This window comes from Mytilus galloprovincialis, chromosome 10 (assembly GCF_965363235.1).
Source record: "Mytilus galloprovincialis chromosome 10, xbMytGall1.hap1.1, whole genome shotgun sequence".
In the NCBI taxonomy this organism is placed as follows: domain Eukaryota; kingdom Metazoa; phylum Mollusca; class Bivalvia; order Mytilida; family Mytilidae; genus Mytilus; species Mytilus galloprovincialis.
This window is the reverse complement of record NC_134847.1, coordinates 29420346-29492434: the sequence shown is the minus strand read 5'-3', so window position 1 is coordinate 29492434 and position 72089 is coordinate 29420346. Positions and strand designations below refer to the sequence as shown.

Here is a 72089-nt window from a genome sequence, read left to right as displayed (position 1 = left end):
ATTAACTTTATAAAAAATAAAAAAGAGCTTAATTTGGTTCGTAAATCGTATAATTCAAATGCCCTAATACTCATACAAAAGAGGGACGATAGATACCAGAGGGACAGTCAAACTCGTAAGTCGATAATAAACTGATAACGCCATAGCTAAAAATGAAAAAGACAAACAGACAAACAATAGTACACTTGACACAACATAGAAAACTAGAGAATAAGCAACACGAACCCTACCAAAAACTAGGGGTGATCTCACGTGCTCCGGAAGGGTTAGTAGATCCTGCTCAACATGTTGCATCCGTCGTTTTGCTCATGTTATAGCAAATCCGGTTAATAGTCTTACTCTGTAGGTCACATTCATGAAAGAGTAAGGGATTGTAGTTAAAACGTAAGGAACATATTCGTATCATCTGTGAAACGTTTTGCAAATATTCAAAATCATATACATGAAAACTAAGCAAAAGTTTCAAAGTCAATAGACCATAACTGAGGGGGCTGGGCCAAATAATCTCCATGGTAGTTAGATGTGCCAATACTAATACAACTGCATACCGAATATCTTTGTCTTACCACTAGTGGTTCACCATCAAATTAAACAAATTTAAACATGGTCGACGCCGACGACCCCGTACCTAGCATACCTATGTTTCGCTATTTGACTCCCTCAAGCGAGACAATAATGATCCTTTATTATACAAATATTATATTATCTCATGTGCTTTTAGTTGTACTTGATTTTAAATTAAATACCTACTTGCTTTACAAATACCATCGTCTGGGTCGCGATACTGTGTTTCAGGATTTTCACACTCTAAAACATAAAACCATGTAATTGTATAAGGGCAGTTATGATGAGCATCTCTCTATGTACCCTTTTCTAGAGACTGTACTATTAACAATTTAAAATTCACACTAAAAAGGCATAGTATGATGATAATGACTGAAATCATAAAACCACAAGTCTTTCGGTCAGCTCAGGTATTGATAAATCGTTTCAAGGGTGTGGTAATGCTATGCCCAGTCGCCCGACTTGTACAATGGAACACCCAGACAAGTAATTATTTTTCTGGGTTGCTCGTCGATACATAAACAAATATAGAAGACATAGTTAAAATCTAACAAAAACCGAATTGAATTAATTTAATGAACGCATTAAGATGTTTGATTTATATGAAAGAAACCAATGATCAGCGAGTAAAAAGATATATTTTAAGTCAAAACATCAATGTTCATAACGATAAATATTAAATAACACCGGAAATAGATCGATTGCCATAATACTGTGAAAGTACTTTTATTCGTGGGGAACCAATATTGTGGTTTTCGTGGATGAATTTATCCATGAATTTAAGTCTCCAACGAAATATAATAACTGTTGTGCAAATCAAGACATTTTGTTTGACTTCATGGATATGGGCATGCCATACAATCTAGAGAACAAATCAAATATCGTCAAAATGGCCAAATGCACTATGAAGTACAAGTACAGGCAGAATCATACCCTATGCTGTGATGAAGTGTTAGTTTTATATCATTATACTTCTCATACGAGAAAGGATAATTTCATATCGAAATCGGGCTTGCTTTTGATGAGAATTCATTTTACAATTCAAGGTACATTTATAGCATAAATTATTTTTATGACTCAATTATCATCTTTGATAGTCTTTAATCTGTTAATCACACAATCTCGGTTTAATTTGTGTCATCCCTTCTGATAACACGTCTGCAACAATTCAAATGTTTACGTAGAAATTGCCTTCAATCGAGACAATTTGTAACCACAGATGAAAGCAATTATTGTATTTCAAATTTAATATTTCACTGTTTATTCGTATCGTCTGAGTGGGTTTAATAGACCTTTACATTGATAAAATACTTTGACTAAAAATCCATACTTACCACAAAAAGGAATATCGCATAAATCCCATGTGTCATCCGGATCCATGGTATAACACCAAGGTCCGCTATCTTTGTCGACGACTGGATTACGACAGTAGTTGTGTTGATATTTAGATACGTCCGTAAAGTTTCGAGGACGATGAGGAGTTTTAACATCCCATCTCTGACAGTTCACGTTATTGCGAGTAACGCTAATAGTTCCTAGATATTCTAAACCTTTTGTTGTCGTCTTACACTCGAGACAAAGGGGCACAGCGCAATAATCCGAACGATCATCTGGATCGGTTGTATAACACCAAGGTCTGTCCTTATCGCCTGGATTACGACAAAAGTTGTGTTTATATGTATCTACGAATTCATAGTCTGAAGGATGATGGGGAGTATTTGAATCCCATCTCTGACAGGTCTTTCCACTTTCAGTAACGCTCATTGCCCCTCGATATTCCGTACCTTTAACTGTTCTCTTACACTCATCGCCTGAAATATTCAGACTAACGAAAATGACAAAATTTAGGACGATTATTGTCTTGTCTGAACTGGGTATTGTTACATTAGATAGATATCTATCATAAATAAATCGATACGGCGTTATTAAATATTATAAACGAATATTTCCTCGTTCAATTCATTTACAACTCTTCTTTAATATTTTTGATCTTGTAAATGTATTGTAAGTATTTTTTTGAATCATAGCCTGTGTTGTGCGATCTGACGAGTCATGCCATTTTGAGCTATTTATTCGTTGGTTTTTATGTTGTACCTATACAACTATTCGGCATTTTCTCAGGTGAGGAGAAGAATACAGAGGTCAATTGACCTTAAAATGCAAAAGTCATTGCTTCATAAATTTTAAAGGGTGGTACCAAAAGATATGTTTGTCCTAATAGTATTCTTACAGTCAAGTAATTCTATGTAAAATTTGTACTTTTTGGCCCCATTTAAAAAAAATATAAAAAATATGGGCCAATTTTAACCATTCGAAAACATTCTCTTTTGTGTTTTGTTTTTGTTTTGAGTAATTCAGGCTGTTCTTTTTTTTTTTTGTTTGAATTGATTATTATTTACATTTTGTTGCCTATCATAGCTAAACATTTGGTATAGGATTTGCTCAGTGTTGATGCCCGTACTGTGACTCAAATCTTTATCAAATCAGTTCCACTGAGACTCTGTTCGATAGTGGTCTTATTTAAACCATTCAAAGTCTCTTAACTTGAAATAGTAGTACCCATTTATATTATTACGATATAACAAAACAAATAATATTTAGGTAACATATGAAGATGTGGTATGATTGACAATGAGACAATTCGTCACCAGAGATCAAAAGATATAGAAGTAAGCAACTATAGAAAATATGTTTATGAGTTTGTGTCATGAAATGGTGATATTTTTTCAACTCAACTTAATGATAAACACATACGTGGATGACATTTATTATCATGTTCGTTGTAGAAGTGCGCTGGTTCACAATCACATACACTAAAAGCACAAATTAATGGAGTGAAACAACTGATAACAGTTGTCGAACAAGGATCTTGGTAACTTCCAACTGTAAAAAACAAATCAATCGACATTTTATTGTTTGATGCTCCATTTATTTTTCATTAATTTATTATCTTGGTCAACCTGGATCGTAGCCAAAGTTATAACATTCGTTAATTGAATCACTCTTAAAATATTAACAAGGACAGGACAGTCTAAACTAACGGGGTTGGTTACTATTGGTTTTATGTAACACTACGTCCCTGTGTAATGTTAGTACCAAACAATAAACTAAGTTTCGTGCCTTTGATCTGCGAAGCTAGTTGTTTTTGGCTTATTTCTATTTAAGTTGAATATATTTTTTTAAAAATCTAGTAATAAAAATCTGATTTATAACCATTAACATTGCATAACATTGCATACCCAAAAATGCAAGATTTTGATACAAAATTAGATATGTTAAATTATTTAACTGAGATACCCCGTTTAGAAGAACACTGCAGGCCGTGCATAAGGGAGTACATATTGCATATGTTGAACAAGATGGAGGCTACAAAAATCTAATAGTTCCAAGGTCTATTTATGAAAAACTATCCGAGAAATCTTTTCAAAAACAGCATTTTTCAATGTGTAAACAATTGCAATAAATGTTACTTCTCTAAAATTGAAAAATTGAGTTATTACTATAATTCCAAATCAAATTCAAACGTAAATGTTGATTGCGCTATATTTTCAGAAAATTGCCCTAAAAGCCCCCGCTGCAAACGGTTATCATTTGGCTACATAATATTGCCAATATCGACAGATAATGGTCAATCATATTTAAAAAAAAGGGGGGGGGGGGCAATGAAAGAACACAAAAGGTATATTTGGTAAAAAATAGTTTTCCGATGTGGAAAGACATGTAACGAAGTTTATTCTCGTTCAAAGCTCGAATGATAACTGTTTGTTCCATGCACTTATCAGTATAAAATCTGTTGAATTCCTTTTAATGTTGGACCATTACGATATACTTTATTAGTTTTATTAAATACAACTGAAAATTAATTATTCAGATTAGGTAATAGAGGATTGATAAGAAGTAGTGGATTCGTAAACGATAATCAACGAGCGATTTTAGTCGCGAGTTGATTATCGTTTTCGAATCTACTTCTTCTTATCAATTCTCTAGCTTAACCCATTTCTAGTAAAACGACTATCTTTTTAATGATCTGACAATGAATCAACGGAATTTCATGAAAATAATTTTGTATTTTGTCTTTTTTTTCTCTCTGATAGCTAAAATTGATTAGATCCACACGGTTCACATTTACATTTAACTTAATATTAGTTAAATTTAACTTAAGGTGCAATACCACCAAATCATGGTACATGTACGTCACATCCGGTTGTATATGAAAATAGATAAAAAAAATATTCCCTTGAATTTGTGACAGTTGTAGGTTATTAATCCTACATTTTATTGCAGTAAAAACATTTCTGTGTCATAAACATGTGTCTTGGGTATTTCAAAACACCATTATTTCTTATTTGGGATTTTATATAGAAAATTTTGCAATCTTGAGCATGTTAAGAATACATGGTGACTAAACCTTGTACACAGATAAAATAAGGGGAGAAATTTGATTGGTTAACTTCCAATGATTGTAATTTTCTTATCTGCAATCTAATGTTATGTGAATTTTTTTCTATAGTACTGGATAGGATTAAACTTTACTCATGTCAAGTATTTCTTTATTTGAAACAAAGATAAATTCTGCAATTTTTTTTTTGAAAAGTGCAAATTTAGCAAAAACTCATAGGAAAAAATCAATGATGGTATTACACATTAAATGGGTTGTTATCTTCCCTTTTTATTACCAGATTTTATATTTGTGAATAATTATTTCATTCTATGTTTAATCAATATAAATGATTTATATTGATTAGATTATAGTGTTTAAAATCCATTCAAAAAGACATATAATTGATATACAAAATTTAAAAAAAAAAATTTTGAAAGTTAAAAAAAAATTATTACCAACATTTAGAAACATTTGATATTTGCATATATAGTATTTAGCAACCAATTATAAGCAAGTTAATGTCGTCAATATCTCCAAATGGATTGAGTTTACAACACACATTCAAAATGATTATAACAGTTTATATCCAAGTGAAAATGTCACAGTAACACCACTTATCTAGACACCAGCTGATGATAAGATAGATACAATGATTAGTCTTATTTGAAAAATTATATATAAATTTTGTGTAATAAAATTAACGGTACCAATTTTCTTGCACCAGATGCGCATTTCGACAATACATATCTCTTCAGTGATGCTCGTGGCCAAAATATTTGAAATCCAAAGCTTATATAAAAGATGAAGAGCTATAGTCCAAAAGGTCCAAAAAGTATAGCCAAATCCGTGAAAGGAATCAGAGTTTTGCATGAGGGAGATACATTCCTTAATTTATAATAATTTCTATCATTTTGTAACAGTAAATTTTAATAAAACAAAAATCCGTATTTTCATGCCAGTACCGAAGTACTGGCAACTGGAGTGGTGATAAACTGGTTCCCTTTCATTATCCTTTGATTACTGTAACGTTATTACAGTTGGCATCCATCGACAATCAGTTAATGAACTAGTATTAATTGTGGTACTCATTCTGAAACCCAAGCAGAATTGCTCTTGCTACAAATGTACAATATATAAAGTATGTCAATTTTGCAAAGTATCATGTAAGCTGTTCATAGCCGTGATCGTCTAGTCGTTGGCGTGGTAAAAAATAAGTGTGATGTTAACAGTGCCAAGTTCAAGCCTACTATCCGGAATGCTTTTTTTTGTAATGTTTTTCTCTACTGAAATATTGTTTTTAATCTAAGAGGAATCTTTATTTCATTTTTACTATAAAATTGACGATTTTGTTTCTAGTTTTACCGTTAAAAAAGTAGTTTAACAGTCGTAGCTTATCACTCTTTATTCACATTAGAGTCAGTTAAATGTTGATGTACTATATAATCAAAAAAAGAAAAACTAAGTGATAATGGTATGATATCATTTTCATACTAAAACCAAAAGTTAGCATTTGCTATGATGAAAAGAGAAAGGCCTTGTACGTGAAAAGTGATAAGTGTAATGTGTACATTGATGTTTATTTTATCAAGGAATTGTACAAATAAGTAATATTTACAATTCCTTGATTTTATAATAACCTGTTTATATATTTTATTAGATAACAAAAAGACTGAAATACAATTTTTTGACATGCATTGACAGATATACGATATAAGATTGATATTTCATTAAAATCGATATCAGTACTCGTGGTGTAGTGGTACCATGCATAGACTACAGACTTAATTGACGAAAATACGAGCAAGTTCGAACCTTTCTTTAGTCACTCGTTTTTTTGAGAAGATAACATATCGTAAGTTAAAAGTTTAAAGTTATGGTATAAGTTATCTTAAGTTAACATGGTGGTCAGTGGATTCTTGAACTAGAGGCTCTAAAGAGCCTGTGTCGCTCCCCTTGGTCTTGTGCATATTAAACAATGGACACAGATAAATTCATGACATAATTGTGTTTTGATGATAGTGATGTGTTTGTAGATCTTACTTTACTGAACATTCTTGTTGCTACAATTATCTCTATCTATAATGAACTTGGCCCAGTAATTACAGTGGAAAATATTTTCTAAAAATTAACAAAAATTTATGAAAAATGTTAAAAATTAACTATAAAGGGCAATAACTCCTTAAGGGGTCAATTGACTATTTTGGTCATGAAAACTTATTTGTAGATCTTATTTTGCTGAACGTTATTGCTGTATACAGTTTATCTCTATCTATAATAATATTCAAGATAATAACAAAAAAACGGCAAAATTTCCTTAAAATTACCAATTCAGGACAGTAACCTAACAACGGGTTATCCGATCCATGTGAAAACATCAGGGCAGATAGATCTTGACCTGATAAACAATTAAACCCTGTCAGATTTTCTCTTAATGCTTCGGTTTTTGAGTTATAAGCCAAAAAATGCATTTTACCCCTATGTTCTATTATTAGCCGTGGCAGCCATTTTGGTTGATTGGCCAGGTCACGTCACACATTTTTTAAACAAGTTACCCCAATGATGACTGTGGTCAAGTTTAGTTTAATTTGGCCCAGTAGTTTCAGAGAAGAAGATTTTTGTAAAAGATTACTAAGATTTACGAAAATATGGTTAAAAATTGACTATAAAGGGCAATAACTCCTTCAGGGGTTAACTGACCATTTTGGTCATGCTGACTTATTTGTAAATCTTACTTTGCTGAACATTATTGCTGTTTACAGTTTATCTATAATAATATTCAAGATAATAACCAAAAACAGCAAAATTTCCTTAAAATTACCAATTCAGGGGCAGCGACCCAACAACAGGTTGTCCGATTCATCTGAAAATTTCAGGACAGATAGATCTTGACCTGATAAACACTTTTACCACATCTCAGATTTGCTCTAAATGCTTTGGATTTTGAGTTATAAGCCAAAAACTGCATTTTACCCCTATGTTCTATTTTTAGCCATGGCGGCCATCTTGGTTGGTTGACCGGGTCACGCCACACATTTTTTAAACTAGATATCCCAAAAATGATTGTGGCCAAGTTTGGATTAATTTGGCCCAGTAGTTTCAGAGGAGAAGATTTTTGTAAAAGATTACTAAGATTTAGGAAAAATGGTTAAAAATTGACTATAAAGGTCAATAACTCCTAAAGGGGTCAACTGACCATTTTGGTCATGTTGACTTATTTGTAAATCTTACTTTGCTGAACATTATTGCAGTTTACAGTTTATCTCTATCTATAATAATATTCAAGATAATAGCCAAAAACAGCAAAAATTACCTAAAATTACCAGTTCAGGGGCAGCAACCCAATAACAGGTTGTCGGATTCATCTGAAAATTTCAGGTCAGATAGATCTTGACCTGATAAACAATTTTACCCCGTCAGATTTGCTCTAAATGCTTTGGTTTTTGAGTTATAAACCAAAAACTGCATTTTACCCCTATGTTCTATTTTTAGCCATGGCGGCCATCTTGGTTGGTTGGCCGGGTCACGCCACACATTTTTTAAACTAGATACCCCAATGATATTTGTGGCCAAGTTTGGGTTAATTTGGCTTAGTAGTTTCAGAGGAGAAGATTTTTGTAAAAGTTAACGACGACGGACGACGGACGACGACGGACGACGACGGACGACGGACGCCAAGTGATGGGAAAAGCTCACTTGGCCCTTCGGGCCAGGTGAGCTAAAAAGAATTCACTGTTAGAACAATAGACTGACGTCAGAGAAATAGGTTAATTAAGATTGAATACCCTTCCAGAGCAATTGTATACCGATTTATGAAATGTTCGCACATTTTGGTATAATGTTTTAACACGTTTTGTTTGTGTGTGTACATATGAGGGTTATAGTGAAGGAATTTGTTTCATATTAGATATATTCAATTACAGTTGGTAATATAAATCTCTCTTCATTTTAACCATAATTTTATCATTTATGTACATGAATTATCTTTAGGTCAATATGCAAACAAATCCTTAACATATAAACGACTTAAATAGTGCTCTTTTTTCTAAATGCCTCAAATATTATGTTGCACATCTAAAGTGAAAAAAAAACCCAAATTCATGGCCAATTAAATTTGAAATTTGATGCTGCTATGTAGATTTTTATTGTGACACCTACACAGTAATTTGGTCCTAATAGCTATAACGTATATGTTGTTGATGGGGATTACCTGCCGAAGAAGGTCAGTCGCACCTTGGGCACTCGTGGGCCTAAACCTTTTACACTTGATCGCCGATAAAAACTTAAGTAGTCAAAAGGGTGTAACCGAAAATTGCGCCAAGCACCAACAATTGATCAATAATAATCTGTATTTAACAATGTATGTATATAAACTATTCATGGAATGTATGTAGTGTTATTGCAAATTGCTAGAATTCAATCTAAAAAATAATGTAAGTAAATAAATAATTCCGAGTCTCAATTTACATAAGAGAACTACGTAGTTTTATAGAACAAAAATACCTTGACCAGAAGAAGGTTTGGGGGCATACTTATGATAATTGTCACTCTCCCAGTCAATGCAAGATTCAGCATAAGCAACCAAGAAAACATATAAATATTGAAATATTGAAATCTCAAAATTTAGATCCAAAATGTTACCCTGAAACAGGAATATGACCTTTGTATTATGTCTTTCACATCAAATTGACAGTTGGACCCCTAATGACAGCATTTATGTCATAATAACTAGATATATTGAAGAAGAATTAAAATATTAATATATCAATATATACATGAATAACTTTCATGTTTGATTATATTTAAATAATGCATCTTAAAATAATCATCCCAAGCCTGCCGAAATACTTTTATATATCATTTTATTCTGGTATCACCTAAGTTGGACATAGGCATACAGAAAAACACATTAGTTTACATTAAATTGCATATATGTACATTTGTTGAGGAAGCATTAAATATGAGTTTTTTACAACAATATGATCAGTGTAGCCGACAGGTTAACATCAGAGAGAATCCAGTTCTCTAAAGTAATGTTAGTCATATCATGCAATATGGGATGGCTGGTGGCAAAGGTGTTTTATCAAAACAAAAAAAGTGCCAATATTTTCCATTTAGTTAGAATATCACACAAGTATTTCAAAGAATAGCCATTAGAAAGTGTTGAGGTCAAATTTGTAAAAACCTTTCACAGCTTCAAAATATATAATTTAAAACTGTTATCACAGAAATATGTATCGCATTTTTGTTGTTTCGATAATGCAAATGTTGAAATTAGAATAGCAAAATAGCAACACTTCAACATGTAAAAGACGGACGAAAGATACCAGAGGGACAGTCAAACTCGTAAGTCGATAATAAACTGATAACGTCATAGCTAAAAATGAAAAAGACAAACAGACAAACAATAGTACACTTGACACAACATAGAAAACTAAAGAATAAGCAACACGAACCCCACCAAAAACTAGAGGTGATCTCAAGTGCTTCGGAAGGGTTAGTAGATCCTGCTCAACATGTTGCATCCGTCGTGTTGCTCATGTTATAGCAAATCCGGTAAATAGTCTTACTCTGTAGGTCACATTCATGAAAGGGTAGGGATTGTAGTTAAGACGTAAGGAACATATTCGATAACTTCTATAAAACGTTTTGCAAATATTCAAATAATGATCCTTTTATTATACAAATATTATATTATCTCATGTGCTTTTAGTTGTACTTGATTTTAAATTAAATACCTACTTGCTTTACAAATACCATCGTCTGGGTCGCGATACTGTGTTTCAGGATTTTCACACTCTAAAACATAAAACCATGTAATTGTATAAGTGCAGTTATGACGAGCAACTCTCTATGTACCCTTTTCTAGATGCTGTACTATTAACAATATAAAATTCACACTAAAAAAACATAGTATGATGATAATGACTGAAATCATAAAACCACAAGTCTTTCGGTCAGCTCAGGTATTGATAAATCGTTTCAAGGGTGTGGTAATGCTATGCCCAATCGCCCGACTTGTTCAATTGAACACCCGGACAAGTAATTATTTTTGTCTGGGTTGCCCGTCGAAACATACAAATCTAACAAAAACCGAATTGAATTAATTTAAAGAACGCATTAAGATGTTTGATTTATATGAAAGAAACCAATGATCAGCGAGTAAAAAGATATATTTTAAGTCAAAACGTCAATGTTCATAACGATAAATATTAAATAACACCGGAAATAGATCGATTGCCATATTACTGTGAAAGTACTTTTATTCGTGGGAACCAATTATTGTGGTTTTCGTGGATGAATTTATCCATGAATTTAAGTCTCCAACGAAATATAATAACTGTTGTGCAAATAAAGACATTTTGTTTGACTTCATTGATATGGGCATGCCATACAATGATACAATCTAGAGAACAAATCAAATATCGTCAAAATGGCCAAGTGCACTATAAAGTACAACTGCAGGCAGAATCATACCCTATGCTGTGATGAAGTGTTAGTTTTATATCATTATACTTCTCATACGAGAAAGGATAATTTCATATCGAAATCGGGCTTGCTTTTGATAAGAATTCATTTTACAATTCAAGGTACATTTATAGTATAAATTATTTTTATGACTCAATTATCATCTTTGATAGTCTTTAATCTGTTAATCACACAATCTCGGGTTAATTTGTGTCATCCCTTCTGATAACACGTCTGCAACAATTCAAATGTTTACGTAGAAATTGCCTTCAATCGAGACAATTTGTAACCACAGATGAAAGCAATTATTGTATTTCAAATTTAATATTTCACTGTTTATTCGTATCGTCTGAGTGGATTTAATAGACCTTTACATTGATAAAATACTTTGACTAAAAATCTATACTTACCACAAAAAGGAATATCGCATAAATCCCATGTGTCATCCGGATCCATGGTATAACACCAAGGTCCGCTATCTTTGTCGACGACTGGATTACGACAGTAGTTGTGTTGATATTTAGATACGTCCGTAAAGTTTCGAGGACGATGAGGAGTTTTAACATCCCATCTCTGACAGTTCACGTTATTGCGAGTAACGCTAATAGTTCCTAGATATTCTAAACCTTTTGTTGTCGTCTTACACTCGAGACAAAGGGGCACAGCGCAATAATCCGAACGGTCATCTGGATCGGTAGTATAACACCAAGGTCTGTCCTTATCGCCTGGATTACGACAAAAGTTGTGTTTATATGTATCTACGAATTCATAGTCTGAAGGATGATGGGGAGTATTTGAATCCCATCTCTGACAGGTCTTGCCGCTTTCAGTAACGCTCATTGCCCCTCGATATTCCGTACCTTTAACTGTTCTCTTACACTCATCGCCTGAAATATTCAGACTAACGAAGATGAACAAAATTTAGGACGATTACTGTCTTGTCTTAACTGGGTATTGTTACCTTCGATTGATACGGCGTCATTAAATATTATGAACGAGTATTTCCTCGTTCAATTCATTTATAACTCTTCTTTGATATTTTTGATCTTGTAAATGTATTGTAAGTATTTTTTTGAATCATAGCCTGTGTTGTGCGATCTGACGAGTCATGCCATTTTGAGCTATTTATTCGTTGGTTTTTATGTTGTATCTTTCACAACTATTCGGCATTTTCTCATGTGAGGAGAATACAGAGCTCAATTGACCTTAAAATGCAAAGGTCATTGCTTCATAAATTTTAAAGGTTGGTACCAAAAGATATGTTTGTCCTAATAGTATTCTTACAGTCAAGTAATTCTATGTAAAATTTGTACTTTTTGGCCCCATTTAAAAAAATATAAAAAAATATGTGCCAATTTTGACCATTCGAAAACATTCTCTTTTGTGTTTTTTTTTGTTTTGAGTAATTCAGGCTGCTCTCTTTTTCTTTTTTTTTTTGAATTGATTCTTATTTACATTTTGTTGCCTATCATAGCTAAACATTTGGTATAGGATTTGCTCAGTGTTGATGCCCGTACTGTGACTCAAATCTTTATCAAATCAGTTCCACTGGGACTCTGTTCGATAGTGGTCTTATTTAAACCATTCAAAGTCTCTTAACTTGAAATAGTAGTACCCATTTATACTATTACGATATTACAAAAAAAATAATATTTAGGTAACATATGAAGATGTGGTATGATTGACAATGAGACAATTCGTCACCAGAGATCAAAAGATATAGAAGTAAGCAACTATAGAAAATATGTTTATGAGTTTGTGTCAAGAAATGGTGATATTTTTTCAACTCAACTTAATGATAAACACATACGTGGATGACATTTATTATCATGTTCGTTGTAGAAGTGCGCTGGTTCACAATCACATACACTAAAAGCACAAATTAATGGAGAGAAACAACTGATAACAGTTGTCGAACAAGGATCTTGGTAACTTCCAACTGTAAAAAACAAATCAATCGACATTTTATTGTTTGATGCTCCATTTATTTTTCATTAATTTATTATCTTGGTCAACCTGGATCGTAGCCAAAATTATAACATTCGTTAACTGCATCACTCTTAAAATATTAACAAGGACAGGACAGTCTAAACTAACGGGGTTGGTTACTATTGGTTTTATGTAACACTACGTCCCTGTGTTATGTTAGTACCAAACAATAAACTAAGTTTCGTGCCTTTGATATGCGAAGCTAGTTGTTTTTGGCTTATTTCTATTTAAGTTGAATATATTTTTTTTTTTAAATCTAGTAATACAAATCTGATTAAAAACCATTAACATTGCATAACATTGCATACCCAAAAATGCAAGATTTTGATACAAAATTAGATATGTTAAATTATCTAACTGAGATACCCCGTTTAGAAGAACACTGCATGATAAATGAGCAGGCGACTCGTGATAGGTCTGAATTTTAGTTAGATGGTTTAAACCCATGTTGTAACACTTATACATAACATTTGGTACTTTTTTTTGTAACATATATATCACTTAGTATTGTATCTTTGAGCCATTAGAAACTCTTACGGAAAAAATATAAAAATAAAAAGAGAACATCTCCAAAAGTCGCTGTCTGATCAACAACAGAAGGCTCAGTGCACAACAAATATCCACAAACATATATATATATGTATACAATGAATGTAAAATTAGATGACATAAAACCAATTATCAATAAACACTTTTTTCTGTTATAAATCGATTGAAAAAAAAATCCAAGTTACAAACTTAAACCGAAGGAAACACATGAACTAAATAAGGAAAACAACGAAACAACAGAAACACTGAAGTGCAACAATTCTAATGATGTTTTAGGATAAAATAACTTCATTTCAACCATAAGTATCATTAATGTACATCAACTATCTTTAGGTCAATATACAAACAATTGCTTAACAGATGATCTACTTAAATATTATGTTCTTTTTTTTTCTAAATGCCTCAAACATTATGTTACACATCAAAAGTGAAAAAAAAAACAAAATCATAGCCAATTAATTTGAAATTTGATGCTGCTATGTTGATTTTTGTTGTGACAGCTACACAATAATGTGGTCATGATACTAATAGCTATAACATATATATTGTTGATGGGAATTACCTGCCGAAGAAGGTCAGTGGCACCTTGGGCACTCCGTGGGCCTAAATCTTTTAAACTTGATCGCCGATAAAAACTTAAGTAATAAAAAGTGCGTAACCGAAAATTTCGACAAACACCAACAATTCATCAATCATCTTTATTTAACAATGTATGTATATAAACTATTCATGAGTTGTATGTAGTGTTAGTGCTAGAATTCAATCTAAAAAATAATGTAAGTTAATAAATAATTCCGAGTTTCAATTTACATAAAAAAACTACTTAGTTTTATAGAACTAAAATACCTTGACCAGAAGCAGGTTTTGGTGGTATACTTATGATAATTGTCACTTCCCGAGTCAATGCAAGATTCAGTTTAAGCAACCAAGAAAACATTTAAATATTGAAATATTGAAATATCAAAGTTTCGATCCAAAATTTTACCCTAAAAACATGAATATAACTTGTGCATTCTGTCCCTTAACATTTTTGCACTTTTAAGATTTGTGTTTTAGCCTACTATTGACTACATACAAATTGCTCTATCAAGGAACAGCTACAAAAGCAGATGGCGGTATTTTGGGCAACTGCATAGTACTTAAATATGATAAAATACTTACTTGCTTTACAAACCTCATCGTCTGGGTCTCGATACTGCGTTCCGGGTTCACACTCTAAAACTATAAAAACATGTATTTATAACGAAACTGAATTATTTTATCACATTAATTATGAACAATCATATTCTGGTCTAAAGCAAGTAACAATATGAGTCTATGACTTCCAAGTCACTCAATTTTCACGATTTTTTTTACCAATTTCTTGACCTTGGTGACTGGGTGATGCTGATGGATGTCTCACCCTGTAGTCTTGATGTAGAGTGAACCCAAGTGAACAAATTGACTTCAAAGTGTTGAGCTAGGAATGAATCTTGTGAACCTTATCTATGTATGGTAATCTAAAGGCGAAGTCCAACAAGAATCTGGAGTGTTCCGTGTTTCCCGTTTTTAGGCTTCGCCTGGAATAACCACAAAATTGATTGTCTTTCCTCGCGAGAAATTAAAAAAAAAAGAACTGCCCGAAGTTTGACACATGTTTTGGAAAGTTTTTTGCGTCTGTACTGTGTGTCTCAAACACCAAACTATTGCCCGTCGCATCCAATTCAATTAACGATGTTCGTATATTGGCTCACACGGGCCATAAATTAGCAATGCACGGTAAGGAAAAAAAATTGACAATCATAATTTTTAACCACACTCTTTGCCTTCCTTTCTAACAAATAAGACTTTATATTTGTGTTACTTTGCGTTATTTTGTGTATATTTATGGGTAGAGCATCTCCCTTAGATTTCATTTACGATAGTTATAATCGTGAAATATAATCACCTTTTAGTCATTGTTAGTGTTACCATAGCAACAATCTGCATTTATTTGATACAAAATATTGCGAAAAAAGTGGGGAGTGCCACAAAAGTCTCAAAATGTAGTCCGAATAAGAATTGCAATAAATTCTGAAACAATACACATATATCTACCACAAAGTAAAAATAAAAGCAAATGCATTTCGGATCATTTTCCATAAAATTGAATAGAAAAGATCGGGGTCAAAACATTGTTGAAAAATATTACAATGATTTTTGGACCTATGGGCGGTACGGATTTAAAAGATAGACTGTCAAACAGAAAAAAATTATATGTTCATACATCATAAACCCACTTGGAAGGCTATACGTCAGCTATCTAAAAATCAGCTTTCTTGTACACAAACTTTCATATTAAAAAAATAATCAAAATTATTATGATAAAAAAGCGAAACTAAACTTATAACTGTGAATTGCTACAGAAACCAGGGCAACATGACAATTAATAGCCTAAGATTGAGGGAACATGCTTCAATGTCAACAAACTTACAATACAGCTGGCCTATAAAACATAGAGAAGTTCAAATAGGCAAAATAAAGAACGAGACTGAAGAGCATTGAGGATCAAACATTCCTAAAAGTTTGGCCAAATAAAGCTGCAATAATACTGAGATAGAAAAGTTTAAGAATTTCAAATTCTGTTACTAAAAATCTAGACTTACCACAAAAAGGAATATCGCAAAAAGTCCATCTGTAACTAGGGTTCGTGGTATAACACCAAGGACCCTCGTCTTCATTATCTGGATTACGGCAATAATTGTGTTTCATTTTAGACCATTCCTCAAAATTTGACGGACGATGAGGAGTTTCCACATCCCACCTCTGACATTCTAAGTTGTTGCGGGTAATGCTAATTGTTCCTCGATATTCAAGACCTCTAGTGGTTGTCTTACACTCCTTACAAAAGGGAATATCGCAAAAAGACCATTCGTCATCAGGGTCCATGGTATAACACCAAGGGCTGTCATCACCGTCTGGATTACGGCAAAAATTGTGTTTCATTTTAGATACTTCCTCAAAATTTGAAGGACGATGAGGAGTTTCTACATCCCACCTCTGACAGGTCTGGTCGTGTCTAGTTACGTTGATCTGTCCTTCATATTCGAGACCTTTCGATGTCGTCTTACAGTCATCCTCTACAATAATCAAACAAAAAAGTTAATTAGAGTCACGAGGACAATTTTGTAATTTTCTTACAGTCAGTTCGTTGCTGCTTTTGATTTTTATACATCAAAAGCATGAAAAGGATATACTAGTAGATGTATCGCCATAAGCTACTCATACAGATTATTAGAAAATATGTACCTAGTTTCATGTATCCTATCAAGTTTTATATAATTACTTTAATCCGGAAAACATCACTATCAATTTTTGTTTTACTTCAATAACAAGCTGTTTTTTTTTTTCATAATATGAAACATTTCCAACTGTTTAGTTGATTTGATGTTGTGCTTGTTTACCACTATAAAAGAGGGGCGAAAAATACCAGAGGGATAGTCAAACTCATAGATCGAAAATAAACTGACAACGTCATGTATCATACTTAACACAGAAAGAAAGACAAATAGATTAATATTAGTACACAAGACATAGTCCAGTCAATTAAGCATACATTTGACCCTAACCTTGAAGTTATTGCAACAGCATATTTTTAAGTTCTAATTTTTAGCATTATGCCATAAATATACACATAAAAGAGTCCCATAAATTCTTACTCGAGGGAGACTAAAAACATTACCATTTAAAAAATTTTTGAATTGAAAAGAGAGATAACTCCTGCAAAAAAAACCCCAGAAATATCAATAAAAACTGATACAAAATTATAACTTTACCGCTTCTATTCATCAGAATGTATTGATTCTTGATATTATAGTGGTCTTTAGAGTATAACAAACAACTCTAAAGGTGTTTTCATATCTTTAATCAAGCTTTAATCTAGATTTCGTAATTCATTAGTTGACCATTAATTGAATTTTTCCACATGTCAAGTTAAAGAATCTCAAATTAGAAAAAAAAAATAGTTAAGCATGTATTCTTCTTTTTGTGGTTTAAATATTCTTTAGACAAGTAAGATGCTGAAAAAATATAATGTACAGATATAAACAATACCAAATTTTCACATTATTTTTTTCCAAATTGGTCACAAAGCTTCAAATTTGCAATTTTTTTAATGAAAAATGCACAAACAAAATAAAACTACCTATTACACTTCAGTTTTGTACATTTTATGGGCAGTTGATTATATAATTTAGTCAAAAACAAACTTATAACCCCATCAAAGTATCATACTATACATAAATTTCAAGAAAATCAACCTGAAAAGACCCCAAAAAAAAACTTAATTTTGCGGAGTTATATTCCCTTCGAATGTCAATTTCCATAAGAAGTTAAAAATGATGATTTTGAGTTTTTCTCAAGTTAGATTTTATGGGTTTTTTTTCTGTGAATATCAAGGGCATAATGCTATAGATTTAAAACTAAAACATTTTCTGTTGCAATTAATTTGAGGTTAAATCTTAGTTTGTCTGGACTAACACAGCATAGAGAAGTAAAGACTTAGCAACATGAACCCCACCAAAAACTGGGGTTGATGTCAGGTGTTCCGGAAAGGTAAGCAAATCCATATGTGGCACCTAGAGCTATTTCATGTTAAAAAAAAAGTTGAGAGCTCACAGACCTGGTTTATCCAGCTTACTGGTCAATGTACCTGTCCAATATTAGGAGCCTGCAATTCAGTGGTTGTCTTTGGTTGCTGTTTGTCATACTCTTTTGTTAGTGATTTTTTTTATTTTTAAATATATCCGGTTTTATGGCGGATGAATTGTTGCAAGTTATGATATATCGGGCCTGTGGTAGAAGATTTCACAATTATATGCCAAATTTAAGAACATTTTTCGACAATTAAATGTGTTTTCTTTACAAATTTTCATAAAGAATTCAAGTATTATCATTATAGAGAATAATTTAGATAAACCAAAAAAAAATAATTTGTCTTTTTTTTTCAAATTAAATGGGTCAAATTTGTATCAAAACAGTTATCTTAATCTGTGTCATATCAAATTTACTGTCATCAATTTTGTGAAAAATTCTGTAGTATAATTTATTTATTTATTTTTTTTTTAATTTAGACTCCTTCTGGTCCATTTCGAGGTGATTTAATTTCGGGATATTCAAATTTTCATTGATTTAGATAAATAAGGAAAAATCCAAGATTAAGATATTTGCGACGATTTATATTGGATCTGTTTCCTTACTCGAGAATAAATCGCACGCAAAAATAAGTTGGTTAACAATAAGTCAAAGTTAACATTTTTAGAACTTAAATTAAACTTACGAGCAGTGGATCCGTGTAGTGTTAACACCAGAATGGTAACGAATAGCGTTCTCATTGCTGCGCAATCTACCTGAAAAAAAAAATAAAGACTAACAATCTTCATCAATGTCTACTCGAGAAAAAAATCCTAAAGAACAAATCTAGGAGTTTTGCATACGTGCTACGTGCGGCAGCTTAAGACCCGGCCATTGAAAGGTCAGCGAAACAGTAGTTTTACTGCTTAGATCAGTAGGCCAATGTGGCCATTAAATTTTGGACAATTTCGGCTAAACAGTAGATCTTTGATTGTTTATGTTAAATTTGATCAGTTTGAGTGTCTTGTTTACGTATTATATTCCTTGAGAGTTTGAACTTAAAAGTAGAGAAGCCTTGTTTATCAAAAAGTGACAAAAAACAACACACTCCCGAGGAGGCAAATTCTTCTCGCTTATAACAAAAGTTCGATGGGCAGTTAAAAGCGCCAATGGACGCATTAAACAGTGGCGCTTTCTCGACAAAGTCTTTTCAGACCACTTAGTTTCTTATACTAATGAGTTATGTCCCCCTGGACTGTATGGACATGTCTGTTTGGCTTCTCTTAAAAAAATGATATTTAATGTCTTCAGGAGTGGTTGTTTGCTCTACTATGAACAGTGTATGGTAAACTTATTTAACAGACCTAATGAAACATAAAAGAAGGGTAACAAAGCCGCAACCAAAAAGAAAACGTGTTCAAAGTTAAACTGATTGTGGTGCGTTTGATTCCTCCGCCATTTTTAATATGTCACAAACAATAACAAACTCATCTGGTGGTAATGTGATGACAACAGTCAATTTTGCATCATCACAGGATGCAAATCCATTTAGTATTATGTCTCAGCATTATCCTTCACAGCATGCATCGCATACCAGAATGACCGGAATGAATTTGTACCCCCTTCTCTTACATCGTTCAGCAGTCCACCGCCATGGATGTCCGACCAGATAAATTAAATTGATAATCTTAATTTGCAGGGTTCAAACAAAATAAATCTGACATGGCTGTCATTGCCGATGATATAACTTCATTGCGTGTCGTTAACAGGAGTATGGTTGATCAGCTTGAACATCTACAATGTGAAACCTTGAGGGACAATTTGATGTTTGTTCGTATCGAGGAGGAGAAGGGCGAAAACTGTATTGATAGCATTAGAGGAAATGTGTTTATCTCTGGAAATTCGAGAACCAATCGAAAGAGCATCTGCCCTAAGGATGGGAAAGAAATTCGTGAGCAAGTCGATTCGGAATGTGCGTGTAAAGAATTGCGCTAATATTAACGTACCTTTTTGCGGTACGTCCACTATCTTTGTGACGTCGCGTAATTGTGATACTTTATGTTGTATTGAATAGAAACGTATAATGGCAGACGCAGTTCTATCTTTAACGCCTTAGTTATCTTACGATCAAATACACAACGCAACGCAATAATCTACATTGGTGCCGTGACTTCAAACGGAGAGAATGGACATAAGCCGATTAAAATCCTTGAGAGCGGGGAACAAAGCAGCGGTAACAAAAGTTTTTAAAAAAACTAGAGGAAGCCATCGAAGATTCACAAATAGACACGGAGGAAGTATCAACATTGCTCGAAGCAAATGAGAAAAAAAAAGAAGACGTTAGCCTCAATAGACGAACAGAAATTAAATGCAGTCGAATCAGAAGATATTACAAATGAAATCCTTGAAACAGACGAGTATTATTTAGATTTAGAGGGTAAAATTCGAAAATTTAAAAAGTTTTTAAAACCAGTACCAAAAGCAACATCTTCGATACTAGATTCAAACGCACCAGGGTTTGTTCCGTACACAAACCCATTTACTCACACAAGTCAGCAATTATCTCAGTCAAGTTCGACCTCAAGTAATAACCATCGCCTACCAAAGCTATCTCTTCCCAATTTTAATGGAGACATTTTACAATGGCAATATTTCTGGGATTCATACGAAACCACAATTCATCACAATCACACATTAACTGATATTCAGAAATTTTCGTACTTGAACTCATTGCTTCAATTTGAAGCTGCAAACGTAATTTCAGGATTGACCATGACAAATCCAAACTATCACAAAGCAATTGAATTATTGAGAAACCGCTATTGCCAACCAAAAAAAATAAACTACAAAAAAAACTACAAAAAAGGTGAGAAATCTTGACAAAACAACAATTAATCTTAAGTCTACCGAAGGAGAATTAAAACTTTAATAGAAATTAATTCTCCTTCGGTAGACTTAAGATTAATTGTTGTTTTGTCAAGATTTCTCACCTTTTTTGCTTCAATTTGAAGCTGCAAATGTAATTTCAGGATTGACCATGACAAATCCAAACTATCACAAAGCAATTGAATTATTGAGAAACCGCTATTGTTGAACGGTCCTCAATGGATTTTAAATCGTGAAAATTGGCCGACATGGACGAGGAAAATTGAAGACTGCAGCACGATGGCAACTGTTAGTGATGACAATACAGACGATGAAAGTACTCTCCTTCACAGGTGCGTTTTGTATTGGTGAGATAATTACAGACCAAGAACAAAGAGGATTCATTGAAAAGGTATATGATAAAAGTACATGCACAAACAAGGTTCATTACATTCCGCATCATCCCGTAAAAAAGGATTCAGTCACCACCCCGATACGCATAGTATATAACTGTAGCTGTAGAGCGAACGACAGTAGTCCTTGTCTTAACGATTACCTAGCAACATATCCACCAATTATGACTGATTTGACGGAGATATTAGTACGCTTTAGAATGTATAAATATACAGTTACAGCGGATATTGAAAAAGCATTTTTGCATATTGAATTAGATGTTGATGACAGAGATGTCACAAGATTTTATTGGTTAGAGAATCCCATGGACATTGAAAGCCGTTTGGTTACTTACAGGTTTATGGTTGTACTTTTCGGCGCCACCTGTTCGCCATTCATGTTAAGCGCCACGCTAATGAAACATTTTAGAGACAATCCGTCAACTACATCAACAGAATTACAGAGAAATTTATACGTGGATAACATTCTGATCAGTTTTACAGATAGACAATCACTTTTGAAATTCTACACGGAGTCAAGAAAATTATTGTCAGAGGCAGGATTCAACTTACGGTCTTGGAATTCTAATAGTACAGACTTACAGAACGTCGCAGGACGAGACAAGATCGGCGACAATGACGACATAGTTAAAATTTTAGGCATGAGATGGGATATGGAATCCGATGATTTGAAATTTCAACAGATTGAATTTATGGAAAAGGACAAAATGATAACAAAGCGTGAGGTTTTGCGCACATCGTCTAGAATTTTCGACCCCCTAGGATTAATCACGCCAATTACGGTGAAAGCTAAGCTGTTTATGCAGACTTTATGGAAGGCAAAGTTGGATTGGGATGAATGTTTGTCCGACGAACTGAGAAGTAAATGGCAGGTAATAGCTTTAGATATCGAGGAGGCTACCAAAATAGTATTTCCACGAATGTTAACGGACGGAGTTATTACTAAGAAAACGTCGCTACATATTTTCACAGACGCCAGTGAGTTAGCATACGGAGCTTGTGCTTACTTAGTTACAGCAAATTCATCAGTCATCGTCATGGCTAAAAACAGAGTAGTATCCGTAAAACCGATTTCATTACCACGTTTAGAACTTATGGGCGCGCCTTTCGGCGCCAGATTAGCAAGGCATCTTCTTAAAGTCATAACAACAGAACATGTGTATATGTGGAGCGATAGTCAAATTGTTTTGAGTTGGATTAAATCGTCAAAAAACTTAAAACCGTTCATAGCAAATCGACTTAAAAAATAAGAAAATTAACAGAAAATGCTGAATGGAATTATTATCCAACAGATGACAATCCAGCTGATTACTTAACTCGCGGAATTTACGCTAAACACCTTTATAATAACAGCTTATGGATGAACGGTCCACAATGGATTTTAAATCGTAAAAATTGGCCGACATGGACGAGGAAAATTGAAGACTGCAGCCCGATGGTAACTGTTAGTGATGACAATACAGACGATGAAAGTACTCTCCTTCACAGGTGCGTTTTGTATTGGTGAGATAATTACAGACCAAGAACAAAGAGGATTCATTGAAAAGGTATATGATAAAAGTACATGCACAAACAAGGTTCATTACATTCCGCATCATCCCGTAAAAAAGGATTCAGTCACCACCCCGATACGCATAGTATATAACTGTAGCTGTAGAGCGAACGACAGTAGTCCTTGTCTTAACGATTACCTAGCAACATATCCACCAATTATGACTGATTTGACGGAGATATTAGTACGCTTTAGAATGTATAAATATACAGTTACAGCGGATATTGAAAAAGCATTTTTGCATATTGAATTAGATGTTGATCACAGAGATGTCACAAGATTTTATTGGTTAGAGAATCCCATGGACATTGAAAGCCGTTTGGTTACTTACAGGTTTATGGTTGTACTTTTCGGCGCCACCTGTTCGCCATTCATGTTAAGCGCCACGCTAATGAAACATTTTAGAGACAATCCGTCAACTACATCAACAGAATTACAGAGAAATTTATACGTGGATAACATTCTGACCAGTTTTACAGATAGACAATCACTTTTGAAATTCTACACGGAGTCAAGAAAATTATTGTCAGAGGCAGGATTCAACTTACGGTCTTGGAATACAGACGATGAAAGTACAAATGCTTCAACACAGACAATTTCATGTATAGATATACAACGATACAGATCTTTAAAAAAGCAATTAGAGTAACAGCATACGTCTTGCGTTTTATACAGAATTTACGGATTTCAAAAGATAAACGGTCAATCGGATTTATCAGTGTTGAGGAGCGATGTAAAGCATTAAAAGTTCTAATAGTAACAGTACAACAGGAAACATTTAAGGATGAAATTGAAAGCTTGAATTCATCTTCACGGAAAAAAGTGCCACTTGTGCGACAACTTAAACTATATACAGACAAAAATGGATTACTACGTTGTACCGGGAGAATACAAAACGCACCTGTGAAGGAGAGTACTAAATATCCGTTGTTATTGCCAACACACCACAGTCTTACGTCCTTAATCGTAATGGATGCACACACAAAGACTTTACATGCCGGACTTAGCAGTACAAGCGCATATATTCAACAGAAATATTGGATATCGAGAATAAGGCAGTGCGTCAAATCACAAATTCGTAAATGCGTTCAATGCATTAAAATATCAGGAATGCCTAACAGCGCACCCGATCTGCCACCGCTACCTAAAGATCGAGTCAACTACGATTATCCTTTTTCAGTAACCGGCGTTGATTTCACAGGAGCTTTGTATACAAAGGGAAAACACACAGATTTAACCGAGGAGTCTTTTATGCTTGCTTTGAAAAGATTTGTCGCTAGGAGATCTACGCCAAGGATTATGTTGTCCGATAATGCAACAACCTTCAAGGCAGCCGCCGAAAAGATTACAAGATCAAGCCAAGACAACCGAATACAAGAAAAACTTGCCGATCAAGGAACTGAGTGGAAATTCATACCCAACCGTGCACCGTGGTTTGGAGGTTTTTGGGAACGCCTAATTGGACTCACGAAAAAGTCAATTAAAGCAATACTAGGAAAGTCATGTGTCACTACGGAAATGTTGAATACAATTATAATCGAAATCGAGGGAACTCTAAACAATCATCCTATAACTCACATTTCTACTGATATTAAAGATCCCGAACCGCTGACGAAAGCGCACCTTTTATATGGTCGTCGACTTGACAACCAATCGGAACAGAATATTGACAGTGTTACTTCTGAAGATTTGCACGTGAAACTGAATAAACATTTACAGAGAAATAATGAACTTATCAACCATTTTCGCTCAAGATGGAAACACGAATATCTGACATCACTCCATGAGTTCCACCGTACATCTGGAAGAAACGAACAAACAATACAAATAGGTGACATTGTACAAGTACACAATGACACAAATCGTATAATGTGGAAATTAGCAGTTGTACAAGATTTAGTTCGTGGAAGCGATGGGCTCATTCGATCAGCTGTTATCAAGACCGACAGAGGAATCACCAACCGTCCGATTGTGAAGCTCTATCCGTTGGAAATACGCAGTACAAATGATGACAGTGAATGAATTTTTCTGCCCTGGAGAAATTAGTTTATGTATAGACTGTTCAATTAGCTACGGTTATTAGATAGACTTGTAAAAGTGTTAAATTATTCAGACGTGAACAGTTAAAAAATATTGAGAGACCTTAACTATGATTTTATTTCATTTTATATCACAATTGATCAGACATTTAATTTCAAATTTACGAATTTTTCATATTGAATTTCAAATATGAGTTAAATATCATTTTCTGCGGCCCCAGAATGTAAAGAATTGCGCTAATATTAACGTACCTTTTTGCGGTACGGCCGCTATCTTTGTGACGTCGCGTAATTGTGATACTTTATGTTGTATTGAATAGAAACGTATAATGGCAGACGTAGTTCTATCTTTAACGCCTTAGTTAGCTTATGATTAAATACACAACGCAACGCAATAATCTACAGTGCGTAAGCCGCACTCCATAATTGTAAAATTTATAAAACGTCAACAAAGGGTCAAAACTCTCGAAAATTAAAAGAGTAAACCATTTCAATTTCTGAACTCTTTCCGAAAGCTATACAGTTATTACTATACATGAAAAACGCAGACTATTATTTCCTGTGTATAAAAAAGCAAAGGAGGCAGGTAAACGAGTTTCGTTTAATAAAGATAAACTTTTCATTGATGGTGAGCAGACTGTGGTTAAATCAAACGAGCTAGTCAAAATTACACGTCGTGATCAGTCAGGTGATAGAATGTCGGATACATCGTCGGGTCCAGGGTTTTCGGTGGCCGAAAAAACACCGAGCGTTTCAAGTATAAAACCTAGTAAATCTTCAGTGAGTGATGGCTCGTCTAGTGGACCCCGCTTTGAAGTGATAGCAGATATGCACACAGGCCCAGACTAGGACACATCGAGAAGCATCTCCTTTATTAACTTGTTGTATTGGAACATTAATGGTGGTTTACATGATAAACTTAATGAGCCAAATTTGTTATCTTACATTAAAACATATGATATTGTTATTTTGTCTGAGTGTTGGATTGATAAGTCATTTGATGATATTACAGATGGTTATATTTGTAAGTCAGTCCCATTACTAAAAAGTAAATATAAACAAGGCGGTGGACTATATTTGTTAATAAAAAACTGTTTTGCAAAGTATGTGGAAGTAGTTGATATTCAGAACGGTACACTTATATGGCTCAAGGTGTCAAAGGATATATCAACTTGTGGGTTTGATTATTTTATTGGATGTGTATATTTGCCTCTTGCCTATTCAAATTATTATAAAATGTATAATTGTGATTTATTCTATGATTTGTTAAATTCTGTTGAAAAATATGCATCAGGAACGTCATGAGTATTTTTGCTAGGTGATATGAATGCAAGAACTGCTATAGTTAATGATTTTATAATAAATGACAATATATGTGGCCCAATTTTTGATAGTTTCAACCATATTTTGGGGTATTTAAGTGACACAGTAAGAAGAAATCCAGATTAAAGTACTAATGAGTTCTGGTTAAAATTGTTAAATCTGTGTAGAAGCACTGGTCTACGTATTTTGAACGGTCGGCATAAGGATGGCTTAGCTAATGACTATACATTTTGTGGTCCCCGGGGAATGAGTATTGTGGACTACTTATTGGCTCCATATGACTTTTTACACATTATAGACCAGTTTATTGTTTGTAACTTCACTTCTTTTAGTGACCACGCGCCTTTCCATGTTCGCTTGCGGTGCATATTGCACAATTCACATGAGCCTGAGCGTAACAGTGGTACGTCAAACAACTTATATAATAGTTACCGATGGAAGGAAAATCTAAAAGATCAGTGTTCTGAGTCTTTAACTTTAAACAGTGGTTCACTTAGCCAGATAGTATTTTCTGATATTGAAAAATCCCAAAATGGTATTGACAATTATGTTGAATCGTTTACTTCCAATTTGATGGACATTATTTCACTATTCTTTTGTAACTCACATAATTCAAATAATACTTGTGACCGTACCCGTAGTAAGACGACCCATAAAAGGTGACAAACCATGGTTTAACTACGAGTGCAAAAGACTTTGATCTATCTATATTAGTTCTTTGTATACATTTAATAGAGACAAAAAATGTTGAAAATCATCAAATATTAATTATGTCTAAAAGACAATACAAGCGTTTAAAAAATAAACTAAAACGAAAATATAAGCGTCAAGAGGGTGATATGATAGCTACATTGCGTAAAAGCAACCCAAAGAAATATTATAAACTGTTTCAAAAGAAGAGAGCCAAAACTTCTGATGTGTCACTTTCAGAATTCTTTGAACATTTTAGAAATTTGGTCACAAATGATGGTATTAATTTGACAGTTGATACTCCAGAGACCGTTTCCGACACAACATATGATGAACTTGATCAAATTATTACACAAGATGAAATTTTGAAGTGTATTTCTAACCTTAAACGTGGTAAAAGTCTTTGTATTGATGGTACATTTAACGAGTTATTCATTGAATTTAAGGATATTCGGCTACCATTCCTAGAGGAAATATGCAATAAGATATTAGCATCAGGACATTTTCCAGAATCTTTGGCAGTGTTAATTCCTGGTTTAAAAAAAAAGGAGACTCGTCCGATCCAGCGAACTATCGTCGAATCAGTTTAGTCAGTAATTCAGCGAAACTGTTTACATCTATTATAAATTCAAGACTAATAAAATGGTCTGAGAATAATGATATTATTACACAGATGCGCAATTTGGATTTCGCCCGGGTAGCAGCACTGTTGATGCAAATTATTCTTTGTTATCACTCGTTCAATAAAAAAAAAACACGTTAATATTGCTATTTCGTTGATTACAAACAGGCATTTGAATCCGTAACCAGACTTAACTTATGGTTGAAACTATCAAGAGATGGTATAACAGGCAAATTACTGTCTGTTTTAAAATCAATGTATTCTACAGTAAAAGTATGTGTGAAAGTTGATGGTTTTTATTCTGAGCAGTTTACAAGTTCAAATGGTCTTAGGTGGTCTTATGCAAGGGAGGTTCTTTCTCCTATACTTGTTTCGTTATATGTAAATGAATTTGAAATGGAATTTCTACGTAATAGTAATATACCATATGAAGTGCAAGACTTGTCATTATTTTTACTTATGTATGCTGATGATATGATTTTATTTTCTGATTCAGTTATTGGCTTGCAAGATATGTTAGACACATTATTATTATATACTTTTAAATGGGGTTTGACTGTAAATATTGTCAAAACAAAAATTATGGAATTTAGAAACGGAGGTTTAGTAAAAGACAAAGAAATTTGGTATTATGATGGCAATGCTATTGACATAGTGGATGAATTTTGTTACCTTGGTGTACTGTTAATTTCAACGGTAAATTTGTTAAAGCTCAAAAACATTTAACTGAGCAAAGTAGAAAAGCTGTTTTTGGTTTAAAGTCGAAGGTTTCGTCATTGTATTTGAATGTTTTTACATATTTGAAAGTATTTGATACTTACATTAGCAGTATTTTATGTTATGGTTGTGAAATATAGGGCTTCCATAAAGCTCCAAATATTGAAAAATACATTTAAAAAATAAATTTAGAGTGTACTATTTAACTCGCCTTAGATTGTCTCTTCTCATAATTTGTTTGTTGAAGTAGGCCGTTATCTTGGAGTAAATAGGTTAGATAGAAAGTGTACTCTTTGTACTTTGAATATCACTGAAGATGAATTCCGTTTTGTTTTAGAATGTGAGTGCTATAGAGACTTAAGGAGACAGTTTATTAATCCTTATTATTATAGACGTCCATCGTCGTTCAAATTAGTGCAACGTCTCAGCACTGAAAATGTAAAAGATTTGCGTAATTTGTGTAAATTCTTGTTTAATGCACTTATTCATAGGACCGAACTGTTATTAGTCAATACTTGATATTTATTTGCTTCTCTGATGTATTATGTCATGTGTTATAGAAATGTATTTGTATTTATTGCACTGATAAACATAATGTGCTTAAATTGAATAGTGGAGATTTTGTCATAATCGCTTCTGCATTCATTAATTACTTCCGGGCTCCACTGATTAATGACTTTTGCGATGAAGAGCTTGGCCAAACTATGCTGGATATAGCACAGCTTTGTTACCAGGTACAGAAGTATGTCGAGGACAATAATTTAACTCACGAAAATGCTATATATTCTGAAGCAAATGGCACGGAAAACCTTTTAGATTTTCCTAAACTTACTTTCCAACAAATCAGAGATATCATCTGAAGCATGCCCCAATATATACAGAAAGCCATCTATTTGATGACAATTACTTGCTCCAGACTTGCCGTGACCGCCCTAATTTATTACGAGAAAAACTTATATATTCAGACATTCGTCCTCAAAAGTGTGCAGTGTATGGATTGAATTTAGTGAAGATGAAGTAACCGGCTGGAATTGCACCTGTAACATTGGCGCCCGGGTGGTCGGTTGTTCAGGTGGAAACTAGAGACACCAAGCTAGTGTAAATATGCAAGATTCAATTTTCAATGCAAAAGATGTGTCACTTGAAACTGATTCCGAATCTGATAGTGACGCTTTCATTGAGGAGTGACTCTCTTACACTCAAATTTATTGACAGAGGTTAAGATGCAAATGCATTGAAATGCATGTAGTAAATTTATTTGACAGGGGATGGGGTTTTTCATTGTCGTCTTAACAAACTATTTTTCGGACTTTAGCATACGGATACGATTATTGTTCTTGTCTTGCGAAATTCTATTAGCTATTAATGTTAAATACGGGTTTTTTTTCTCGCTGATTGTAAATACTTTACTGTTAATTATCTGCTCACTAATTAAGATAAAGAATATGTTTGTACACATTTTTAATCACATGTAAGTTTTAGTCATAGCTTTAAAGGTTTAGAACATAGTAAAGTGCTTTCGACCAATGAAATGCAAGGATTTTCACCCTCTTAATAGTGCAGAATGGCACAAAAGATGTTCTTATTTAGTGATTATCTTATTGTTATGCTCTGAATTACAAAGGGCCAATTAGTGTTGCCAATATTGCCTAGAGGCAATTCGCAAGGACAGTGTACTGAAAAAATAGTTATGACCCCAGGCTTTTTAATCAAGATTCAATTATTTGTATAAATTTAACTGTAATAAATATTCTTTAATACACAAGCAGTTCAAATTTCTAAACAATATCTTTTTCCATTTTTTGAAAATGACAACTTTGTTTATACAATTTGGCACATTTATTGTCATGGTACTATTATCGTTTTCTTTGTCTTCGAAACTGTGCTGGTTACTTTTGGCAATGGACAAGTCATTTTCTTGCTTAACGTTTTTGCTTGTGGGTACTGGAGGCTGTAATGCCTTGCTTACATTATCCTGTAATGTTTCTAACGGGCGTTTATATGTGTCGACGGCCGTTGATCGGTGACCACTTCTTGATTTTACAGTTGAATCGGAAAATCCGGCATTGAAAAGTGTGGTGCAGCATGTAACTTTCCCAGAATGGTTGGTGATATTACGATCAGTAGTTGAAATTCCCGCAGCCTTAAATAATTCCTTCATTTTGCTAGACAATGTGTTAATACCAATCGGCTGGACGCTAAAGCGAATAGAACCATCGTTAGCTTTATGTGGTAGCGGTTTACGGTAAAACCTACCTTCACGTGGAATAAGTGACAAGTATTTCTCATAAATTGTAACTAGGCATCTTGGGTTTGTTGGGTCACTTTTCTGAGTTATGCGTTTGACATCAACGTTTCTGTTATTCAGGCCACCTTGTACATTCTTACACAGCCTCCCGGTATAATGGAGTAATTTATTACCAATTGTGTCCACAGAAATTCGAAATTGACTAGCATCAAGTTGTTTGTGTTCATCTAAAGCACGAAATCCAAATAACTTGCAGTTGTAGAAAAAAACTATATTGGTTAGCCCATTTGAAGTGTTACAATTAAAAACTCCATTATCCCACATGGCCTCCTCGTCTGTTGTTAATATAGGGTCTGCCCTTTTTACGTAAGTTCCAATACCATTATTGGTTAGTTCTTTCATTCGACTGTCAAGACATTTTCTAAAAAACGCAAATGTAGATGAATCCTTTTCAAAGAGGCTGACGTCATTTCTGTTACAATCTGTTCTCAGATACCTACAAAAAGTGGTGGTTTTACTCTTTGTTTTAATACATATAAAGACTTATAAAGGATTAGTAGAACTTTTTTAAAGATGAATTGGTTGAAGAAGAAATTATTTTTCAGAAAAGTAAAATAACCGACGACGAATTGCAATACAGTGAAACCTGTCTAGTACGACCTCCTTGGTACTTCAATTTTTTGTTAGATTTTGTTAGATGTTCGGTTTAACAGATTCACATCGCATAAAATTTTATATGACTGGACTTAGGATCATATATGTTAAGTTTAGGTGGGTTTTCGATTCATTCAAGGTTCTGTTTACACTGGTTTCATTGTAGTTTAAAAACGTAGTTAAAATTGAGATTAAAATTGTCATTCGTGTTTTTTTAAACGCGAGTTTTATCTCTCGAGCGAGGTGGTGGGAGACGACCCCAGAAGACAAGAAATGTATACATGTATGAGTTTGCTTTCCAAAATTGGCCGAATGAGTTGAATATACAGCTTTTTAGTAAATCAATACAAAATGAAATTAGCCATGTTAAAACTAGACTAATTTAAACTGTAATAGTATGTCTTAGAATTAATTATTGTTTGTTTGCTGTCTCTTCACGAATACATCATATCTCAATTATCTATTAAAAACAGTATATTGAAAGTATAGGTTGAGACAATTTAAGCATATTCGGAAATAATAACATTGGGATACATAATTATTGGCAAGCAGAATAAAATTATTAGAATATCCGAAAAATAACTGTCAAATTATTTTATTGTATTTTTTTTTGTCCATAATAGTAGTTTTAAAATAACACCTTTTTATAATATATTTTTTGGTTGAAGGGTTTGGGGTATATAAATGGTATCGAATAGAGAAAAAAACACACAAAAGGAAAGGATTTTACCTTAAAAAAAACAAGGGAACACCCTTTTGATTTTTGGAGGTTTGGGGGAGGGGAAGATATTTTAAGTAAAAAAATACGATCGAACATTTTAGGAAAAAAATGCAGAATGAGCAGTGTTATAAAATCAAACTGGTAGGATGAATATGACAGGCTTGTCCTTTTTGACAGTACTTGTAAACGAAAATGCAGGAGAAAGGTTTTCTGATGTGCAGTAAAAAATCAATTGATGATTTTTTTTATAAGCCCCCTGCCTAGAATTCCTGCCTCAAATGTTGCATCCACAAAACAAGTTACGATACATTTTAAAAGTAAACTATTTTTAAGGAGAGGGGCTAAAATCAAATGTAAAAGGACAGGTGAAACCTTTTGCAAAAAAAAGCAGTATGACCCATGACAAAAAGTAAAAAAAAAGGCAAGATATATATGACACAGTAAATGTAAAATGAGGATTCAGGTAAAAGTTCGTCTCCAATATGTATTGAAAAACCCAGAATGCAAACCCCCCTTTTCCCCTCGAAATCAAATGTTTGCTCCCTTAAAACAAGTAAACGAACGTATTTCAACAGTTGTTGCCCCCCCCCTTTTCCACCAACCCGTTTAACTATACCGAACTCCAAGACAGCGGTTACAAAAACAAATATCAAAATCAACACAAATGTAATTCATAAAATTACATTTTCATAGTTTTAGTACAATGTAACATCTACATCAAACGCTATATACTGTATTGTGGAAGCTGTGGACTACAATTCCAATAAAATGTTGATTTTGATGATTTTACTTGTAACGGCTGTCCTGGTGTTATATATATTGAAATTTAAAATTTGTAACTTACCTTTGAATGCCTGATGCTAACTGGACCAATGAATTTGGTGGATAAGGACTGGTATCAACACGTCTACATTCTTGTATAAAGTGTGCCATCCAATAGTTTAAAAGTTCATTTGAGAGTAAATTCGGATCACTTGGTATTGCATTACCACCATCAGTTATTGTTTCTTGATACAAATTTCTTTCTAAAGTCCACGCAACCCAGACGCCTAAAGCCCACTTGTTGTTATTTCTAGTCTTTTTCGGAATAGCTTTAAGAATTCTCTCTTGTAAGTCTGAATCCGACAATGGAACAGAAAATCTACGCGGGGCCGCAGCCTCACACACGACCGGCTCGTTTTCCTATTTTACAACGTCCTGAGTAGGTAAAAGCATTAAATCATTCTCGGACACTTCTTCTTTTAATTCAAAAGTTCCAATTCCAACAAGTTGATTCATTTTAGACTTAAAGATGCATACATGTTACTGACTTGAAAATAATAATACTTTTAATAGTCATTAGAGCAAGACAGTTAGCTAGAGGGGTTATTTGTTTGGCCATATTTTCAAGAACTGTGTTCATGTATACCATTTAACACAGTACATATAATTAATCAAGAATAGAGTTTATATGTTCTAAGTTTGTAAGAACATGATAACCCTCTTCTTCATGATAAGTACTCGCTAACGCTCGTACTTAACCATGAAGAAGAGGATTATCATGTTCTTACATATACTTAGAACATAGTAAAGTGCTTTCGACCAATGAAATGCAAGGATTTTCACCCTCTTAATAGTGCAGAATGGCACAAAAGATGTTCTTATTTAGTGATTATCTTATTGTTATGCTCTGAATTACAAAGGGCCAATTAGTGTTGCCAATATTGCCTAGAGGCAATTCGCAAGGACAGTGTACTGAAAAAATAGTTATGACCCCAGGCTTTTTAATCAAGATTCAATTATTTGTATAAATTTAACTGTAATAAATATTCTTTAATACACAAGCAGTTCAAATTTCTAAACAATATCTTTTTCCATTTTTTGAAAATGACAACTTTGTTTATACAATTTGGCACATTTATTGTCATGGTACTATTATCGTTTTCTTTGTCTTCGAAACTGTGCTGGTTACTTTTGGCAATGGACAAGTCATTTTCTTGCTTAACGTTTTTGCTTGTGGGTACTGGAGGCTGTAATGCCTTGCTTACATTATCCTGTAATGTTTCTAACGGGCGTTTATATGTGTCGACGGCCGTTGATCGGTGACCACTTCTTGATTTTACAGTTGAATCGGAAAATCCGGCATTGAAAAGTGTGGTGCAGCATGTAACTTTCCCAGAATGGTTGGTGATATTACGATCAGTAGTTGAAATTCCCGCAGCCTTAAATAATTCCTTCATTTTGCTAGACAATGTGTTAATACCAATCGGCTGGACGCTAAAGCGAATAGAACCATCGTTAGCTTTATGTGGTAGCGGTTTACGGTAAAACCTACCTTCACGTGGAATAAGTGACAAGTATTTCTCATAAATTGTAACTAGGCATCTTGGGTTTGTTGGGTCACTTTTCTGAGTTATGCGTTTGACATCAACGTTTCTGTTATTCAGGCCACCTTGTACATTCTTACACAGCCTCCCGGTATAATGGAGTAATTTATTACCAATTGTGTCCACAGAAATTCGAAATTGACTAGCATCAAGTTGTTTGTGTTCATCTAAAGCACGAAATCCAAATAACTTGCAGTTGTAGAAAAAAACTATATTGGTTAGCCCATTTGAAGTGTTACAATTAAAAACTCCATTATCCCACATGGCCTCCTCGTCTGTTGTTAATATAGGGTCTGCCCTTTTTACGTAAGTTCCAATACCATTATTGGTTAGTTCTTTCATTCGACTGTCAAGACATTTTCTAAAAAACGCAAATGTAGATGAATCCTTTTCAAAGAGGCTGACGTCATTTCTGTTACAATCTGTTCTCAGATACCTACAAAAAGTGGTGGTTTTACTCTTTGTTTTAATACATATAAAGACTTATAAAGGATTAGTAGAACTTTTTTAAAGATGAATTGGTTGAAGAAGAAATTATTTTTCAGAAAAGTAAAATAACCGACGACGAATTGCAATACAGTGAAACCTGTCTAGTACGACCTCCTTGGTACTTCAATTTTTTGTTAGATTTTGTTAGATGTTCGGTTTAACAGATTCACATCGCATAAAATTTTATATGACTGGACTTAGGATCATATATGTTAAGTTTAGGTGGGTTTTCGATTCATTCAAGGTTCTGTTTACACTGGTTTCATTGTAGTTTAAAAACGTAGTTAAAATTGAGATTAAAATTGTCATTCGTGTTTTTTTAAACGCGAGTTTTATCTCTCGAGCGAGGTGGTGGGAGACGACCCCAGAAGACAAGAAATGTATACATGTATGAGTTTGCTTTCCAAAATTGGCCGAATGAGTTGAATATACAGCTTTTTAGTAAATCAATACAAAATGAAATTAGCCATGTTAAAACTAGACTAATTTAAACTGTAATAGTATGTCTTAGAATTAATTATTGTTTGTTTGCTGTCTCTTCACGAATACATCATATCTCAATTATCTATTAAAAACAGTATATTGAAAGTATAGGTTGAGACAATTTAAGCATATTCGGAAATAATAACATTGGGATACATAATTATTGGCAAGCAGAATAAAATTATTAGAATATCCGAAAAATAACTGTCAAATTATTTTATTGTATTTTTTTTTGTCCATAATAGTAGTTTTAAAATAACACCTTTTTATAATATATTTTTTGGTTGAAGGGTTTGGGGTATATAAATGGTATCGAATAGAGAAAAAAACACACAAAAGGAAAGGATTTTACCTTAAAAAAAACAAGGGAACACCCTTTTGATTTTTGGAGGTTTGGGGGAGGGGAAGATATTTTAAGTAAAAAAATACGATCGAACATTTTAGGAAAAAAATGCAGAATGAGCAGTGTTATAAAATCAAACTGGTAGGATGAATATGACAGGCTTGTCCTTTTTGACAGTACTTGTAAACGAAAATGCAGGAGAAAGGTTTTCTGATGTGCAGTAAAAAATCAATTGATGATTTTTTTTATAAGCCCCCTGCCTAGAATTCCTGCCTCAAATGTTGCATCCACAAAACAAGTTACGATACATTTTAAAAGTAAACTATTTTTAAGGAGAGGGGCTAAAATCAAATGTAAAAGGACAGGTGAAACCTTTTGCAAAAAAAAGCAGTATGACCCATGACAAAAAGTAAAAAAAAAGGCAAGATATATATGACACAGTAAATGTAAAATGAGGATTCAGGTAAAAGTTCGTCTCCAATATGTATTGAAAAACCCAGAATGCAAACCCCCCTTTTCCCCTCGAAATCAAATGTTTGCTCCCTTAAAACAAGTAAACGAACGTATTTCAACAGTTGTTGCCCCCCCCCTTTTCCACCAACCCGTTTAACTATACCGAACTCCAAGACAGCGGTTACAAAAACAAATATCAAAATCAACACAAATGTAATTCATAAAATTACATTTTCATAGTTTTAGTACAATGTAACATCTACATCAAACGCTATATACTGTATTGTGGAAGCTGTGGACTACAATTCCAATAAAATGTTGATTTTGATGATTTTACTTGTAACGGCTGTCCTGGTGTTATATATATTGAAATTTAAAATTTGTAACTTACCTTTGAATGCCTGATGCTAACTGGACCAATGAATTTGGTGGATAAGGACTGGTATCAACACGTCTACATTCTTGTTCTTGTTATATGTTCTAAGTTTGTAAGAACATGATAACCCTCTTCTTCATGATAAGTACTCGCTAACGCTCGTACTTAACCATGAAGAAGAGGATTATCATGTTCTTACATATACGAAGTTTTATTCATGCAGTGGAACTTTTTACAAAGAATGATTCTCATCGGTTCCAAGAACATTCACAGAACATTGTTTAATTTTATTAAAGACCCCTGCCAATTATTTCATTGTTTATATAATTGTTGTTTAATCATTGAATAAAACAATAGTTCAAGTTATGAATTATGTTTTTTTAACTTATCTGCTATGGGACAAGGGCTTAACCTAATACGTATGATGTCATCATGAGACGGCCTTGAAGGTCATTATAAATTTGAATTTTTGGTAAAAACTTTTTCGTAAGACTAGTTTAATTGTTTTTTTTTTTTTTTTTTGGGGGGGGGGGGTGGAGGGGTTGAAGTTCATACATCGAAAAGTCGATGCTATGCCATGGATACGGTTGCTAGGTATTTTTCTAAGCATAAAAAGCTAACAAAAAGTAAGATATTTAATGTAATGTAATCACCTAACAATAGAAACCTAGCTTTGGTTAACACATTATTGATTGCATAAACCTTGCAGAGATATTAAAGGCTGTGGTTGCTAAGTATACATTGATGTTGCTAAGGGTCATTCTGGTGGCTAAGATGTTGATAAATACTGGTATAAATAGTTCAGATAAATGAGACATTACTGTTCCACATATGTATTATACAATGATACATTTTGATTCATATGAAAAAGACACATGTTTTGATAAATAAGGTTTAAAATAGCGTATAATTAGCAGATTTTAAATCTGTTGCAAGGCAACCAACAAATGATAATTACAAATAAAAATTGTCATTTTTTAAGTTTCTATACTTATTCTATTGAAATTATAAAATTCAATTCATTTGAAGAGGGGGCAAAAATGGGCCTTATTGTACCTTGTCCTTTACCATTACATAATGACTGGATGTGAAAGTACAGAGCCACGTCATATGTGTAACTAAGAAACATAAAAGGGTTTATATACAAAGCCGTTTAAGCACATAGCAAAAATGAAAGACAAGCAAAAAACAAGTTTTCCAAGTAACCTCGAAAGGCATATCGACAAAGCACACAAGCAACGATAACTGACAAGAATACGAGAATATCATAAACAATAATGACAGGATGTACAAATACCTCACGACAAGTATCTTTAAAACAATAAAAACAAGCAAATATTTAACAAAGAAGCACACAAAGGTATACATCAATTTTTACAACCTCATTCATTGCTTTCTTAATTTTGAATTGTATTTATGTATGTTAAATCCGCCCAGAAACGATTGAAAGATTTTAATCATTGGGACCACATAGCCAGATCAACATGGTTAAAGTAAAAACTAAAGTAGAATCGCACGTTTGACGTCAGAATGTAAACGTCACACAGTCACAGGTAGAGATAAAAAATAATTTTGTCGTTCCAAGTATGAAAATAAGATAGTCTATAGTTCTTTAAAAGTTTAGGCATATCCTCTGCAGAATGTAAATTAGAAGTTAATATTTCCTTCTTGTCGGTTGTCTATAGGTAAATTGTGTATTTCTTCTAATAAAAGAGCCATATCCTTATATATGTATCAAAGAAACAGAAAAGGGCATAAAGGCAATTAAAGCATTATTATAATTTAGTAAATATGAAAGACCAGAACACAAAAATAATTAATAGAACAATAACACATTATCAAGATGTTTAATTACTGAGCCACGTCATATCAAAGAAACACAAAAAGTCACAAGGACAAAGCAAATATGAAAGATAATGCAAACAACACAATGAGTTTTCGGTTAACAGGAAGTTGTTAAGATGTTAGTGATGAATTTGAAAATGCGTCGCACGGTATATTTACTCTTATATAAATCCTGAGAAAAAAAATTCTTGTAATGTAGTTCCTAAAAAAGATGCAACAAAAATATGCATGGGACGCACGGACTGACAGACGGACGGAATGAAGGACCCACTGATGGCCAAAAGGACTGACAGACTGAAGGATATCGGATAGATGAATGAATGGACGGATGGGTGGACGGACAGTCAGAAGTAAAATCCAAACCCTGACCACATGCACACCTTCAACATGTGTACAAAATGCAAAGTAAAAACTCCCTAGAATTCAAACTGTTGGCGGAGTTATCATGAAACGCTATGCACCTCTTGTACAAGTATATACTCCAAAAATTAAAAAGCTTAACTATCTTCGTAATGAACAATTATCAAAATCAAAACCCTGACCACATGCACGCCTTCAATATGTCAAAACAATTATAAAAAAGAAAACTTCCGCCGATTAAAACTTTAGGAGGAGTTATCTGGAATAGCTTTATACCCATAATGGAACAGACGGAAGGAGGGACAGGGTTAAACAATATAATTATGTCTCCCAAACTTTCAGTTGAGGGGGCATAACAAATACAATATGACAAAAAAATTATTAAACGAGAAGACAAACAACAGTTCATAAAACAGTCAATGAAAACCTATGGAACGCCAAGACTGTCTTCTGATGTTGATTTTTAATATAGTCGGTGCTTTATGCATTATGTTCAGTAGTATTTATATTATGTTCAGTAGTTTTCATATTATGTTCAGTAGTTTTGACATTATGTTCAGTAGTTTTGACATTATGTTCGGTGCTTTGGTTATGTTCAGTAGTTTCATTATTATATGCAGTGGTAGTTAAATTATGTTCGGTACTTCTGACGTTATATTCAGTGCATTTTTCATTATGTTCAGTACTTTTGACATTATGTTCAGTAGACTCAATATTATTTGCAGTACATTATGTATTACCTTCAGTGGTCCCGGTTTCTTTATATTCGGTGGATTATTCATTATGTTCAGTAAAAGATTCAGTATTATTCTCTGTTCAATGAACTATATGTTCAGTGGTTGTATTATTATTATGATGCAGTTAAAGTCGGGAAATCAATAACGGAAATTGTCGGAAAAAAAAAAGCGCAGATATTTTCGACAGATTTTTTTTTATGGAAACCTTTACGGGATGGAATAAAAATAGAAGAAATGGAAGCAGTATTAAATCGGTTTGGTTTACTTTCACATGTTGTCAATTTTCACAAGGAAAACAATACTCCTGACTTAATTTGTAAGATGTCATGATTGATTGATTGTTGTTTTCTGAACTACAGTGGCAAATATTTCACGCATATATTATGACGGAGAGAAGAATTTCTAAACAAGAAATAATAAGTTGCGTATGTTGTCATTAATACACCATGACCATAGACGACAACATGACAAACAGCAAAAACAAATAATAATAAAAAAAAACATATTCTATAGCTTTTGTATTCCTAGTAGGTATAACCCTTTTTCTTGGTTTGTTGTGGCATAATAATCTCAGGCACCGACTTTAAACAGACCAGCAACAATATCCTTGTATAGATATTCTTATAGTATCATGCATCCTACCCCGCTACAAGGCGCTTAAATATCAGACTAGAACACACCCGCGAAATCGCGGGGAAATAGAGCGTATGTAAACTGTAAAAAAAATAAACTGGAGAATTCCAGGAGAGGTATCAAAAGTCAAAAGTACTTGGGGACTGGACACATTTTTTTTTGTCCTCCCCTTTTTTCCAAAAACCGATTTTTATTCTTTCTGTTTTTCTGTATACTATGAACATACATATATATATATACTAGAACACACCCGCGAAATCGCGGGGAAATTGATAGTTAATAGTAATATATATACACCATTGAACGCCATGAATAGTAAAGAGTCCCCTCCCCCAGTAAACCATCGGAATTAATAATAAATAACAAATATAATTATTCATAGTAAATGTATGTAAGTATACAGAAATATATCCGTGGATAGTTAACTATTGGAATTGATAGTAAATAGCAAATATTATTTATTTTCGTTTTTCTCCCAAATTAATCCAAACTGAAACACTTTAAGCAAGGATGATAAATGCTAGAACTCAAAATGATAGCAGAAAGCAAATGTATACACCTTATTCATAGTCATTGTATGTTCAAAGTACAGAAAAACACAAACCGGAAGGCTAATCTGACTTGGAGTTTTGTCCAATGACGGGATAATATCCGGACGCATTTTTTTTCGTTTTTCTCCCAAAATAACCCAAACTGAATGATCATAAGAATGGATGACAAATGCGACTATACATGTTACCTATAGGACACAGAAGCATGATGATTAATTTATCGTGGAAGGAGGAGAAGCGACACACAAAATGAGGTCTTCTCGTTTAATAGTATAGATACTATAATTACTATACAAACGGTCACTGATATATTAAAAGTCACCCCAGTAAACTATTGGAATTTATAGTAAATTATAGCAAATTTATACGCTTTATTCATAGTATATGTATGTAGTATACAGAAATATTACCGTGACCGCCATGGATAGAACACTATTGGAATTGATAATATATATAAATAGTAAATACACTTTATCTATATTATATGTATGATCACATAGTATACAGAAAAACGCAAAAAAAAAAATTATTCTGTCCCAAGTACTTATGCAAATTATGTTTAATTTCAAAACAGGCCTTTAGGCGGCAGCGGAAGTCTTTTACACTTCTCAAAAAGTCAGTCCGATGTCGGAAACAATATATGGACGCCTATATCATGTATATTTTCGTTTTCCTCCCAAAATAACCCAAACTGAAATACTTTAAGCAAGGATGATAAATGCTAGAACACACCCGCGAAATCGCGGCCATCCAGAGCGTGGTTGAAAGTATGTAAAGTGTAAAAAATTGATGACTGGATAATTTCAGGAAAGGTAATAAAAGTTATAGGTACTTGGGACAGGACAATTGTTTTTTCTAGCCCGGCTCCTAATTTTTTTCCACCAAAACTCCTATAATTTTTTTTTCTATTGATTTCAATAATGTTAGCGTTTATCTATATATTATGAATATACATTACTATAAATAAAGTGTATTTGCTTTTTACTATCAAGCTCAATTTACTAACCGATCCACGGCGGTCATTGACATATTATATAGACCCTCTCTATTTACTAAACTCAGTGACTGCCGTGGATAGTAAATTTGAAAATGATAGCAAATAGCAAATACTCGTTATTGATACATTGTAGTCTTTGGTATGTATACAAAGTACAGACAAACCGCAAACCGGATGTCTAGTCTGACTTATAATTTCGTCCATTGTCGGAAAAATATCCGGACGCAGTTTTTTTCGTTTTTCTCCCAAAATAACCCAAACTGAATAATTATAAGAATGGATGACAAATGCGACAATACATGGTACCTATAGGACACTGAGGCATGATGATTGATTTATTACGGAAGGAAGAGAAGCGACACACAAAATGAGGTCTTCTCGTTTAATAGTATCAGATATCTATTTGACATCACCAAGGTTATATACGAGGTTGTTGATGAGGTTTACAGAATAGAGAAAGTTGATTCATAAATATGACCATATCAATGATAATTTATGTTAACACGGGTAAGCCAGCCTTACACCTGTATTTTGGATACTGTCAATCTATTCCTCTTTATTCGGCTGTAGACTATCTTTGGTAGATCTATAGAGACTTAATCCAGAAATACTTTGTATTTTGATATATTCATTACCTGTCTAATACCTGTCTAAAAGACAGTCTATTGTTATCATATTTACACTTAGACCTAGTTAGTTTTGTGTATATAGTTTGAATTTGGAAGATTAAAAATCTTAATAAATGATTATAAAATGGCAAACATACTGATACGCAAATGTTCATTGTTTGAAGCACTTTGTACAATATTTCATTCTATACCCTTGCATACCAGCATAAATTTTTCTGTTAATCTTTGAATGTATGAAATTTATGACTAGTTGTTTTCTGGTTTTTCTGTTATTGCAGAGCCTTTTTTTGTCTGATCATTATCACAAACTGTTTTATCATTGTTGTAATAATTTCTGACACAATGCAGGAGAAGAATGTAAGGCTAACTTTGTCCACAATAGAGGTCGAAATGATATGTCAAGATTTGTTAACTCGTGCAGTAAACTCATCACATAAACCAGAATATATATATTTTTTAATTTACGCCAGACGAGCATTCCGTCTACAAAAGACTCACCAGTGACGCTCCAATAAAAAATAAAGAATAAAGTACAAAGTTGAAAAGCCTTGAGGACCAAAGATTAAAAAAAAAAACGTCAAATACAACAACGGTATTCTTTCTGGGGTAGAAAATCCTTTTTTTCATAAATTCAAAGTTTGTAAAAAGGTAACTTATAAAAATGGTCATATCAATGATAAATCATGTCAACACAGAGGTGCTGACTACTGGGCTGGTGATACCCTCGTGAATAAAAACCAGCAGTGGCATCGACCCATTGGTTGATTTTCGAGGAAAATATTTATCAAATGTACATAATCTGCATAGCAATATGGAACGCCATAGCTGTCTTATGTGTCTTTTTTATTGCTTTTCTATTATACGAAGGTGCTTTTCTATTATACGATGGTGCTTTTCTATTATACGATGGTGCTTTTCTATTATACGAAGGTGTTTTTCTATTATACGATGGTGCTTTTCTATTATACGAGGGTGCTTTTCTATTATACGATGGTGGTCTTCTATTATACGATGGTGGTTTTCTATTATACGAAGGTGGTTTTCTATTATACGAAGGTGGTTTTCTATTATACGATGGTGGTTTTCTATTATACGATGATGGTTTTCTATTATACGAAGGTGGTTTTCTATTAAACGAAGGTGCTTTTCTATTAAACGAAGGTGCTTTTCTATTATGTGGATGTGGTTCCCGCGATTAACCGGAAGTGTCGCGTGTCACATCATTTGAAAACAGGAACGGGTCAATTGCTACTAAGATATGGAAAAATCTTAAATCAAGAAAATCAATTAAGTCTTTAAAAGTTTTATGGACCAATTTTGACACAATCCAATCTTTCATTTGCGCCACAAGGTAATATTTCATGTGCGCCATTTTACAGGTAACATATATACAATATAACAAAGAAATTTGAAATATTCATTGCTACATCGTGAATAAGATAAAGATGAGTTTCTTTAAGTATTCCTCCCTGTGTAACTAATTTTAAAAAGTTCATACTTATTGTTTAATATAAAACAGCGAGTTTCATTATGGTTACGATGACTAATTTCGGTGGAATATAATTTTTATGCAATCAAAAACTTTGTTTTAGAATTATTACTAAAAGTCTCTTTTGAATTAAATTATTTTTTTTATACTATTTACCTGGATTTTTTTTTTTTTTTGCGCAAATGAAAGACGTTTTGGAGCAAATGAAATGCCAATAGGGCCCAAAAGCAAAGCACCGCTTGAACATGTTTGAATAAGTGATAAACATTTTGACATATTAGGCCATGAACATTTAGTTAAATAATCTAATTTTGACACTTGTCGTAATTCCCAATCAAGCCAAATAACAACTCAGGCGCGTAGCTCCCTATACGCCAACACGCAGTTGCGTGCACATCAATTCGACATGCAAAAAAATAAAAAAAATTATAAATTAAATGTTTAAAGGAAACACATATATATATTTAATCGCTTTCTTAAATGATGGAATGTCATTAAATAGCGGCATTTGGTTTCAAAATTAAAGTTTTATTGGAGATGAAAAGATTAACAGTAACTTGCATCTTCTATTACAAGATTTGAATTTGTTATACTCTAGAAGTTTCGGGGCACATTTCACAGAGTACGGACGGTTTAACTGTTTGGAATGCGATGTACCAATTGACATTAGAATTATCAGTACCCTTCGATATCGTTGAAAATATGCCGAGGCGATGTGTTCGACAGATTACCAGAGCCAATCCCCCCAGCAAACACGCCAAAACAGTATTGGAAAGTCTCATTATATTTTGCGTAGACCATATGATAATGGAACTGGAGTCGCGTCTGATATCATCAGACAATCGCTTCTTTGCGCATTATCTGCTTCCTTGTGTTGTAGGTAATACAACAAACGAACAAATTGGTGCATTGTTTGAGACATACGAAACTGGCCTGGCATATAATTTGTCAAATTCAATCGGGAGGTCGCTCGATGGCGAACACGAGTGCTACCGCGGAGATATCGTTGAGTGTACTACATCTGTTGAAAACATATGTATGATTAACCATGAACAACTACAGCTGGGTTATCATCGCTAGCATTACTGCATTATATTCATCGGGATTTCAGTGTGAATATTGACAAAGTAAAAGAGACGTTCATTTCTGCGATGACCCGAAGAGCGGATTTTGGACAATTTTAAGTAAATTCTGTATCACAAAAATGTGTTGCTTGCATATTCAATTAACCATGCTTTACTATATTCAGAAGTCAAGATTTCTAAATAGTTTTGCATTCATGAATTGTTTATAAGTCCTATTTACATAACTACATGTAGCTCCTCTTTTAACCGTCCTATGACCGAAAACTGAAAAAAAGGGTCCTAAAATTTTTTCTGAACATGTCATTTGAGTTTTCACACAAGGCCTAAATTAAAATATTGTTTGTTTGCCCTTTTCCGACCCTATGTTTTGAAACAGGGTAGGTAGGTAGGTAAAATATTTTATTTTTTCCCCAAAAAAAATAATCTTGGCTCGGTATATTATTTTTCATGGGTAGGCAGGTAGGTTTAATATTTTATTTTACATATACAAAATCAGCATAATGTCATTTTTTAGATATAGAAATATCATTTTTGTCTGTTTTGTTTTTGCAAATAAGTTTTCTGGGACTATTAGTTTTGAAGAGAAAAAATATCACGTAGAATGTGAAGCACATATATTCATATGCACAACTATTTCGTTTTCAAATATCAAAATATAGAGCTGTGCCTCATATCTTCAACTTTTACATGCCTGGAACTTTGAACTTGCACTTATATTCTGTACTACGTACCTTGTACGCTTACCTAAAGGTTTTCTGTAAGAGATACATGTAACTTTGTACTGGTAAGATATGTCCGGACAGACATACATTACTAGTAGAAAAAGTCCCTAGAGTGTTAAAAATTTCGTGTGTGCCTTTGTTTCCAATAAAAATGCTACAAGAATTAAAACTCAATTGTCACGTAGTTTTAAACATCGCATTTATAAATGATTTGTATGGAAAACTTGGCGATTTTACTGCCAGATATTCTCTTCTTTACAGGGTTTTGTCACTTTTGGTTCATGTCAGATATAAATAATATAGCGGCATCGTTAACATAATCATCCTGATCTGCGCATCACAAAAGGCCATTCCTAGGCTACATAGAATACAACGTCCGTTTACAAATTAGTTTGTACACATGTTGATAATTTTGTATCAAACGAACTTTTTTGTAAATGAACCCTGCTCTTTAAGTATAAAGCCTTAAGATACAGAGTAACGTACGTTATATCATGATTTCCTCGATTTCAAACAAATGCTTTGAAACTTCAAATGCAATTGTTCATGTCAAACGCTCAGGTGATACCAAACGGACTGGACCTTATACGTTAAAGATAAAACCCGAGGATTCCGGTAAAAAAGTTTTGAGCGGGAAATACAAATATAAGATTTTTGGTAGGAACGAAAAAATAGAATAAAATAAAATCTTGCTGGTAAATACAAATAAAAGAATTTCAGGCGGAACGAATTTATAGGGTCGGTCGGTAAAGGGCAAACAAACAATATTTTAATTTAAGCCCAAGAGATCAAATACATTTAATAATTAAATTGACTTATACAATCAGTTTTAACAATTCAGTTAATATTTTCATAAAATTTCATTTTAACAATTATTCCTCATAAAGATTTATTAATTTCAAAATATTATTAGATATAAGAAATGTTTTACACTTATGTCGATCAGCTCATTATTGTTCGTGGCGAAATCCGTCCGGTCAATTTTTTTTGTTACAAAACATTTTTTTTTCTATGAAGTTTTAGTTTCATTAAAAAATATTGTAAAACAATAGCTACATTAATAAAAAAAATATAGTTGTTACCTAAGGTCTTCAAATGTTGAAATAATTATCAAATAACAAAAAGTTCTGACTATTTATATCTCATCCGGTTAATATATCCTGTCCCAATCCGGGCAATCGTCCTGTCGTTAGTGCAACCCGGATATATCGCCGAAAACAATGCAGGGTCAACAGGTGGACGAATTTCGATATATTGATAAATTCACTTATCAATTATCATTAATTGATTGTTTTATTTCAAATAAAATAGTCCATAAAAACTTTTAAAGACTTAATTGATTTTCTTGATTTAAGATTTTTCCACATCTTATTAGCAATTGACCCGTCCCTGTTTTTAAATCATGTGACACGCCACACTTCCGGTTAATCACGGGAACCACATCCACATAATAGAAACGCTCATCCGTATAATAGAAAACCACCTTCGTATAATAGAAAACCACCATCGTATAATAGAAAACCACCTTCGTATAATAGAAAACCACCTTCGTATAATAGAAAACCACCATCGTATAATAGAAAACCACCATCGTATAATAGAACACCACCTTCGTATAATAGAAAACACCTTCGTATAATAGAAAACCACCTTCGTATAATAGAAAACCACCATCGTATAATAGAAAACCACCATCGTATAATAGAAAACCACCTTCGTATAATAGAAAAGCACCTTCGTTTAATAGAAAAGCACCTTCGTATAATAGAAAACCACCATCGTACAATAGAAAAGCACCATCGTATAATAGAAAAGCACCTTCGTATAATAGAAAAGCAATAAAAAAGACACATAAGACAGCTATGGCGTTCCATATTGCAACATTAATGAACAAATTCTGATAATGACCAGTTCAACATTTCATTCCATATCAATGATAAATTCAATATTCAGAAAAAGTTAAGTTATAATGATTCTATTAATCATTTAATTCTGTTATCACTTCTTGTTTAACCTTTTTCCAAAGTTTTAAACATTTTTTTTTTACATTTAAGCAACCCTTTATTATCTATTCTTTATTTTTTTGTCACCTTCGTTTTTGGGGGTGGACATTATTTTCTATTCTGTAAACTTCATCCACAACCTCATATTTCTTGGGTTGTTTCAAATAAATATCTGATATTAAAGCTCCTATTAGAGATGTAGGATGCAGAATACTATAAGAATATCTACAAGGTTGGTGGTCTGTTTAAAGTCGGTACCTAAGATTAATATGCTACAACAAACCAACAAAAAGGGTTACCTACAAGAAAATCAAAAGCTATAGAATATGTGTGAAATATTTGCCACTGTACGTTCCGAAAATAACAATCAGTCAAATGCGTGAAATATTTGCCACTGTACGTTCAAAATAATTAGTCAATCAGGACATCTAACAAACTAAGTCAGGAGTATTTTTTTTCTTATAAAAATTGTCAACGTGTGAAAGTAAACCAAACCGATTTAATACTGCTTCCATTTCTTCTTTTTTCATTCAATCCCGTAAAGGTTTCTATAAAGAAAACGTCCGTCGAAAATATCGGCGTTTGTGGGCTTTTTTTCTTCAACAATTTCCGTTATTGATTTCCCGACTTTAACTGCATCATTATAATAATAAAACCACTGAACATATAGATCACTGAACAGAATATAATACTGAATCTTTTACTGAACATAATGCATAATCCACCGAATATAAAGAAAACGGGACCACTGAAGGTAATACATAATGTACTGCAAATAATATTTTATCTACTGAACATAATGTCGAAAGTACTGAACATAATGAAAAATGCATTGAATATAACGTCAGAAGTACCGAACATAATTTAACTACCACTGCATATAATAATGAAACTACTGAACATAATAACCAAAGCACCGAACATAATGTCAAAACTACTGAGCATAATATGAAAACTACTGGACATGACACAAATACTAATGAACATAATGCACAAAGCATCGAACATATTAAAAATCAACATCAGAAGACAGTCATGGCGTTCCATAAAAACCCCATGATCAACCATCATAAACTACCCATGGCCAATGGGTATGGAAAGTCAACGGGGTCAACATTCTGAATGCGTAAATTGTCAATGTGTATAAGTTGTCAATTGGTAAATTGTCAACTTGTATTTTTGTTATTTCAAAATTCTTAATTCGTAAATAGTCAATTTGTAACTTGTATAGATCTGTATGATTTCAAAAATCTTTTTTGGTAAATTGTCAATTTGTATAATTGATGTTTTTTAACTTGTTACATGTCGATTCGTTAAATGTTAATGTGTGAAATATCGATGTGTGAATTGTCATCGTTGTATTATGCTAACGATCATTATGGCGTCAGATGCCGATGGCGCTCGTTTTTTTTCCTCAGTGTATAAGCCTCCTGTAAGTAGGAGCAACGCCATACGCCATATGGAATATATACCTACATTTTGTAAGTAATGAATCAATTATGTACAGCACATGCATGTAAAAGAAAACAAATCGATAAATACGTTGTTTGTTTCATATGGCATGTATACATGTACCAGAGACTTGGGTTTTATATAGAGGTGACCTCGAATAAACATGTTTGTTTGCTGTACTGGTCACCAAACCGGGGATGGGGTATGTCACTTCCTGTATGCAGGTATATATAGATGTTTCGCTGGAATGGGCTTCCTTATCAACTTCGCAAATATACTATTGTTACTTGGCAGGAAATTTCTACTTACTATTTGACCGGGTCAAAATTAGACTAAATATATGAAATATAAGACGGTAATGGAATATTCATACTAATTAATATTGTTCTTGGTCCGCAAATTTTGGAATATATATGTATGATGGGAGAAATAAGTTGACACCCATTATTCCTTAATATTATAATCTGAATATGAAAATTTCAAAAAAAAAATGTAATGGTCTACAATTAATACAAGAAGCAAATGGACGAACATCATTTATTCCTTTGGCTCCTGAGTATTGAAGATAAAAAATGGTTTACATGTTCGAGAATTTGCGAGAGATTAATAACAGGAGACTACAAATCCAGAGAAGTTGGTTGCGTCTCAAACACGCTAACCAAACTGAAACTACAAGACATACAGACAAGACGCTCAAGCCAGCTGAGAATCTAATATTTCTGCACGAAATGGTCGAAGGGCTGGTTTCTCAGATATCCACAATGTATTCCTACACAGATACAGATCTAGAATGATCATGGCACTTTATCGAAATAGACTAGGAGGTGTCCCCTCTGGATATTTTGTTAATGTCAATGATTGTAAAACTATGAAACAGTATTTGTTTCTTGTTTACTACACGAGTCACCTACACCCACTTTTAACCATAGTATGCCATACCCCTTTGACTTTTCAGACAGAAGATCTCGACATTTGCATGACAGAAGCAATTATCTCCAATATGCTTACACTAATTTTGTTTCTCCATGAAAATATTTTAACATGATTTGGGGTTTGGCCCGTGATGTGTGTCTTGGGTCATTTTTAGAGTAAAATGGTAGCCTGGGATCCTGGTTGAATGCTTGACAGAAGAGTCAAGCGGAATACAACATGATTTTGCAATTGGATATAAGGATTATTATTAACAAAAATATAGAGAAAAGAAATATTCGTTTGACCATCTAGGTCAAATTTTCAAAATTTTCAGTTACCTGCAGCAGACGATCCGTTACAAATTAACACCCCTCAATTTGAGAATCGACTAAGCTCTCCATCAATATATTTATATGTAATCATTAATTATCCGAAGGGATATTTATATTAAAAAAGACATGCTGTAAATAAAATAACATTGTTGTTGAAAGGTCACAGTTTAAATATTAGTCGCAATAGGTTTTCTCTTTCTCCAGTTCTGTAAACAATTTCAAAATTTTGCTATGACCTATGCAAACGATTTGCACACATTACACCCCTCAATTTGAGAATCGACTAAGCTACCCATCATGGTATTTATATTTAATGATTAATTCTCCATCGGGACATTTATATTGAAAACATGCTTTAGCTATGGATTACACCTGTCTGTATCATGGTACATACTGAGAAAATCGTTCCTAACCCAAAACGTTATAGGTTGGGAGAGGGGTGCTGGGGGGACTCAGCCATATGTACCATTCAAATGCATTGATCGACCAAAAAAATGGGTTCCCGACCCCTACTGCTCCTTCTCCAAGGGGGGGACAAGTAGGAATCATCCAATGTTCACCCCCAATTTCAGGGGTCAGTGTATTAAGTCACTTTATTATTTTTTTAAGGTTTCCTGCAATAACTTTAGCCCGGTCAGATTAACATTTTCTTTGAAAGTAGTACTTTTTAACTCTCAACCAAACATCCGACAAACTTAAAACAAATAAAGATTCAAGATTTCAGCATTATCTATATTAAACGCCAGCTGTGTTTTCAACGGGACGAATTATGGTAAACCGTTGTCCACTGGGTGGACACGATTATGGAATCGAACCCTTGGAATGAATAGGAGTTAGATTGGACGGAATTGAGACTGAGGCGGTAACCAGGAGACGAGGGTAGCTAAAAAATGAAAATTGAAACAGTACTTCACTAATTTATTCTTCACCAAAAAAAAATGGAAAGAGGGAGACAAGTGGGAATTATCCCATGTTCTGACACCCCTCAATTACAGGGGTCAGTGTATTAAGTCACTTTATTTATTTTTAAAGGTTTCCTGAAATTACTTTAGACCGGCCAGATTAACATTTTCATTGAGAATAGTACTTTAAAACTTTCAAACAAACATCAGATTGATAATCTTTGAAAAATATTTTAGACGGAACGAATTATTTTACACTGCTGTCTGACCGTCTGTATGTCGTCAACATGTCGCTCATTAACTACAACCTGCTTTCACGGGTTTCCATAACACTTTGGTGCATTGTTTATATCTTTGAATTTAAGCTCACTCTCGATTTCTAGAAATTTCAGTTTTAACGTTTTGGATCATAAAGGGAGGGGGTTGTTTATAGTTTTCAATCACAATGTTATTTTAATATAAGTCCAATAGATATTATTACAGAAACCGTACTTTTGTTTTGAGGTAAAATTGAAACAGTACTTCTCTAATAGTTTTTGTTGATACATTATTAACATATATAGTCATCACTGCAATTTATTAGTGCAAAAGAATAAATTACTTTGCAAACAATGAATTTAACTAAAAAAAAATAACTATTCAAATCTTTATATATGCTCTAAATATGCATGAAATATTTGCGACTGTACATCAAGCAATCAAATAACAAGAGTTAATGTATGTGATGCGAATTATCATACTTAATTTATTATAAACAACTGACTTTGATCAAACCAATACTAATAAATGACCACTTAATCAATACATTTGTAGTTTGAGAACTGAGAAAACTTGCACTAGTAGTCTAGTAAAAACTGTCAAGATAAAACTAAATGTATAATATTAGTGAATGAGCTCAAATGCCGTCATATAACATTTAACCTATAGTAATAAGAATTATCTTCAATTACGAGAGCTCTTTATTAATTTTTCATCGATATTTATTCTATTGTTATATATATATATATTTGTCGTAACGGAAACCACCTTGTCGATAAGAAGTTAATGCGTTGGACACATATCCTTTTCCATAGATACTGTTTTTATATATGCTTTTGTATGATATTATGGAGTCAGTTTAGGTCTTAAGTCTGTCCGGACCTTGCTATTAAATAAAGTTTAAAGTATTGGCATTCCGTCTTCAATTACTATAACACGGAAAACTCCCGGTTATATAAGTATAAGTATATAACAAAGTATATAACATAATGGATTGAGTTTTTTTCTAGGTGTATTATTAAATTGCTTTGCTTTGAGTCCAGTTCATTGTTATGCATGCACATGCGTTCTTTGTGAAATACAGATTTGATACACAACTCACAATTGCACATGATCTGCTGTAAGGTACTAAGATGATCACAACTGTCAGCACAAGAAGTTGTTGAGGAAGCATCCATCCAATTAAGTATTTAAGGGGAGATTAAACCACTTTTTTTTACATGTAAACCAAACATTTTTTTACCAGAAGCCAAACAATGAAAAGCACATAGTCAAAACCAAACAATGCTCATATCATGCTACTCGTAATATAATGATTGGTGGTTTGTAACACTTTTCATAAACATAGACAAAATGTGCTGTCTATACTGATGAGTCCTGAGTTTAAATGATCATTCACTTATAATGTTAGCAAGTATAACTTATGTAATCTTTTTGTCCACCAGTTCTAGTCATATCTAAAATACTTTTATTAGGTTGTATATAAATGTATAGGACGGAGTTTTAAGCATCTGTATTGAAATCCGGCATAATTCGTATATATTGTTACTTGAAACCATAATAAGTCTTCGACATTTAGACAAATAAAATTGGGAATGGAAATGGGGAATGTGCCAAAGAGACAACAACCCGACCATAGAAAAAAAAAACAACAGCAGAAGGTCACCAACAGGTCTTCAATGTAGCGAGAAATTCCCGCACCCGGAGGCGTCCTTCAACTGGCCCCTAAACAAATATATATACTAGTTCAGTGATAATGAACGCCATACTAATTCCCAAATTGTAAAATCTTTGATCAATGATAGTAGGAAGATTCTGAACAAATTTACAGTTGTATGTGGACAGACACAAGAAAGATATCAACACATCAAAGGAACATAATAGACTAAGAGCCATACAAATATCACATGCTTGCTGGTCCTCGGATACCATCTCGCATATTAAAATCACATCGTGTAGAAATGCACCTTAATATGCGATCCTCTTCTTATTTGATTTTTGCTACTATCCAGTCGACGTCAGCGTGCAGCATCAGCGAGCGTTTCGGGATCGCGCAAAGCTCTGTTGCATGAGATTAACGACGTAAACACTGTAGCATCAAAAATGGGAGCCACTTGTGGAAATAAATGTAATTCAGACAGGAAGCAACAAAGAAAAGAGATTGCTCTGATAAGGTTTGTTCAGAGACTTAGAAACATAATTATTAAGAACAGAGTTGTACCTTTTAGTTAGCAAGGATCACGTTCTGCATCAAGTGTTATAAGTAAAACAACAGTAATAACACAAGATGATAACAACAAAGAGCAGACGTCTCTCCACGGGAGAAAGAACGTGACAAAAGGCATTGAACAAGCCCTGTATAGATCTAAATCCAACACCGCTTATGTTGAGTTCAACAACGATGAACTACCTTCAGCCATGCAGAGATAAACCGAATAGTTTACTCGACATTCGAGAAATGGAGAAGAAACAAAAAAGGCCAACGAAATGCAGTCAATCAGCGGTATAAATACATGTAATGCAAAATTTGAAAAAAAAACGTTGATGAACTGTTGAGCAGCAAAGGGTGTGAGAACAAGTATGACTATAATGTTGGCAGCCAACTCAAACATAGATGTTAGGTTACCGGGAGAAGTTATTTCATCCTCAAATACATCAAATATATATCAAAATCACAGTTGACAGCCCCTGAGAAAACTATTAAAGAAAATGTTTATTTCGACAGTTAGATGGAACGTTAGATCCAGAAAGATAATTTGAAAAAATAAAATGTTATGCTTTAATACATTGTTTGTCTAAGTTAGTATATAGTTATTATAGGAAGATGTGGTATGAGTTCTAATGAGACAACACCCCATCTAAGTCGTAATTTCTAAAAGTAAACCATTAAAGGCCAAAGTACGGTCTTCAACACGGAGCTTTCACATTTGGCTCATACCGAACAGCACGCTATAAAGGGCCAAGAAATATCTAGTCTAAAACCATTCAAATTGGAAAAACAACTATTTCAAAATCCTTAAACGAGAAATATTATATGAACCTCATCAACAAACGACAATCACTGAACATTAGATTTCAGACGTAGGACAGGTGCAAACAAATGCAGTGGGTTTAAGCGTTTTAAAAGATAGTTACCAACCTTCATCCTTACCTGGAACATTAGCGTAACAACACAACAGAAAAATGCAAACTACAAAAATATCAATTGAAATGACTTCACTCAATCATAAGACATAGGAAAACAAACAAGTGAATATGCACTGAACGAATAAATTTGATCTATGACAGAATGTAAATTACATGCCGCCATGTACATGATTTAATGATGTAAACCTTGAAAAATTTGCAGCCAAATAAAATTATTTGCACAGACAAAAGGAAAATAATTTTGTAGAGTAATGGAGAACAGAAATATTTTTTACAAATTAAATAATGTTGTTCATAGTACTAGTGCAGGAGTGCCGAAATTTATATTAATACAAAACAGTTTTCAAAGAACTTTTTTAAAGCTGGTATAATAAATAATAACTAAAGAGACGAGATATAACTTTTAAAAAAAAGTAAATAATCAAAATACTGAATTCGAAGTACTGAACATCTGATGACCGCAGGTTCTTGTGGATTGTCAAAAGCACTTGTCACAGATAAAGATCACATCTCTATACCTGAAACTGAGGTTTATGTTCAGCGTGCAGCAACAGCGAGCATTTTGGGATCGCGCAAAGCTCTGTTGCATGAGATTAACGACGTAAACACTGAAGAATCAAAAATGGGAGCTACTTGTGGAAAGAAATGTAATTCAGACAGGAAGCAACAAAGAAAAGAAGCTTTGATAAGGTTTGTTCAGAGACTTAGTAACATATTTAATAAGAACAGAGTTGTACCTTTCAGTGAGCCGGGATCACGTTCCGTATCAAGTGTTATAAGTAAAACGACAGTAGTATCACACACTAATAGGAATAAGAGCAGACGTCTCTCCACGGAAGAACGAACGTGTCAAACGCCATTGAACAAGTCCTGTATAGATCTAAATCCAACACCGCTTCTTGATAATGTTGAGTTTAACAATGATGACCAGAGATAAACCAAATAGTTTACGTCACATTTGTAGAAATGAAGAAAAAACAAAAGAGGCCAACGAAATGCAGTCAATCAGCGGTATAAATACATGGAATACAAAATTTAAACAACAACTATCTTTAAAAAAGATATCCGACGTATTTAAATTTGAGTATATGTTTAAAACTATCATTTCGATAACCTTCAGAAGCACAAAGATACCATTTAAATAACGTTTTCTCTGTTTGTGTTCAGTATTCTCGGTCCTCGTATCTTTCTGTTTACATTCACCAAAATCCCGCGGAAATCTCACATGCGTAGGTGCCTTCTAAAAGTCATGTTCGTTCGTACAACAAAGTTTAAAATTTAAAAATTATATAATTGTCCCGAATAAACAGCTGTCACGAATGCAAAGAGCGATTGGAGAAACAATTATTTTAATAAAAATATAAATCTTAAAAGTTTGTAAGATCTACATGTAGTTCAAATATATATAGTTTTTCACTTGCTTTCCATCACGATATAATTAACGAGACGTTTTTTTCAAACACAACCAAATCGCCCTCATGACAGCATTTTGTCTGTCACGAATGCAAAGAGCGATTGGAGAAACAATTATTTTAATAAAAATATAAATCTTTGTAAGATCTAGTTCAAATATATATAGTTTTTCACTTGCTTTCCATCACGATATAATTAACGAGACGTTTTTTTCAAACACAACCAAATCACCCACCATGACAGCATTTTGTCCAATCACAGAAAGATTTTCGAGCATGCATATTCTATTGCCATAGTTAAGCGTCCTTAAGTTCAAAGGGAACAAACCGAAACTATACCGACTACGTCGGAAAAAGGTTGATGAACTGTTGTCAGGTACAAATGATATACTGGACAGAAGTCGGAGACCTAAAACAGCTAAGGGTGTGAGAACAAGTATGACTATAATATTGGCAGCCAACTCAAACACGGATGTTAGGTTACAGGGAGAAGTTATTCTACCCTCAAAAACATCCAATGTATCAAGACAACAATTGACAGCCCCTGGGATACCTATTAAAGAAAAAGTTTATGTGGACAGTTTGATGGAACGTCAGATCAAGAAAGATAATTTGAAAAAATAAAATGTTATGCTTTTATACATTGTTTGTCTAAGTTAGTATACAGTTATTATAAGAAGATTGGCATGAGTTATAATGTCAATGAGACAACTCCCCATCTAATTCATTATTTGTAAAAGTAAACCATTTATAAAGGCCAAAGTACGGTCTTCAACACGGAGCTTTCACATTTGGCTCACACCGAACAGCAAGCTATAAAGGGCCCCAAAATGACTAGTTTAAACCCATTTAAATGGGAAAAACAACTATATATTAAAATCCTGAAACAAGAAACATATGAACCTCATCAAAAACGACAATGAATCACTGAACATTAGATTTCAGACGTAGGACAGGTGCAAACAAATGCAGCAGGTTTAAACGTTTTAAAAGATAGGTACCAACCTTCACCCTTACCTTGGTCAATAGTGTAAACAACACAACAGAGAAAGGCACACTACAAAATATCAATTAAAATGACTTCACTCAATCAAAAGACATAGGAAAACAAACAAGTGAATATGCACTGAACGAATAAATTTGATCTATGACACAATGTAAATACAAAATCAATAAAATAAGGAGTGAAATAATAAACAATTTCAGAAACTTCATCATATCCTAGAACATTTTGCCGCCATGTACATGATTTAACGATGTAAACCTTGAAAAAATTGCAGCCAAATAAAATTATTTGCACAGACAAAAGGAAAATAATTTTGTAGAGTAATGGAGAACGGAAATATTTTTTACAAATTAAATAATGTTGTTCATAGTACTAGTGCAGGAGTGCCGAAATTTATATTAATACAAAACAGTTATCAAAGAAATTTTTAAAGATGGTATAATATATTACAACTAAAGAGACGAGATATAACTTTTTAAAAAAAAGTAAATAATCAAAATACTGAAGTACTGAACATCGGATGACCGCAGGTTCTTGTGGATGGTCAAAAGCACTTGTCACAGAAAAAGATCACATCTCTATACCTGAAACTGAGGTTTATGTTCAGAGATATGTTTTTTTTTTTTACAAGTTCATGCGCGAAAGATGAATAAATGACAGGAAATTCAACCGCACCGTAATAACTATTATATTGTACTTAATTTATAGTGATACAAAGGAGTATACGCTGGTTTGTTGTGGTGCACAGTGACAGTTACATTGAAGTCCATCACTAGGCTGTCACTGTGCACCACAGTTCAACATATAACCCTACGGGGGGAAACCAGAGACCTATTTATGTAAAAAAAAAAACACTATCAAACATCTAAACATACTATCCACCCTGGTCTGTGTCCACACTTGTAATATTATAAAAAATAAATAAATAATTATTTGTTTTAATTAAATACTATTAATTTAGTCACATAATCTTTTCCCCTGTCCATACAGGCGTTGTCCGTCTAGTCTTTAACAAGCATGCGCATCCTCTATAGTCACCTTACAGTGCAGTCGACGTCAGCGTGCAGCAACAGCGAGCATTTTGGGATCGCGCAAAGCTCTGTTGCATGAGATTAACGACGTAAACACTGGTGCATCAAAAATGGGAGCTACTTGTGTAAAGAAATGTAATTCAGACAGGAAGCAACAAAGAAAGAAATTACTTTGATAAGATTTGTTCAGAGACTTAGAAACATAATTAATAAGAACAGAGTTGTACATTTCAGTGAGCCGGGATCCCGTTCTGTATCAAGTGTTATAAGTAAAACGACAGTAGTATCACACACTAATAGGAATAAGAGCAGACGTCTCTCCACGGAAGAACGAACGTGTAAAACGCCATTGAACAAGTCCTGTATAGATCTAAATCCAACACTGCTTCTTGATAATGTTGAGTTCAACAATGATGACCAGAGATAAACCAAATAGTTTACGTCACATATGTAGAAATGAAGAAGAAACAAAAGAGGCCAACGAAATGCAGTCAATCAGCGGTATAAATACATGGTATGCAAAATTTAAACAAGAACTATCTTTAAAAAAGATATCCGACGTATTTAAATTTGAGTATATGTTTAAAACTATCATTCGATAACCTTCAGAAGCACAAAGATACCATTTAAATAACGTTTTCTCTGTTTGTGTTCAGTATTCTCGGTCCTCGTATCTTTCTGTTTACATTCACCAAAATCCCGCGGAAATCTCACATGCGTAGGTGCGTTCTAAAAGTCATGTTCGTTCGTACAACAAAGTTTAAAATTTAAGAATTATATAATTGTCCCGAATAAACAGCTGTCACGAATGCAAAGAGCGATTGGAGAAACAATTATTTTAATAAAAATATAAATCTTTGTAAGATCTAGTTCAAATATATATAGTTTTTCACTTGCTTTCCATCACGATATAATTAACGAGACGTTTTTTCAAACACAACCAAATCACCCACCATGACAGCATTTTGTCCAATCACAGAAAGATTTTCGAGCATGCGTATTCTATTGCCATAGTTAAGCGTCCTTAAGTTCAAAGGGCACAAACCGAAACTATACCGACTACGTCGGAAAAAGGTTGATGAACTGCTGTTAGGTACAAATGATATACTGGACAGAAGTCGGAGACCTAAAGCAGCTAAGGGTGTGAGAACAAGTATGACTATAATATTGGCAGCCAACTCAAACACGGATGTTAGGTTACCGGGAGAAGTTGTTCTACCCTCAAAAACATCCAATGTATCAAGACAACAATTGACAGCCCCTGGGATACCTATTAAAGAAAAAGTTTATGTGGACAGTTTGATGGAACGTCTGATCAAGAAAGATAATTTGAAAAAATAAAATGTTATGCTTTTATACATTGTTTGTCTAAGTTAGTATACAGTTATTATAAGAAGATTGGCATGAGTTATAATGTCAATGAGACAACTCCCCATCTAATTCATTATTTGTAAAAGTAAACCATTTATAAAGGCCGAAGTACGGTCTTCAACACGGAGCTTTCACATTTGGCTCACACCGAACAGCAAGCTATTAAGGGCCCAACAATGACTAGTTTAAACCCATTTAAATAGGAAAAACAACTATATATTAAAATCCTGAAACAAGAAACATATGAACCTCATCAAAAAACGACAATGAATCACTGAACATTAGATTTCAGACGTAGGACAGGTGCAAACAAATGCAGCAGGTTTAAACGTTTTAAAAGATAGGTACCAACCTTCACCCTTACCTTGAACAATAGTGTAAACAACACAACAGAGAAAGGCACACTACAAAATATCAATTAAAATGACTTCACTCAATCAAAAGACATAGGAAAACAAACAAGTGAATATGCACTGAACGAATAAATTTGATCTATGACACAATGTAAATACAAAATCAATAAAATAAGGAGTGAATTAATAAACAATTTCAGAATCTTCATCATATCCTAGAACATTTTGCCGCCATGTACATGATTTAACGATGTTAACCTTGAAAAAATTGCAGCCAAATAAAATTATTTGCACAGACAAAAGGAAAATAATTTTGTAGAGTAATGGAGAACGGAAATATTTTTTACAAATTAAATAATGTTGTTCATAGTACTAGTGCAGGAGTGCCGAAATTTATATTAATACAAAACAGTTATCAAAGAACTTTTTAAAGCTGGTATAATATTTTACAACTAAAGAGACGAGATATAACTTTTTAAAAAAAGTAAATAATCAAAATACTGAAGTACTGAACATCGGATGACCGCCGGTTCTTGTGGATGGTCAAAAGCACTTGTCACAGAAAAAGATCAAATCTCTATACCTGAAACTGAGGTTTATGTTCAGAGATATGTTTTTTTTTAGACAAGTTCATGCGCGAAAGATGAATAAATGACAGGAAATTCAACCGCACCGTAATAACTATTATGTTGTATTTAATTTGTCGTGATACAAATGAGTATACGCTGGTTTGTTGTTATATATTATATTAATATATCAATTACATTGAAGTCCATCACTAGGCTGTCACTGTGCACCACAGTTCAACATATAACCCTATGGGGGGAAACCAGAGACCTATTTATGTAAGAAAACACTATCAAACATCTAAACATACTATCCACCCTGGTCTGTGTCCACACTTGTAATATTATAAAAAATAAATAAATAAATATTTGTTTTAATTAAATACTATTAATTTAGTCACATAATCTTTCCCCCTGTCCATACAGACGTTGTCCGTCTAGTCTTTAACAAGCATGCGCATCCTCTATAGTCTGACACTTACTAATAGTCACCTTACAGTGCAGTCGACGTCAGCGTGCAGCAACAGCGAGCATTTTGGGATCGCGCAAAGCTCTGTTGCATGAGATTAACGACGTAAACACTGAAGCATCAAAAATGGGAGCTACTTGTGGAAAGAAATGTAATTCAGACAGGAAACAACAAAGAAAGAAATTGCTTTGATAAGGTTTGTTCAGTGACTTAGAAACATAATTAATAAGAACAGAGTTGTACATTTCAGTGAGCCGGGATCACGTTCTGTATCAAGTGTTATAAGTAAAACGACAGTAGTATCACACACTAATAGGAATAAGAGCAGATTTCTCTCCACGGAAGAACAAACGTGTCAAACGCCTTTGAACAAGCCCTGTAAAAAATCTAAATCCAACACCGCGTCTTGATAATGTTGAGTTCAACAACGATGACCAGAGATAAACCAAATAGTTTACGTAACATATGTAGAAATGAAGAAGAAACAAAAGAGGCCAACGAAATACAGTCAATCAGCGGTATAAAAACATGGTATCAAGCAGTGATCGGGAAGGTCGTGCGCCCTGCGCCTATAGCGCACATCGACCAGAAATGGCGCATAGAGTGACTTATGTAAGCGCCCACGTCGCGCACGATATTTTTCACTTCGTTTCGATACGTTTAGATATCGTCAAATGGATTTCCGATCGTGTTCCGCGCCATGTGTGTGTACACAACTGTGTAATGTTCCTCCAATGATAGGAGCACCTATATATTTTTGGGACGTCTCGGGTGTTTTCCTATGGAAATAATAGAACCATGGGTGTAACTGATTACCCAAAAAACGTAATTAACCATCATTCATGATATGATTTTTTACAACCTTAAATTTGTAAAATTTGGCTAGTACAGACGAGATTTGTCTCTAATTATTATCTTTTAACTTTGTTCAGCTTGCTACTTTTTAACCCCAAAACCTTTTTATGAATATAGTTTTTGTCTCCATAAAAGGCGACTAACTGTCCTTGTCACTTTTTGGTCTTTGGCTTGTTTTGACATTTTGTAAACATGCCTTCAGCGAATTGTTGTTTTGTTTTATCAATTAATGATACTCTCTACTGTTATTGTTGTCATCGTGATGAAGTAATAATAATACAAGAAGTGCAGAGGAAATACCAAATACGTCCTCTAATACGGAACGTCGGGAATAAGTATGGTATCGACGAAGACCCAAATTTAATGTAAAAAAAAAACCCATGCACATGAACAAGACAACAGTAGCAGTAGAAACATTGTAAATAAAGGATATCTTAAATATTATCTGGTTTGGAAGAAATTATTTTAAATTCTTTGTTGAATTGAAATAACAAAATCACAGGCACAATATCTATAATATTATTTAAAATCATAAAGGTAAGTACCACCATCTCTTTGCCGAGATATACACTTTTTACTTTTTTCACTGTAGTCAATTCAAATGGCCCATTCATTTGACAACATGGCCCATTATTTTTTAAAATGGCCCCTTGAATTTAATTTTGAGGGGCCCTGGGCCCATAGAGAAAAAATCCTTCCAGATCAATGGGTATGCAAAATTTGAAAAAAAGGTTGATGAACTGCTGTTAGGTACAAATGATATACTGGACAGAAGTCGGAGACCTAAAGCAGCTAAGGGTGTGAGAACAAGTAGGACTATAATGTTGGCAGCCAACTGAAACACGGATGTTAGGTTACCGGGAGAAGTTGTTCTATCATCAAATACATCCAATGTATCAAGACAACAATTGACAGCCCCTGTGATACCCATTAAAGAAAAAGTTTATTTGGACAGATGGATGGAACGTCAGATCAAGAAAGATAATTTGAAATGCTTTTATACATTGTATATCTAAGTTAGTATACAGTTATTATAAGAAGATCGGCATGAGTTCTAATGAGACAACTCCACATCTTAGTCATTATTTGTAAACGTAAACCATGTATAAAGGCCAAAGTACGGTCTTCAACAAGGAGCTTTCACATTTGGCTCACACCGAACAGCAAGCTATAAAGGGCCCAACAATGACTAGTTTAAAACCATTCAAATAGGAAAAACCCATTTTATATATTAAAATCCTGAAACGAGAAACATATGAACCTCATCAAAAAACGACAATGAATCACTGAACATCAGATTTCAGACAGGTGCAAACAAATGCAGCAGGTTTAAACGTTTTAAAAGATAGGTACCAACCTTCACCCTTACCTGGAACAATGGTGTAACAACACAACAGAAAAAGACACATTACAAAATATCAATTGAAATGACTTCACTCAATCGAAAGACACAGGGAAAAAAACAAGTGAATATGCACTGAACGAATAAATTTGATCTATGACACAATGTAAATACAAAATCAATAAAATAAGGAGTGAAATAATAAACAATTTCAGAAACTCAACCATGTCCATAATTCTTGAACATTTTGCCGCCATGTACATGATTTAACGATGTAATCCTTGAACAAAATGCCCTATACTTTAGATCATGGTAATGGTTAGGTTAGGGGGTGTTTTAGGTTAGGGTATAAATGTTTTATGTTTAGGGCTAGTGTTGTTGTTAAGTATGGGTTGGGGTAATATTTAAGGTTTAGGATAGTTTAGAAATGCTCTATAAGGGTTGGGACCCCTAAAGTAAAAGAAGGACCAAAATGCAGCCAAATAAAATTATTTGCACAGGCAAAAGGAAATTAATTTTGTAGACTAATGGAGAACGGAAATATTTTTTTAATAAAATAAATAATTTTGTTCATAGTACGAGTGCAGGACTGCCGACACTTTTATTAATAAAAAACAGTTATCAACTTATAAAAGCTGGTATAATTAAATAGCAAATAAAGAGAAAAGATATAACTTTTTAAAAAAATGTAAATAATCAAAGTACTGAAGTACATTTGTACTGAACTCCGGATGACCGCAAGTTCTTGTGGATGGTCAAAAGCACTTGTCACAGAAAAAGATCACATATCTATACCTGAAACTGAGGTTAATGTACAGAGATATATTTTTTTCTGGGAAAAGTTTGTGCGCGGATGATGAGTAAATGACAGGAAATTCAACCGCACCGTAATAACTATTATACATGTATATTGTAGTGATACAAATTAGTATACACTGGTTTGTTATTATATATTATATTAATATATCAGTTACATTTCCATTCTCAATTTTACATCAGAAGTTCGTCACTAGTCTAATAATGGACTTCTCATTACATGATGCTCTTTAACCCTGCTGACTGCCATTGGCGATTGCCAAATAAATTGATCACAAGATATAACAAAATGGATCTTAATATAAGTTTAGTACTAAACAGAAAACAATAAACAAGATGTTATACCAAAAACATGAGGTGTCAATATTTTTTTGTACACCAGACCCGGATTTCGACAATAAATGTCGCTTCAGTGATGTTAGGGATCGAAACGGTATTTGGAAGGCCATATAATTTACCTCAATTTAGGATAGCCTCTTGAATTTAAAGAGTCAATATATTATGAAACAAGACCAAACGAAAAAATATAAACATGTCTAAATTGAAAATTACATTTTTTTCCTTAACAACATTCGGAAATTGTTGCGGTTCAAATAACCTCATCATAGATACCAGGACTAAATTTTGTATATACGCCAGACGCGCGTTTCGTCTACAAAAGACTCATCAGTGACGCTCGATTCCAAAAAAAAATTGAAAGGCCAAAATAAAGTACGAAGTAAAGACGCTGTTAAGGAAACACATATGTATACACCCTATAATCTTTCGGTAAGTCTCGCCAGCGCTATACGGTAAAGTTCGACACTGGACATGGCTCAAATGAAAGGTAATAACTCAGGGAAGACCACACTGAAATGAAAGTTAGGCCCATTCGGAAATTGTTAGGGTTCAAAGTTGCTGTTAAGGAAAATGGCTCAAATGAAAGGTACAATATACTAACTTGGGCATGTTGGGGAAGGCCACACTGAAATGATTTTTTTGACCAAAAAAGTGAAAAGGTATATTTTAACAAAACGCATTTGACTAACAGTCAAACAACTGATGTTCTTAAACCCTGCTGACTGCATGGCAATTGGCGATAGCTAAATAAATTGATCACAAGATGTCACAAAAAGGATATATTTATATATATTATATATATATATATCCAACGTCAAAACATTTTCATATTATTAATCTATGTTCTAAACAAAAATAGTTTTATCAGTATTCATTGAAGAGATGCATGTATAACAAACGATAAGGAATGTTAGTCGGAACTAGTTAATATCCGCGTATTTATAATGTAAATAGATCGGTTACAAACCCAAAACGTGTGCAAATCTAGGCGATAGCAATACATCTGAATATAATAATAATAATAATAATAATAATAATAATAATAATAATAATAATAATAATAATAATAATAATAATAATAATAATAAATTCTTTATTTAAAGAGGGTAACTCAATTAGAAATAGTCTAATTTTCATTGAGGCCCTCCAACAAAATACATGCATACAGTTAACATTCATACATTCATACATTAATTTACAATATACATTACTAGTATATATATACACAATTCAATCATTGAAATATACAAAGGGTAATAAATGACAATATTTGATATAGTTTTGTTAGAGGAAAACAAATTAGTTAACTTGCATATAATTTTCAAGAAAATGATTATAACTATGTTTCTTGAATAATTCCACATTAGGACATTTCTTTATTTCGAGTGGTAAATTATTCGGAATCCATACTTTGGTTGCAGAATAATGAAAAGATTTTTTATAAAAATTTGTATTTGGTCTTGGAACAAAAAGATCATTATTAGAGACAGATCGTAAGTTGTGGCGTTGCACATCATCAATATTTAGTATTGCTAAGTAATCAGGTGTTAGCCCATTTACAATTTTATACATTAGAATTGATTGTTGGTATTTTATTCTTTTGGTAAAAGATAGCCATTTTAAAGAAGAAAACATGAAATTAGATGGAATAGAAATATCGCATTCCAGTATAATTCTTGCTACTCTTTTTTGAAGTTTTATGATTCTATCTGAATCTTTTTGTAATAAATTTCCCCAAACTGAACTACAATAGTCTATATATGGTAGAATATATGCATTATAAAATAGTTGCCTTGTGTGTATTGGCAAATATACTTTAATTTTATATAAAAGTGATACTTTAGATGAGATAATTTTACATATACGATCAACATGATCTTCCCAGCTTAAATTTTCATCAATGTCTATTCCAAGTAATTTGAAAGAATGGACATTCTCAATACATGTTTCGTTGACGGTAATACATAATTCTGATAGTTGTTTAAGTTTTTGTTTTGAACCCAATTTCATACACTTAGTTTTTTGTGCATTGATTTTCATACTGTTATTGTTACACCAAGATTGTATAGCATTTAAATCATTTTGCAATATGCTGTTTATTTTTTCAATGTTTTTATCATGAAAATGCAATGTTGAATCATCAGCATATAAATCCATATTGGATTGTTTAACATGAAGTGTTATCATTTATATATATTAAAAATAACAGCGGACCTAAAATAGAACCTTGAGGCACTCCATACTTTACAAACGATTTATCAGATTTAATGTTAGCGTATTGGACTTCTTGTTGTCTGTCAGACAAATATGATTTTATCCAATCTATTATATGTTTTCCGATATGATAAAATTTTAACTTTTCTAGAAGTATAGCATGGTTAATAAGGTCAAAAGCCTTACTGAAATCTAAAAACACTGTACCAACTATACCCTCACGATCATCTCGATGTCATAAATGACAAAAAAACGTTACCAATTGTATCAACAGGTCAAATTATTAACACGAAAGTACGATTTGGGAATACTGAAAGCTATAGTTAAAAGCCAAAAACAATTAATAATAATAAAAAGCATGCATCAGAGACTAAAAGATATCACAATCCATTATAAATAAATATGTTTAAAGTAGTAATATTGTTTTCGTAGAAGTCTCCAATGATCCCTAGGCTGTCACATTTCACTTACTCATTTGCTTGGCTACGCCACTTAAAGCTCTCTATCACATAATAAACAGACATTTCGAAATTTACGGGAAATGCACTAATTCGAAATTCATGGTGGAAAAAAGGGGGGTTGCATCAAAGGTAAGTTAAACGTCATACGCAGGTGCGCAGCTGGTAATAGATATTTCTTTTGGATTTTTTTTTTTTTTTTATAATTATTAAATTAATAAATATGATGCATATGCAATCTTTTATTATAATTTTCGCTTATTCTTATTTATCTTTAAGAATAATGGCTAATCTGTAATTATTTATAAAGGAATTGTTATTATTTATTATTGCCCATTAATCTCTATTTTGCATGTAAACCCCATTCACACCCTCAACAGAGTGCAATTTCAAAGAAGTAATAATATGTCAATGGGTCATAGATTTGCATCTTTATATAATATCAAATAAAATATTTGCCTTATATATATAAATGTCTAATGTCATGTACATCTTCTGTTTTTGGTCGGTAAAACGGTATGGGTTTTAGCATTAATTTAATCAATACCATGTATGATTACATCAGTGCAATTTGGTTACTGTGTCAAGGACATTCACAAGATAAGTTCACAAAGTGCAAAAAAATGTCGGATTTTGGGGGTGGGTTGGGTTTTTGTGGTCCAAATAATGACATCTTGAAAAGCTATTATTAGGACTAGTTTCATTTGTGTAAAAAACATCAGTGTTCACCCAATTCTGTAAAACCATGCACAAGGACCTTACCCCAAATCTGTCAGACTGACTTCAGCGAAAAAAACCAACCCAAAATGGTTTGAGCCTTCAGTTTGTAATCAAGAGCAATAAATTTCACTGGTCTGAGACAACTTTGAAGTTTTACAAAACGATATGCACACAATAAATTAAACTTAAAGAGATTAAACGGAATGTTCTTCGTGTTATCATTAAAAATAAGGTCATCACCGGAAAAGGTTGATGTTGATAAAATTTCACAAAACGGAGGTGGCTTACCGACATCACGGAATGACTGTCATTCCTGTTTGTCCATTTCTTTGTTCTGTGTCGTCAAAGCTACTACATTCAATCTCCAGTAAACATTGCACTTGCAGGTGCTTTCCCATTTCATGACGTCCGCGTAAAAGCTCTGTTTTATTGTTATCGGTACTTTCCCGTATGACGTCACACGTAAAATCACTGAACGTCGACGGCAAATCGGTAAAAAAAATTAGAATATACTTACGTGGAATTAAAAATATAGAATTCCAAATTGATGCTATAAGTTAGATGAGCATTTGTTAAGACACAAGATAAGCTAAATATATAAATAGGTTATAAGGCTCCTTTTCGAGATATTTATTTTTTTAAATGGCGGGAAGAGGCTGACTCGATTTTCAACTCTCAATAATATTGAAAGTAAACGACCTTTCATGAGCTATTGAAATCTTATATAAAATGAAGAAGGGTGTTGTGGGGTTAAATATTCAACCCTCTACGTTTGTGAAAAAAGGAGCCGAACATATAAAAAACAAGAATGTGTCCCTAGTACACGGATGCCCCACTCGCACTATCATTTTCTATGTTGGGACCGTGAAATAGGGGAAAAAACTCTAATTTGGCATTTAAATTAGAAAACTTTAGCCTGAAATTTGCACTATCATTGTCTATGTTCAGTGAACCGTGAAATTGGGGTCAAAAGTCTAATTTGGCATTAAAATTAGATAGATCATATCATAGGAAACAAGTGTACTAGGTTTCAAGTTGATTGGACTTCAACTTCATCAAAAACTACCTTGACCAAAAACTTTAACCTGAAGCGGAACAGACGGGTGAACAGACGGACGGACGGACGGACGAAGGGACCCACAGACCAGAAAACATAATGTCCCTCTACTATCGTTGTTGGGGCATAAAAATCCTAAGTACATCATTCTCGGTGAAGGGGGAGAGGCCACTTGCTATGTATACACGATTATAAGACATGTTGCTGGAATAGGTCACTTTTTCCAGATTGAAATTATGTAAATGGGTGGGGAAACATCTGAAATACGTGATTATGTCAATAAGAACTTGTATATGAAAAGCCCTGTCACTGTTTTCACCGCCTAAAGTCTCGTCGTAAGTAGTAACATAATAGTTACATACAGAAACTTATGCTTTCCAAAACACCACACGAAACCAACCAATATGGGAAAAAGTTACATTTTTACCTACGCAAAAGGTATATCTTTTTTAAAGAAGATCTAAATTATATGAAAAGGGTGGGATAACAGTTTTTTTTTCTACACTCCACTTAATTCGTCCTTACCAATTACGTATTGAAGTCCCCTTTGAGACATACGTAAGTTTAAAGAGGATATAACAAATATTTTACTGTAATGCTTAACAATAAGGGAGGGTCTGGATTGGGTTTACAAAATAGAAAACAAAAAAAGTGGGTAAAAAAATAAAGAATTGGTAATTATGGCCAAATAATAAGAATAAGAAAAGAAGATTGGCCTTTAGAATTAAAGAATATACGTCTAATATAAAGCATTTGCATAGAGGGGAAGAAGGCGCATACATGTAGCATATCAATATATTGAAAACAAAATCTCATCTTGTACTTGCATGAGTGTGAAACACATGTAGATCACGGAAGGCGGAGAATCTCTTCCTATTTGAATATTTATAATTATAATATGAAAACGTGTTACTTTTTTAATGTCAAGAATATCAACGGCATGTTCACAATCACAGCTATTTGTTTCTACATGCGAGGGGGGTTTGGAGGGGTCCTGATCCCAAAATCCCGGGCTTAAAAACACGAAATTCCGAAGTCCCGATTTTAAATAAATTCAAATCCCGACATCCCGAAATCCGAAACAACAATTCCCGGATCCCAAAAGGGTCAATCCCGAAATCCCGAGCTTAAAAACACCCGATCCCGCAGTCCCGTTAAAGGTCCTTTCCCCCCTCACATGTGTATCGGAGCTTCTCATTGATTGCAACTTGTGCCTGTGGTTGCAATTTTACCTGGATAAAAGGTTGTCACGAATAGGTTGTGACTATTTATAATTTACAGTGGAACAAATATAATAGTATGTGTTCCTATGGGTGGGATAGGAGGAAAGGAAGTTGGGCCTAAATTGATCCTCATTAAGTTAAAAAAAAAAAACATAAATCTATTGCTTATCACACACAAACAAATAGATACAAATGTATGCTAGCCCCGAAATAGTCAAGATCTTCAAAAAACAATTTGGCCTTCTTGGCTCGACACATTTGTGAGACTATTTTAATTATATTACCGACTTTTGACTCCGGAATTTATGTTTTTCGACAGATTACCTGGTACTCAGTTAATTTAAGCAAGAACTACGTTAAGAAGTAAAGAGGGGCGTAAAGGGGGGGGAGGGGTTCTGCATGGAAGAACACGAAATACAATTGCCATTTCACGATGAACGAAAAATTATTAAAAATGTCTTGCACGTTAGTCTTTTTATCGATTTAACGAAACACTTTGAATAACGAACCCTTTTCACGGAAATAAAAATGGTAAAACACGTTGCACGAAAATAACCCTTTACAAACTCAAGCTATGATTCGGGGGAAATCAACTGTTTTATATTTTTATATTATAATAATAAAAACAATCAGAAAGCATTAAACTTTCCTCCAAAACTGCACAGATCAATATTTTGTTCGATTTTACATCTTTTGGTTTCTTATATATATTGCCGACTGGCCCATTGTTGAGGGTCTGCATGTGGTTAACCGAATAGTTTGAGCACTTATTCTGAATCTTTTTCGAAAATGAAATTTCTAAACTTGACATAATTATTATCCCCATTTGAAGATGTTAAATACGAGATTTTTCTCTATTATGTGTATGATACAAAATTTTGTAAGCGTGCAAGTGGACTGTACAAATGCTATGAGGCATTCAAGTCTCTGTGATTTTAGTATTTGAAAATAAATCAGACGCATGTGTATCCACTTCAGCAAAATCTCACAAAACGGAGATAGCAAGCAATTGTCATTATTATTACATTGCTGACTAGGACTCTAGTAGGCAAAAAAGGTATTTCACAAATTATGAAATAAAACTTTTCGAAAATTCAAAGAATTGAATTTTATACTTTTCAAGGGACTTTGAGTTGCTTTATTAACTGGTACGAAAGCCCTGGAGTGTCACGCCCCCAAAAAAATACAACTCGCGCAAGTCGTATCTTTTTTTTTTTGGGGGGGGGGGTGTGCACTCCAGGGATTCTGTTAACTGGTATTAATATTTATAACAAAGTATATTTATTCGAAATGCTGAACCGGTTTGAGTCCATTCATAAAGACAACAATGTAGAAGTCATGTGACTACCATATTTGGACAAATTTTTTCAGTCTTGTACTTTACTTTATTGAAAAGTACTTTACGCCAATATGGGCCAATGGCTTAAAACATTATACATGATATACATTTTACATATATAAAACAAGGAAAATAAACAATGCAGACACTTTGAACTATAATCCTTGTCTTTCTTTAAATCAATATATATATATGTATGTAAGAGATTAAAATTATGTCAAGGACTCCCTGCCCTCAGTCTTTAATAATGACTTTTTTTAAAAAGGAGGCTTATTTGTAAACTTCACTACATACATGTAATACTAGTCTCATGTACGTCACCCCATGATAATGTATGCCTTTGAAAAAAACATTTACTGTGAAAATATAAAGAATACAAAACTCATTAAAGTGTAAAGCTACACGACAACGCCGCTGCTGTGCCAAAGAACGAGAAAATCGTATCAAAAAATAGAGATTTATTCAAAAATATATCTATAGACCCAAATTTATTTAAACCAACATTCTGTCTGGAAAAGAGTCCTTCACATAACCATCTTTCGCAGTCTACGGTTTCCATCGTCCATGCCTTT

The 72089-nt window shown here is 33.4% G+C and overlaps 1 long non-coding RNA gene across 1 annotated transcript; it reads right to left on the bottom strand.

The window, feature by feature from the left end:
* Nucleotides 1-16978: 16978 nt before the first annotated feature.
* Nucleotides 16979-68305, bottom strand: LOC143049083 (uncharacterized). Its single transcript, XR_012970050.1, has 3 exons — nucleotides 68187-68305; nucleotides 19245-19314; nucleotides 16979-17046 (listed from the first exon to the last, which is right to left on the bottom strand). It is a non-coding gene; the product is annotated as an uncharacterized LOC143049083 (long non-coding RNA).
* Nucleotides 68306-72089: the final 3784 nt, after the last annotated feature.